At 42.0% G+C, this 72089-nt stretch overlaps 1 protein-coding gene across 7 annotated transcripts; it reads left to right on the plus strand.

Moving 5' to 3' along the window:
• The first annotated feature begins 20657 nt into the window (after positions 1-20657).
• UAP1 (UDP-N-acetylglucosamine pyrophosphorylase 1) lies at positions 20658-59705 on the plus strand. Of its 7 annotated transcripts, none has more exons than XM_063627171.1 (12): positions 20692-20948; positions 21645-21756; positions 25435-25771; positions 36469-36673; positions 39116-39291; positions 40984-41156; positions 47594-47787; positions 48803-48943; positions 50218-50406; positions 52635-52685; positions 57669-57735; positions 59142-59705. In XM_063627171.1, the coding sequence occupies exons 3-12, from the start codon at positions 25492-25494 to the stop codon at positions 59232-59234; spliced, it is 1569 nt and encodes a 522-aa protein (XP_063483241.1). In that variant the 5' UTR covers positions 20692-20948; positions 21645-21756; positions 25435-25491; the 3' UTR covers positions 59235-59705. The 7 variants fall into 7 exon arrangements, with proteins under 7 accessions (XP_063483246.1, XP_063483241.1, XP_063483240.1 ...); XM_063627170.1 differs by lacking the exon at positions 20692-20948 and adding an exon at positions 21040-21182; XM_063627173.1 differs by lacking the exons at positions 20692-20948; positions 52635-52685 and adding an exon at positions 21040-21182.
• The last annotated feature ends 12384 nt before the right edge of the window (positions 59706-72089 follow it).

A 72089-nucleotide genomic window follows, 5' to 3' on the forward strand; every position in this document is an offset into this window, starting at 1 on the left:
TATATATATACATATATATACTACATATATATATATATAGTATATATACATATATAGTATATATATAGTATATATATAGTATATATATACATATATACTATATATATAGTATATATATACATATATATACACACACACATATTTGCTAAGTTTAGCTTTGTGAGTATATATATATAAATACACACACACACACACACACATACACACATATATAGGTGTATATATATGTATATAGTGAGATGGAGTCTTGCTCTGTTGCCTAGGCTGGAGGGCAGTGGCACTATCTCGGCTCACTGCAGCCTCTGCCTCCCAGGTTCAAGCAATTCTCCTGCCTCAGCCTCCCAAATAGCTGGGACTACAGGCACCTGCCAGCACGCCTGGCTAATTTTTGTATTTTCAGTAGAGACGGGGTTTCACCATGTTGGCCAGCCTGGTTTTGAACTCCTGACCTCAATTGATCTTTCTGCCTGGACCTCCCAAAGTGCTGGGATTATAGACGTGAGCCACTGCACCCAGCCAACAAATATAATTTTTTAAACAAAAACTTACAGAGCTCTTATTCTGTGTCAGAAACTCCTCTAAACACTTTATAAATATGAATCCTCACAGCAACTCTAGTTGGTAGGTCTTATTATTAAGTAGGTCTTATTTCTTTTTTTTTTTTTTTTTTTTTTTTTTTTTTGTCATTCTTTTCCCAGCTAATTTTTTTTTTATTAATTTTTTTTGCATACAAAAACAATAAACATTTTCTAAAAATACATACAAACAAAAAGATGCGTATCAAACATATTAGGAAGGTTGCACATGGGAAGTTGGGGAATAGAAATGGGGGTGGGAGTTAAAATAAATGATAGAGGGACTTTATATGGATCAGTGATAATAACTCAATCCTCTATTTGACGAAGAAGAGGGAGAAGGAAGAGGAAGAAAAAGAAAGTGGGATAAAGGATCAGAAAGGGAGGAAAATAGAAAAAATTAGAGTATGACTCCAGGGTAGACCTGTTTTGTTGTCATTGAGTTGGTTGGTTGGTTTGTCTGTTGTATTCTTCATGTTTCGCCAAGTTGGCCAGACTGGTCTCGAACTCCTAGCCCGAAGTGATCAACCCGCCTCGCCCCCCAGAGTGCCGGGACCACAGGCGTGAGCCACCACGTCCAGCCCCCACATTGCTTCTGGCCTCCGTGGTAGACCTCCCAGACGGAGCGGCCAGGCAGAGGAGCTCCTCACTTCTACCCAGACACGGGGCGGCCGGGCAGAGGGGCTCCTCACTTCCCAGACGGGGCGGCCAGGCAGAGACGCTCCTCACTTCTTCCCAGACGATAGGTGGCCGGGCAGAGGCGCTCCTCACTTTCCAGACGATGGGTGGCCGGGCAGAGGCGCTCCTCACCTCCCAGACGATGGGTGGCCGGGCAGAGGCGCTCCTCACCTCCCAGACGATGGGTGGCCGGGCAGAGGCGCTCCTCACCTCCCAGACGGGGCGGCCGGGCAGAGGCGCTCCTCACTTCTTCCCGGACGGGGCGGCCGGGCAGAGGCGCTCCTCACTTCTTCCCGACGGGGCGGCCGGGCAGAGGCGCTCCTCCCCTCTTCCCGGACGGGGCGGCCGGGCAGAGGCGCTCCTCCCCTCTTCCCGGACGGGGCGGCCGGGCAGAGGCGCTCCTCACTTCCTCCCGGACGGGGAGGCCGGGCAGAGGCGCTCCTCACTTCCTCCCGGACGGGGAGGCCGGGCAGAGGCGCTCCTCACTTCCTCCCGGACGGGGCGGCCGGGCAGAGGCGCTCCTCACTTCCTCCCGGACGGGGCGGCCGGGCAGAGGCGCTCCTCACTTCCTCCCGGACGGGGCGGCCGGGCAGAGGCGCTCCTCACTTCCTCCCGGACGGGGCGGCCGGGCAGAGGCGCTCCTCACTTCCTCCCGGACGGGGCGGCCGGGCAGAGGCGCTCCTCACCTCCTCCCGGACGGGGCGGCCGGGCAGAGGCACTCCTCACTTCCCAGACGATGGGTGGCCGGGCAGAGGCGCTCCTCACTTCCCAGACGATGGGTGGCCGGGCAGAAGCGCTCCTCACTTCCCAGACGGGGTGGCCGGGCAGAGGCGCTCCTCACTTCCCAGACGGGGCGGCCGGGCAGAGGCGCTCCTCACCTCCCAGACGGTGGGCGGCCGGGCAGAGGCGCTCCTCACTTCCCAGACGATGGGCGGCCGGGCAGAGGCGCTCCTCACTTCCCAGACGGTGGGTGGCCGGGCAGAGGCGCTCCTCACTTCCCAGACGGTGGGTGGCCGGGCAGAGGCGCTCCTCACTTCCCAGACGGTGGGTGGCCGGGCGGAGGCGCTCCTCACTTCCCAGACGGGGCGGCCGGGCAGAGGCGCTCCTCACTTCCCAGACGGTGGGTGGCCGGGCAGAGGCGCTCCTCACTTCCCAGACGGTGGGTGGCCGGGCAGAGGCGCTCCTCACTTCCCAGACGGTGGGTGGCCGGGCAGAGGCGCTCCTCACTTCCCAGACGGGGCGGCCGGGCAGAGGCACTCCTCACTTCCCAGATGGTGGGTGGCCGGGCAGAGGCGCTCCTCACTTCCCAGACGGGGCGGCCGGGCAGAGGCGCTCCTCACTTCTTCCCGGACGGGGCGGCCGGGCAGAGGCGCTCCTCACTTCCCAGACGGGGCGGCCGGGCAGAGGCACTCCTCACTTCCCAGACGATGGGTGGCCGGGCAGAGGCGCTCCTCACTTCTTCCCGGATGGGGCGGCCGGGCAGAGGCGCTCCTTACTTCTTCCCGGATGGGGCGCCCGGGCAGAGGCGCTCCTCATTTCTTCCCGGACGGGGCGGCCGGGCAGAGGCGCTCCTCACTTCCCAGACGGGGCGGCCGGGCAGAGGCGCTCCTCACTTCTTCCCGGACGGGGCAGCCGGGCAGAGGCGCTCCTCACTTCTTCCCGGACGGGGCGGCCGGGCAGAGGCGCTCCTCACTTCTTCCCGGACGGGGCGGCCAGGCAGAGGCGCTCCTCACCTCTTCCCGGATGGGGCGGCCGGGCAGAGGCGCTCCTCACCTCCCAGACGATGGGAGGCCGGGCAGAGGCGCTCCTCACTTCCCAGACGATGGGTGGCCGGGCAGAGGCGCTCCTCACTTCCCAGACGGGGTGGCCGGGCAGAGGCGCTCCTCACTTCCCAGACGGGGTGGCCGGGCAGAGGCGCTCCTCACTTCCCAGACGATGGGTGGCCAGGCAGAGGCGCTCCTCACTTCCCAGACGATGGGTGGCCGGGCAGAGGCGCTCCTCACTTCCCAGACGGGGTGGCCGGGCAGAGGCGCTCCTCACCTCCCAGACGGTGGGTGGCCGGGCAGAGGCGCTCCTCACCTCCCAGACGGTGGGTGGCCGGGCAGAGGCGCTCCTCACCTCCCAGACGGTGGGTGGCCGGGCAGAGGCGCTCCTCACCTCCCAGACGGTGGGTGGCCGGGCAGAGGCGCTCCTCACCTCCCAGACGGTGGGTGGCCGGGCAGAGGCGCTCCTCACCTCCCAGACGGTGGGTGGCCGGGCAGAGGCGCTCCTCACCTCCCAGACGGTGGGTGGCCGGGCCGAGGCGCTCCTCACCTCCCAGACGGTGGGTGGCCGGGCCGAGGCGCTCCTCACTTCCCAGACGGTGGGTGGCCGGGCAGAGGCGCTCCTCACTTCCCAGACGGTGGGTGGCCGGGCAGAGGCGCTCCTCACTTCCCAGACGGTGGGTGGCCGGGCAGAGGTGCTCCTCACCTCCCAGACGGGGCGGCCGGGCAGAGGCGTTCCCCACCTTCCAGATGGGGCGGCGGCCGGGCAGGGGTTGCAATCCCAGCACCCTGGCAGGCCAAGGCAGGCGGCCGGGGGGTAGAGGCTGCCGCGAGGCCAGATCACGCCACCGCACTCCAGCCCGGGCAACACCGAGCACTGGGTGAGCGAGACTCCGTCTGTAGTCCCAGTACCTCGGGAGGCTGAGGCGGGCAGAGCACTCGGCGTCAGGAGCCGGCGACCAGCGTGGCCAAGATGGCGAACGCGTGCCTGCATCCAAAGGAGAAAAGGCAGGCAGCGGTGGCGCGCACCGGCAGTCCCAGGCAGTCCGTCGCGCGGGCAGCAGCAAACCGAGTAGATTGCAGCGTGGGCCAGAGAGGGAAAGAAAGAAAGAAAGAAAGAAAGAAAGAAAGAAAGAAAGAAAGAAAGAAAGAAAGGAAGGAAGGAAGGAAGGAAGGAAGGAAGGAAGGAAGGAAGGAAGGAAGGAAGGCAGGCAGGCAGGCAGGCAAGTAGGTCTTATTTCTTTTTCTACCTTAATTTTTTTTTTTTTTTGGTAGAGATGGGGTCTCACTATGTTGCCCAGGCTAGTTCTCGGATTCCTGGGCTCAAGCAATTCTCCTGTCTGGGCCTACCGAAGTGCTGGGATTATGGGTGTGAGCCACCACGCCAGGCCTGATAGGTTTTATTTATGTCTGCATTTGGGAATCAAGGCATGGAGACATCAGTTAACTTGTTGAAGGTCATAGTAACTGCAGAGCCAAGACTCCAACTCTTGTAGTCTGGCTTCAGAGTTCATATTCTTACCTATTATGCTAAGCAGTTAATGACAAATTAAATGAATAAATAAATGCTTTGGGGGGACACAGGAAATAATTATCCAGCAGCTCTGAGAACCCAAGTAAGTTTTGAAACCATACTTTTGTAATTCAATTTTTTTCTTTTTTTGTTTTTGTAATTCAATTTTGATGTCAAGCCAGTTAGCACTGCCAGAGACTTTTATTGCAACATCGGTTCTTTCTTCCACTAATATTCAGTAATGCAGGCCAAGGGGAGATATGAGGTCTGGAGCAAAAAATGTTGAGGAAGTTTTTGCTGTGCCTAAGATATTACCTGGAAAATAAAAACAAAGTTAATTTATTGTCTATTCACAAAGAAGGAACAGGTGACCAGGAGATATCTCCAACAAAAATAACTTGTGGTATATCGTATGTGTGAGAAGGATAAGAGATAAAATGCACAGTAAATTCAGACATGTTCACTTAGAGTAGAGCTGAAAATCTATATTATGAAAATTGTATTCTGAGAAATCATCTACATCTGAGAAACCATCTTATGGAAGGTCAACAGCCCAGCAGAGATGGATGGCTGAACAATGACCAAATAGGTGGAGAGGCAGGTTTAGAATAAAGTATGCTGCCCTTCTGGTTTCAATGTAGGTCAGATGCCATTCTAGGCTAGGTTTTTGAGGAATTTCCCTTGCAGAGAGTAACACCGTGTGGCTGCCTGCATTAGAAAGATTCAGCCAAGGCCGGGTGTGGTGGCTCACGCCTGTAATCTCAACACTTTGGGAGGCCAAGGTGGGTGGATCACTTGAGGCCAGGAGTTCGAGACCAGCCTGGGCAACATGGTGAAACCCTGTCTCTACTAAAAATACAAAAAATTAGCTGGGCGTGGTGGCAGGCGCCTGTAATCCCAGCTACTTGAGAGGCTAAGACAGGAAAATTCCTTGAATCTGGGAGTCGGAATTTGCAGTGAGCTGAGACTGTGCCACTGCACTCCAGGCTGGGTGACAAAGTGAAACTCCATCTCAAAAAAAAAAAAAGGAAAGATTCAGCCAAGTGGGCTCTCAAGAGTATGCATTAAGTATTTGACCTAGGACTCATAATGGTTACAAGCCATTTAGTTTTAAGAGAAGAAAATATATTGGAATAATTGATTATGGTGGTTGAGGTTTTTATTTATTTATGTATTTATGTATTTATTTATTTATTTTATTTATTTATTTTTTTTTGAGACGGAGTCTCGCTCTGTCGCCCAGGCTGGAGTGCAGTGGCGCGATCTCGGCTCACTGCAAGCTCCGCCTCCCGGGTTCACACCATTCTCCTGCCTCAGACTCTTGAGTAGCTGGGACTACAGGCACCCACCACCACGCCCGGCTAATTTTTTTTGTATTTTTAGTAGAGATGGGGTTTCACCGTGTTAGCCAAGATGGTCTCGATCTCCTGACCATGTGATCCGCCCGCCTTGGCCTCCCAAAGTGCTGGGATTACAGGCTTGAGCCACTGCGCCTGGCAAGGTTTTTAATGACTAGATTATTTTTACACTCATTACCTTCAGAGGATCTCTGTTATGTGGCAATAGATTGACTTCTGATCCTTCCGTTTTTTCTTAACTACTTGTTCTTTCCTTCAGTTAATCTCTTAATTTATGAGAAATTTTGTCTCCTTATCTATGAATTAAGGGAGGTAAAACAGGTAATTTCCAGTCAACAACACAGGAATACAATTTCAAGTCCACTCTTCTACACTATAAAAACCATACCTCAGTGTGGAATCCTGAGGTTGTGTACCTCCTGTAATTATCACACACTGATACTCTCAATTTTTATTTTCTTTTGTTTTGAGACAGAGTCTGGCTCTGTTCCCCAGGCTGGAGTGCAGTGGTACAATCACGGCTCACTGCAGCCTCAAACTCCTGGGCTCAAGTGATCTTCCCGCCTCAGCCTCTGGAGTAGCTGGGACCACAGGCATGTGCCATCATGCCTGGCTAATTTTTGTATTTTTTGTAGAGGCAGGGTTTTGCCATGTTACCCAGGCAGGTCTCAAACTCCTGAGCTCCAGCGATTGGCCTGCCTTGACCTCCCAAAGTGCTGGGATTACAGATGTGAGCCACACCTGGCACACCAATACTTTCTTGCCCACTTTCTCTCCTGTTCATTCCATTTTGTTATTTATGTGATTCTTAGGTTATAATCAGTTGTGAGAGGTTGTACGTTTACTCATCTTTGTATATCATCCCCAGCATCCCACACACTGTAGATGCACAAATATTTTTCTGACAACTTAACCCTCTGAAGGACAGCATATACTTTAGGAGAGTGTGGGAAACACTGGGTAAAAAAAATAAATTTGTCATTTAATAGAGTGTACTCATCATTCCACAGAATTTCAAAACACACTTTGAAGTACAGAAAATTTATAGTGTGGAAGAAGTGGTAAGCTAAGTCAGGATGATCTCTTGGGAGAATGAAGTACTCATGTCCTAGGAAACTGTCAACAGGAAAGTCAAAACCCTAATCCCACCCCACCCATTTATTTGAAGGCTCTCAGAAACAGTGATCTCATGAATGTTCAGGCCTTGCCTCGAACAGAGCCTTGAGTTGAGCCAGACTTTCTCCTGGTGTGTTGTCTATACTGCTGGGAAATAATCTGGGGATTTGTAGAAGTTCAGTGGACTAGCTGAGGCCATTGCGCTCAGGACAATGGAGGGAAAGCTCCTCTAGTGTATACTTGCTAATACCAGCCTACTGTTCAAAAAGTCTTGGTGGGGCCAGGCACAGTGGCTCATGCCTGTAATCCCAGCACTTTGGAAGGCAGAGGTGAGCGGATCACTTGAGGCCAGGAGTTTGAGGCCAGCAGGACAACATGGCAAAACGCACGTTTTCTACTAAAAATATAAAATTAGCCACACAGGGTGGCACATGTCTGTAACCCCAGTTACTTGGGAGGCTGAGGCATGAGAATCACTTGAACCCAGGAGGTGGAGGTTGCAGTGAGCTGAGATCATGCCACTGCACTCCAGCCTGGGCAACAGATGGAGACCCTGTCTCGAAAACAAAACAAAACAAAACAAAAACAAAAAACCCTGGGTGATGGATCATTACTAGTTGTACTAAGCAAGAGAATGTGGCCAGACTGGCACATATCTGTCATGACTTCAGAGAAGAACAATCAAGGAAGCAGCTTTTTAAGTTGTTAGCATACCTGCTCTTCTGAAATTAAAAAAAAAAAAATTCTCCTAATTATAAAACAATTTCCTCTGTAGCATATTTAGAAAATAACCCCTCAAAATTATCCAAAAGAATATAAAAATCACCATAATTCTATCATCCATAAAAGACAAAACACAAAACCTACTCTTGTATGTCTTGAATTTTTTAATTTGTTTGTAGTAATGGCCCACTTAAAACATCTCTCCTGTAATCGCTGTATGATTCTGGTTTTTTTTTTTTTTTTTCTGAGACAGAGTTTCACTCTTGTTGCCCAGGCTGGAGTGCAATGGTGCAATCTTGGCTCACTGCAACCTCCGCCTCCTGGGTTCAAGCAACTCTCCTGCCTCAGCCTCCTAAGTAGCTGGGATTACAGGTGCTCACCACCACTCCTGGCTAATTTTTTGTATTTAGTAGAGACGAGGTTTCACCATGTTGGTCGGGCTGGTCTCGAACTCCTGACCTCAGGTGATCCACCCACCTTGGCCTCCCAAAGTGCTGGATTACAAGTATGAGCCACCTAGCCCAGCCTGATTCTATATTTTTAATAGAGGACTATTCTATTTCACTTTTTTCTTTCTTTCCTTCCGTCTTTCATTTATTCACCTAACATTTATTTATTATTCATTTTATTTTATTTTATTTATTTATTTTTTGAGACAGAGTCTCGCTCTGTCACCCGGGCTGGAGTGCAATGGCTCCATCTCAGCTCACTGCAACCTCCACCTCCCAAGTTCAAGTGATTCTCTTGCCTCAGCCTCCTGATTAGCTGGGATTACAGGCGCGCACCACCACGCCCAGCTAATTTTTGTATTTTTATTAGAGACAGGGTTTCACTATGTTGGTCAGGCTGGTCTCGAACTCCTGACCTTGTATTCACCTAATATTTATTGAATAGCTACTATGTGCTAGGCTTTTTCTCTTTTAATTCTCTTTCCGGCTCCATATTTCAATTTTGTAGATGAGGAAACTGAAGTTCAGGGAATTTAGGTGATTTTTTTCCAGGTCTCACCACTTCTATATACCTGTTCTTTTTTTTTTTAGATGTGGGTCTCACTCTGTTGTCCAGGTTGGAGTGCAGTGGTGTAATCTGGGCTCACTGCAACCTCTGCCTCCCAGCTCAAGTGATTCTCCTGCCTCAGCCTCGCGAGTAGCTGGGACCACAGGTGCACACCAGCACGCCAGCTAATTTTTCGTATTTTTGGTAGAGACAGGGTTTCTCCATGTTGCCCAGGCTGGTCTTGACCTCCTGGGCTCAGGCAATCCACCTGCCTTGGCCTCCCAAAGTGCTTGGATTACAGGTGTGAGTCACCGTGCCCGGCTCTATCTGTCTGTCTGTCTATCTATCTATTATCTATCTATCTATCTATCTATCTATCTATCTATCTATCATCTATCTATCTATCTATCTATCTATCTATCTATCTATCTATCTATCATCTATCATCTATCTATCTATCTATCATCATCTATCTATCTATCTATCTATCTATCTATCTATCTATCTATCATCTATCTATCTATCATCTAGTAGATGAAATATTATCTTTTGGAAAACCAAGCTGAGATCATAACACATTGCTGAAAATACATACCTTTTGGTAAATAGTCCATTTTTGGTGTTTCAAATTTTACAGCTTATTTAATAGCAACCCTTAAGTAGGTATCTCATTTTTTGTTTTTGAGATGGAGTTTCACTCTTGTTCCCCAGGCTGGAGTGCAATGGCGCCATCTCAGCTCACCTCTGCCTCCCGGGTTCAAGTGATTCTCCTGCCTCAGGCTCCCAAGTAGCTGGGATTACAGGAATGTGCCACCACACTCGGCTGATTTTGTATTTGTAGTAGAGACAGGGTTTCTCCATGTTGGTCAGGCTGGTCTCAAACTCCCGACGACCTCACGTGATCTGCCCGCCTCCGCCTCCCAAATTGCTGGGATTACAGGCATGAGCCACCACGCCCGGCCAGATGTCTTACTTTCTAAGTTCTTAACCTGAGTACAAATTCCTTTGTCTTTTTCATTAAGGAGGCAGCAGGAGTTAGAGAAGATGATGGTGTTACAAGGGGGGAAACACATGAAAGCTTCCATCCCCAAGGCTGAGTATCAAAGGGCAGCCTCCCATGAGGAGAGAGGCTGTCCCTTGCCTTCTGCCTCTTTCCCAAACCTTCTGGCTGTCCTTTCGGGAAACCTCTTCATTCCTTCATTCTTTCCCTCCTCTGAGCTCTGAAATTCTTTATTTGTGCATTCACTATGGCGCTTATGACTCTGCATTGAAAAAGAAACATCTCTCCTATCTCTATTATTGCACTATAAAGCCCTTAAGGACACAGAATCTTTTGATTTCCTAGAGTGTTTATCACAAAGTCTAGCACAGAGCAGCCAAATAAACATATTTTGAGCAAACATTAGTTTGTTCTTTTTTGAATGCGGAAAACGTGCCAGTTTGAGCTTAATAGTTCAAATTCAGAGACATCCACATATAAACATGGAGGGATTCCAGGCAATGCCCACTCTGTACAGGTTTCTGTGCTCTTCATCTAAGCCTCCACTGTATCCAACAAGAAGGCTGAGAATCACAGGAAAACATTTTCCTATCATTATTCCCGTACTAAGGAGGCACGGTTGCCACCATAAACAGCACTTACCGGTGGCATTTATAGCTTCTCAGGTGATGTGGCATTCTGACCAGATGCCAGAAGGCTTGCGACATGGTACAGATATGCTGTTCTGTGCACTGTCACACCTTTCCTGGATCATTTTCCTTCAGAGCTGTGTGCTCTGTGGGTTAAAGATTTTCTTTTTTTTTTATTTATTTTTTATTTTTTATTATTATTATACTTTAGGTTTTAGGGTACATGTGCACAATGTGCAGGTTTGTTACATATGTATCCATGTGCCATATTGTTTTGCTGCACCCATTAACTCCTCATTTAGCATTAGGTATATCTCCTAATGCTGTCCCTCCCCCCTCCCCCCACCCCAAAACAGTCCCCGGAGTGTGATGTTCCCCTTCCTGTGTCCATGAGTTCTCACTGTTCAATTCCTACCTATGAGTGAGAACATATGGTGTTTGGTTTTTTGTCCTTGCGATAGTTTACTGAGCATGATGTTTTGCAGTTTCATCCATGTCCCTACAAAGGACATGAACTCATCATTTTTTATGGCTGCATAGTATTCCATGGTGTATATGTGCCACATTTTCTTAATCCAGTCTATCGTTGTTGGACATTTGGGTTGGTTCCAACTCTTTGCTATTGTGAATAGTGCCGTAATAAACATACGTGTGCATGTGTCTTTATAGCAGCATGATTTATAGTCCTTTGGGTATATACCCAGTAATGGGATGGCTGGGTCAAATGGTATTTCTAGTTATAGATCCCTAAGGAATCACCACACTGACTTCCACAATGGTTGAACTAGTTTACAGTCCCACCAACAGTGTAAAAGTGTTCCTATTTCTCCACATCCTCTCCAGCACCTGTTGTTTCCTGACTTTTTAATCATGGCCATTCTAACTGGTGTGAGATGGTATCTCATTGTGGTTTTGATTTGCATTGCTCTGATGGCCAGTGATGATGAGCATTTTTTCATGTGTTTTTTGGCTACATAAATGTCTTCTTTTGAGAAGTGTCTGTTCATGTCCTTCGCCCATTTTTTGGTGGGGTTGTTTGTTTTTTTCTTGTAAATTTGTTTGAGTTCATTGTAGATTCTGGATATTAGCCCTTTGTCAGATGAGTAGGTTGCAAAAATTTTCTCCCATTCTGTAGGTTGCCTGTTCACTCTGATGGGAGTTTCTTTTGCTGTGCAGAAGCTCTTTAGTTTAATGAGATCCCATTTGTCAATTTTGGCTTTTGTTGCCATTGCTTTTGGTGTTTTAGACATGAAGTCCTTGCCCATGCCTATGTCCTGAATGGAATTGCCTAGGTTTTCTTGTAGGATTTTAATGGTTTTAAGTCTAACATTTAAGTCTTTAATCCATCTTGAATTAATTTTTGTATAAGGTGTAAGGAAGGGATCCAGTTTCAGCTTTCTACATATGGCTAGCCAGTTTTCCCAGCACCATTTATTAAATAGGTAATCCTTTCCCCATTTCTTGTTTTTGTCAGGTTTGTCAAAGATCAGATAGTTGTAGATATGTGGCATTATTTCTGAGGGCTCTGTTCTGTTCCATTGATCTATGTCTCTGTTGTGGTACCAGTACCATGCTGTTTTGGTTACTGTAGCCTTGTAGTATAGTTTGAAGTCAGGTAGCGTGATGCCTCCAGCTTTGTTCTTTTGGCTTAGGATTGACTTGGTGATGCGGGCGCTTTTTTGGTTCCATATGAACTTTAACGTAGTTTTTTCCAATTCTGTGAAGAAAGTCATTGGTAGCTTGATGGGGATGGCATTGAATCTATAAATTACCTTGGGCAGTATGGCCATTTTCACGATATTTATTCTTCCAACCCATGAACATGGAATGTTCTTCCATTTGTTTGTATCCTCTTTTATTTCATTGAGCAGTGGTTTGTAGTTCTCCTTGAAGAGGTCCTTCACATCCCTTGTAAGTTGGATTCCTAGGTATTTTATTCTCTTTGAAGCAATTGTGAATAGGAGTTCACTCATGATTTGGCTCTCTATTTGTCTGTGAGTGGTGTACAAGAATGCTTGTGATTTTTGTACATTGATTTTGTATCCTGAGACTTTGCTGAAGTTGCTAATCAGCTTAAGGAGATTTTGGGCTGAGACAATGGGGTTTTCTAGATATACAATCATGTCATCTGCAAACAGGGACAATTTCACTTCCTCTTTTCCTAGTTGAGTACCCTTTATTTCCTTCTCCTGCCTGATTGCCCTGGCCAGAACTTCCAGCACTATGTTGAATAGGAGTGGTGAGAGAGGGCATCCCTGTCTTGTGCCAGTTTTCAAAGGGAATGCTTCCAGTTTTTGCCCATTCAGTATGATATTGGCTGTGGGCTTGTCATAGATAGCTCTTATTATTTTGAGATGTGTCCCATCAATACCTAATTTATTGAGAGTTTTTAGCCTGAAGGTTGTTGAATTTTGTCAAAGGCCTTTTCTGCATCTATTGAGATAATCATGTGGTTTTTGTCTTTGGTTCTGTTTATATGCTGGATTACATTTATTGATTTGCGTATGTTGAACCAGCCTTGCATCCCAGGGATGAAGCCCACTTGATCATGGTATATAAGCTTTTTGATGTGCTGCTGGATTTGGTTTGCCAGTATTTTATTGAGGATTTTTGCATCAGTGTTCATCAAGGATATTGGTCTGAAATTCTCTTTTTTGGTTATGTCTCTGCTAGGCTTTGGTATCAGGACAATGCTGGCCTCATAAAATGTGTTAGGGAGGATTCTCTCTTTTTCTAGAGGATTCCCTCTTTTTCTATCGATTGGAATAGTTTCAGAAGGAATGGTACCAGTTCCTCCTTGTACCTCTGGTAGAATTTGGCTGTGAATCCATCAGGTCCTGGACTCTTTTTGGTTGGTAAGCTATTGATTATTGCCACAATTTCAGAGCCTGTTATTGGTCTATTCAGAGATTCAACTTCTTCCTGGTTTAGTCTTGGGAGGGTGTATTTGTCAAGGAATTTATCCATTTCTTCTAGATTTTCTAGTTTATTTGCATAGAGGTGTTTGTAGTATTCTCTGATGGTAGATTGTATTTCTGTGGGATTGGTGGTGATATCCCCTTTTTCATTTTTTATTGCATCTATTTGATTCTTCCCTCTTTTCCTTTTTATTAGTCTTGCCAGTGGACTATCAATTTTGTTGATCTTTTCAAAAAACCAGCTCCTGGATTCATTGATTTTTTGAAGGGTTTTTTGTGTCTCTATTTCCTTCAGTTCTGCTCCGATTTTAGTTATTTCTAGCGTTCTGCTAGCTTTTGAATGTGTTTGCTCTTGCTTTTCTAGTTCTTTTAATTGTGATGTTGGGGTGTCAATTTTGGATCTTTCCTGCTTTCTCTTGTGGGCATTTAGTGCTATAAATTTCCCTCTACACAGTGCTTTGAATGTGTCCCAGAGATTCTGGTATGTTGTGCTTTGTTCTTGTTGGTTTCAAAGAACATCTTTATTTCTGCCTTCATTTCATTATGTACCCAATAGTCATTCAGGAGCAGGTTGTTCAGTTTCCATGTAGTTGAGTGGTTTTGAGTGAGTTTCTTAATCCTGAGTTCTAGTTTGACGGCACTGTGTTCTGAGAGACAGTTTGTTATAATTTCTGTTCTTTTACATTTGCTGAGGAGAGCTTTACTTCCAACTATGTGGTCAATTTTGGAATAGGTGTGGTGTGGTGCTGAAAAAAATGTATATTCTGTTGATTTGGGGTGGAGAGTTCTGTAGATGTCTATTAGGTTCCCTTTGTGCAGAGCTGAGTTCAATTCCTTGATATCCTTGTTAACTTTCTATCTCGTTGATCTGTCTAATGTTGACAGTGGGGTGTTAAAATCTCCCATTATTATTGTGTGGGAGTTTAAGTCCCTTTGTAGGTCACTGAGGACTTGCTTTATGAATCTGAGTGCTCCTCTGTTGGGTGCATATATATTTAGGATAGTTAGCTCTTCTTGTTGAATTGATCCCTTTACCATTATGTAATGGCCTTCTTCATCTCTTTTGATCTTTGTTGGTTTAAAGTCTATTTTATCAGAGACTGGGATTGCAACCCCTGCCTTTTTTTGTTTTCCATTTGCTTGATAGATCTTCCTCCATCCCTTTATTTTGAGTCTATGTGTGTCTCTGCATGTGAGATGGGTTTCCTGAATGCAGCACACTGATGGGTCTTGACTCCTTATCCAGTTTGCCGGTCTGTGTCTTTTAATTGGAGCATTTAGCCCATTTACATTTAAAGTTAATATTGTCATGTGTGAATTTGATCTTGTCATTATGATGTTAGTTGGTTATTTTGCTCATTAGTTGATGCAGTTTCTTCATAGCCTCGATGGTCTTTACAATTTGGCATGTTTTTGCAGGGGCTGGTACTGGTTGTTCCTTTCCATGTTTACTGCTTCCTTCAGGAGCTCTTCTAGGGCAGGCCTGGTGGTGACAAAATCACTCAGCGTTTGCTTATCTGTGAAGTATTTTATTTCTCCTTCACTTATGAAGCTTAGTTTGGCTGGATATGAAATTCTGGGTTGAAAATTCTTTTCTTTAAGAACGTTGAATATCGGCCCCCACTCTCTTCTGGCTTGTAGAGTTTCTGCCGAGAGATCAGCTGTTAGTTGATGGGCTTCCCTTTGTGGGTCACTCGACCTTTCTCTTTGGCCACTCTTAACATTTTTCCTTCATTTCAACTTTGGTGAATCTGACAATTATGTGTCTTGGAGTTGCTCTTCTCGAGGAGTATCTTTGTGGCGTTCTCTGTATTTCCTGAATCTGAATGTTGGCCTGCCTTGCTAGATTGGGGAAGTTCTCCTGGATAATATCTTGCAGAGTGTTTTGCAACTTGGTTCCATTCTCTCTGTCATTTTCAGGTACACCAATCAGACGTAGGTTTGGTCTTTTCACATAGTCCCAAATTTCTTGGAGGCTTTGTTCGTTTCTTTTTATTCTTTTTTCTCTAAACTTCCCTTCTCACTTCGTTTCATTCATTTCCTCTTCCATCACTGATACCCTTTCTTCCAGTTGATCGCATCGGCTACCGAGGCTTCTGCAATCTTCACGTAGTTCTCGATACTTGGCTTTCAGCTCCATCAGCTCCTTTAAGCCCTTCTCTCCATTGGTTGTTCTAGTTATCCATTCGTCTAATTTTTTTTCAAAGTTTTTAACTTATTGCCATTGTTTTGAATTTCCTCCCGTAGCTCGGAGTAGTTTGATCGTCTAAAGCCTTCTTCTGTCAACTCGTCAAAGTCATTCTCCATCCAGCTTTGTTCCATTGCTGGTGAGGAACTGTGTTCCTTTGGAGGAGGAGAGGTGCTCTGCTTTTTAGAGTTTCCAGTTTTTCTGCTCTGTTTTTTCCCCATCTTTGTGGTTTTATCTACTTTTGGTCTTTGATGATGGTGATGTACAGATGGGTTTTTGGTGTGGATGTCCTTTCTGTTTGTTAGTTTTCCTTCTACCAGACAGTACCCTCAGCTGCAGGTCTGTTGGAGTTTGCTAGAGGTCCACTCCAGACCCTGTTTGGCTGGGTGTCAGCAGCGGTGGCTGCAGAACAGCGGACTTTTGTGAGACCACATATTCAGCTGTCTGATAGTTCCTCTGGAAGTTTAGTCTCAGAGGAGTACCTGGCCAAGTGAGGTGTCAGTCTGTCCCTACTGGGGGGTGCCTCCCAGTTAGGCTGCTCAGGGGTCAGGGACCCACTTTAGGAGGCAATCTGTCCATTCTCAGATCTCCAGCTGTGTGCTGGGAGAACCACTACTCTCTTCAAAGCTGTCAGTCAGACAGGGACATTTAAGTCTGCAGAAGTTCCTGCTGACTTTTTGTTTGTCTGTGCCCTGCCCGCAGAGGTGGAGCCTACAGAGGCAGGCAGGCCTCCTTGAGCTGTGGTGGGCTCCACCCAGTTCGAGCTTCCTGGCTGCTTTGTTTACCTAAGCAAGCCTGGGCAATGGCGGGCGCCCCTCCCCCAGCCTCGCTGCCGCCTTGCAGTTTGATCTCAGACTGCTGTGCTAGCAATCAGCGAGACTCCGTGGGCATAGGACCCTCCGAGCCAGGTGTGGGACACAATCTCCTGGTGTGCCGTTTTCCAGGCCCGTTGGAGAATCGCAGTATTAGGGTGGGACTGACCTGATTTTCCAGGTGCCGTCTGTTACCCCTTTCTTTGACTAGGAAAGGGAACTCCCTGACCCCTTGTGCTTCCCGAGTGAGGCAATGCCTCGCCCTGCTTCAGCTCGCACACAGTGCGCTGTCCTGACTGTTTGGCACTCCCTAGTGAGATGAACCCGGTACCTCAAACGGAAATGCAGAAATCACCCGTCTTCTGTGTCGCTCAGGCTGGGAGCTGGAGACCGGAGCTGTTCCTATTCAGCCATCTTGGCTCCACCCCTCTAAAGATTTTCTTTTGTGTTGGACTGGTAATGAACAACTCCACTGTTGGTTGTATTTTAAAATTTTATATAATTTCAATCTTACTTGAAGAAAAGTGTAAAGAAGTTCTAAATACCCTTTAAATTAACTAATTGTATTTTCCTCCATTTACTTTATTATTATTTACTTTGCCTCCCAAATTTCTTTCTTGCCTACTGCCATGTATGTATGCACATATATTTCTTTCTGAGCCTTTTATTTATTTATTTTTTGAGACAGGGTCTCACTCTGTCACCCAGGCTGAAGTGCAGTGCCATGATCACAGCTCACTGCAGCCTCAACCTCCTGGACTAAAGTGATCCTCCTGCCTCAGCCTTGGGAGTAGCTGGGTCCACAGGCACACACCACCATGCCCAGCTAATTTTTGTGTTTTTTAATAAAGACGGGGTTTTGCCATGTTGCGCAGGCTAGTCTCAAATTCCTAGGCTCAAGTGATCCTCTCACCTTGGCCTCCCGAAGTGTTGGGATAATAGGCGTGAGCCATCGCTCCTGATCTTTCTGAGCCATTTAAGAATTACAGACATCATATTCTTTTACCCCTAAATATTTTAGTATGTCTTTCCTAGGAACATAAACATTCTTTTACATAACCACAGCACAATGACCAAAATCAATTTATTTAGTCATTTGTTCACATCCACAACACACATGATATAGCTCCAGAATTTTTTTCATTTGATCAAGTATCTTGTGTGGCTTTCAGGCATCTTTTATAACTCTCCTGATACAGATTTTGCACATTTTGCACTAAATGTATACTTAATTTTTTTTGTTGCTGTTATAAATGGGATTTTCTCCATCATCGTGTCTTCTAAATGTTATAACGTGTGTATATGAAAGCTATTGATTTCTATATGTTCATTTTATAACTTGCTACCTTACTGATATAGTTTGTCTCTGTGTCCCCACCCAAATCTCACCTTGAATTGTAATAATCTCCATGTGTCAAGGGCCAGACCAGGTGGAGATAATTGAATCACTGGGGTGGTTTCTGCCATAGTGTTCTCGTGATAGTGAGCTCTCATTAGATCTGTTTTTTTTTATTTTTTTTGAGAGAGTCTCGCTCTGTCACCCAGGCTGGAGTGCAGTGGTGAAATCTAGGCTCACTGCAACCTCTGCCTCCCAGGTTTAAGCGATTCTCCTGCCTCAGCCTCCTAAGTAGCTGGGACTACAGGTGTGTGCCACCACACCCAGCTAATTTTTGTATTTTTAATAGAGACGGGGTTTCACTATGTTGGCCAGGCTGATCTCAAACTCCTGACCTGTGATTCGCCCACCTCAGCCTCCCAAAGTGCTGGGATTACAGGCGTGAGCCACTGCGCCTAGCAGATATGATGGTTTTGTAAGGGGCTTCCCCCTTTGCTCAGCACTCATTTTCTCTCCTGCTGCCCTGTGAAGAGGTGCTTTCCACCAGGATAGTAAGTTGCTTGAGGAGGCTTTGCAGCCATGCAGAACTGTGAGTCAATTAAACCTCTTTTCTTTATAAATTACCCAGTCTTGGGTATCCCTTGATAGCAGTGTGAAAACGGACTAATACACTAACCAAAATTTTTCTGTGGTTTCTTAGTCTTATTGTTGACTCTCAAGGGTTTTCCAGGTATTCTTTCTTGTCATTTGCAAGTCGAAGTAGTTTTACGACTTTTTAAAATTCTTAAAAAATAATTTTTTATTCTTATATATTTTTTCTAATTTATAAGCCTCTTAGGATTTCTGTTGTCTAACTTCATTAGCTGATACCTTTGGTGTAATGTCAAAAAATCATAGGTAGAGTGAGCATCGTTGCCTTGTTTTCTTCAATCAGCTCTTAAAAGACCATGTATATAAAAAGTATTTCAAAGGACAGAAATAACTCTAGTGTTAGAAATTTCTGAACATTTAGCTGGCAAGATGAGATTATGGCCCCTCTTATGCCTAGTAACCAGAATAACAAACAAATGAAACTTCAGCAAAAAAGGGTTAAAGTACAAATTTTATAGTAGTTCATTAAAAACATTGAGCTGGACCTCAGTTCTACCTTTTTTCTTTAAAGGATTTCTAACTAATAATTTTGCTCTTTACTCAGTCATTCATCTAAGACTTGCAGAATGCCTATAATATTCCAGACATTATCTTAGGTTCTTTCTCTTTTTTTTTTTTTTTTTGAGACGGAGTCTTGCTCTGCCGCCCAGGCTGGAGTGCAGTGGCGCAGTCTCGGCTCACTGCAAGCTCCGCCTCCCGGGTTCACGCCATTCTCCTGCCTCAGCCTCTCCGAGTAGCTGGGACTACAGGCGCCCGCCACCACGCCCGGCTAATTTTTTGTATTTTTAGTAGAGACAGGGTTTCACCATGGTCTCGATCTCCTGACCTCGTGATCCGCCCGCCTCGGCCTCCCAAAGTGCTGGGATTACAAGCGTGAGCCACCGCGCCCAGCCGGTTCTTTCTCATTTTTTACTATACCCATGTGAAATAGGTATTAGTTTCATTTCACAAAAGGACATTGGAGTTTGGAGTGGTTAAATGACTTACCCAAAGTCACACAGTTAGTAAGCATAGACTGATTTTGAATCTGGGTCTCCTAGTTTGAATTAATAAGTACTCAGTAATAAATAATAACTAAAAGTTATTTAGTGTTTACTGTTTTACATACTTCATTTATATCGATTGGTTTAATACAACCACCAAATGGCATTTTCATCTTTATTGTCTGTTTTTTATAGCTGAGAAAACTGATTGCACAAGTAGCTTGCCAAAGATCACAAGCAATAAAGAAGCTGAAATTGTCTTCAGATCCCATGATTAAGAAACCAATCACTACACTATAAACCAATCACTACACTATTCTTCTTTCAAAGAAATGAATGAAGTTCTAGGATCATGAGAGATGGAGAGTATTCAACCTCCTGAATGTAAATCTACCAGCATTACTTACCAAGTTTAAGTTTTTCTGTTGTTACTTGAGGCAGTGGGTGATTATGCAATTGGTAAAGGGAATGAAAAGGCCTTTGCACTCAAGAAAGTAGAAGAACGGCGTCTGAATGTTTTTATGATAGGTGGTATGTTAAATCTAGGTGTTTTCGTATTTCAACATATTCCACTTGTTGCAAAAGCTGCAAAATGCAACACAACTTTAAATGTAAACATAGCTTCCAAGGGCACAGTGCTGAACATATAATAACCTGTGTGTGCACACCCACACTAGGTTATGTAACAGGACTGTAAACACTGGTCCTGGAATGGCCTGGGAGGTCATCTAGGTCCTCCACTATCTTTCTGCAGAGTACTGAGGCCTAGCGAAGTTAAGTCTGCAGACTCATAAAGATGACCCCGGGCTTATACTACCTTAGGTTACCTAATACCTTTGCTTGCATTTCCTCTCTCCTTTCCTGTCTGTTTGTGCAAAAGAAAATAGGCCTGGCTTCGCCTTCTTGGGAGCCAAAACACAACCAAACAGAGAGCGAGTTTGGAGTCCGGCCAGGCATCTTGTGAACTGCACACAAAATAACTAGCCCAAGGTCAGTGAGCGCGCCAGGCCCGCCCTGAAAGTTTCTCTGCAGTAAAATCCGCCGCTCTTTCCCAACCACCCGCGTGGGTGGCTCGGAAATCCGCCACCCTGGGGACACAGCTCCCTGCCCATCTCTGTGGCCCGCTTGTGCCCCGTGCCGCTGGGCCGACTAAGACCCTTGGGCTCGCACCTCCCAGTACAACCTAGGGACGTCAGGGGTCCTGGGACCCACGAAGCGCTCTCTGACGGCGCGGGCCTGGCCCCTCCTAGCAGACCCAACTGACATCCTTCAGCCTCAGCTAGTGCGCGGGAGGGACCGGGCCGCCAGCCGACTGCGCTCCAGGACTATCCCCATTGGGCCAGAGAATGAGTGACGCACTAGGCCCCGCCCCTTCCCGCCCCGGCGGGTTACTCCTTTTACGCCCGGCCCCCATCCCCAGCCCCGCCCCGGCGCCCCTGGCCGCAGCCGCGTCCGCGTCGTCGTCTGCGCTCCCGGCGCTGACGTGTCTGGGCGGTCGGCTTCTACTCCTTCAGGCGCCGGCAGCCACTAGTCGTGGCGAGAGGGGCGGGGTGGCCGGGGCTGGCACTCCCCTTAGCCCCCGCTCCCGGCCCGCCCCGCCGCCGCGGCCCCCCGGATGAGGGTATATATTCGGAGCGGGCGCGGGACGCCGATGAGTGGCCGCGCGGAAGGAGCTGGAGACGGGCGTACCAGCGGTCGCGCCGAGGAAGGTGAGGGGCTCCCAGCCCAGCGAGGGGACGGCGGGGTTCGGGACCCGAGCGGGCGGAGGGCCTGGCCCCACCGCACACACGGCCACGCGCTCAGACGTGGACACGCGTCGCACGAACGTGCACAGCGCGGGCAGGCGAGCACACGCCGAGGAGCCTCCTGCTCGCCCGCACACACACACACCCCAGCCCGTGCGCCCCGCAGTCGCACCCCATCCTCCGCCACCCCGCGAGAGCGTGTGTGGGCTGGGCAGCCGGGTGGATGGCGAGGCCAGGGATGGAATGAGCGCGCCCCGGATGGACTGGGGGCGTTGTGGGAGGAGGTCTGGGCCAGTGTCTGAGTCCTAGGGGGTTGTGTAGGTGTGTGGGGTTGGGAGTGGGGCTTCTCCCGGGTGGGCAGTAGAGACCTCGAGGCTCTCAGGCTAGGGCCTTGTGGACAGTTATACCAAGTGTGGGGGCCTGTAGTGGGACAGGAGATCGTTGGAACTGTCAGGTGGAAGCGAGTTGGTGTGTCTTGAATATATGAGGAAAAGAATTGAGAGCTCTGAGAAAGACAGGGGATACATTTGGAGGACAGGACAGTGGGACAAAACCTGTTTGCTTGCCACTTTTTTCTTTCTTTTTTTGGTTTGGTTTGCCATGATACTGGTAGTGAGAGAGAATTGAAATTTCTGGGTTTCCCCTCTCTTGGCCAAGCAGAAGGATGGTATTGGAGGGCTGAGCACACGTATGCTGAACATATGGCTGCTTGAACTTTGGCCTGTCGCTGTGCTACACTTACTTCTACATGGTTTATGAAATCTGAAATCAGGTAATAGGATTATGATCATATGTGTATGTCATTTGGTATTGCAAAAGTTTAAGGGCTTTTAGGTGAAATTCACTGGGTGTGGACCCAAGAGTTCGCCGGAAACTCAAGGCAGTTGTCTATTCCTTCACGGTTAGTCAGTTGGCTCACTTAGCTGGAGCAAAGAAAGACTTCATAGGCTGTGCTGCCAAGCATTTATAGGATTCAGTTGGTGGTTATGTCTCAACTCTGATACTGTTTTTCAAAAGCTTTAAGAGGTTTACTTATTCATTTCGAGGGCATACGTATACCAGCAGAGAGAGGGGCCGGGTGGGGGAGGCCAGAAAAGGAGGGAGAAATACTGGATTTCTTTAATACTGGTATTTAAATTCTAATAAAAATATATTTGATAATGGTAGATTATTACCAAATTTGCCATATATTTTGATGCAGATGGATTAGGCTGTGGGCATGTACCAAGTTTTGTCATAATTTCTAGAGCATATTTTCAACTTTTTCAGATTTCGGTTGTCAAAATAAAAATCCGTATCTTTTAACTCTTCTGTTCATTGCTGCTTACCATTACACACACATGCCTCTAAACATCGTTAATGGGAAACATGGTACTATTTTTGTGGCATGAAGGTGCTTATATCTGCCTCAAATAAATATAATAGATGAATTATGCTTGTCCAAAACTCAAGTATGGTCGTTACATTATGAACATTATACAACATGTAAATGAACACATGTTACCCGTGGTTTAGGCCTAGATATCAAAGTTTAACCTATGAGGTACCTTTTTTTTTTTTTTTTTGGGATAGAGAGTCTCACTCTGTCACCAGGCTGGAGTTCAGTGGCGTGATGTCGGCTCACTACAACCTCCGCTTCCCTGGTTCAAGCGATTTTCCTCCCTCAGCCTCCTGAGTAGCTGGGACAACAGGCGTGCGCCACCATGCCCAGCGAATTTTTGTATTTTTAGTAGAGATGGGGTTTCACCATGTTGGCCAGGATGATCTCCATCTCTTGACCTCATGATCCGCCCGCCTCGGCCTCTCAAAGTGCTGGGATTACAGGCGTGAGCCACTGCGCCCGGCCCTATGAGGTATCTTATTTGCATGGATTCATTTTCCCAAGTGTCTGAAGGTGGAGGAGTATCTAATGATCTTTTAGGAAAAGTTTGGTTTATATCTTCAAATGTTATAATAATTTGTTTGTGTATGCCTTTTATCAGACAGAGTACTCTTGACTCTCTTGAAGGCATGTGAGAAAGGTTGGTTGTCTTATATTCATGAGGAAATCTATGCACAGGGAGGTAAAATGATTGCATAGGATCAAATGATGGAGAAAGACCAAGAACAGAGACTTCCTATTCTTTGGTTATCTGGTTCCTTGCTGATCTTCCTACTACAATGTACTCCCTTAAATCAGAGGCAAAGCAGTAGCATAAATGAGGTCTTGGGAAAAACTACATTCCTTGGAAAATAATTTAATATAAATCTGTTCCTCTCAAGTGTCTTTTTTAATGTGATTTTTTAAAATTAAAAAATAATAGCATCATGACTCTTGAAACCTATATAAATCAATGGGAATGCCTTTTTTTTTTTTTTTTTTGAGATGGAGTCTCGCTCTGTGGCCCAGGCTAGAGTGCAGTGGCACAATCTCGGCTCACTGCAAGCTCTGCCTCCCAGGTTCATGACATTCTCCTGCCTCAGCCTCTCCGAGTAGCTGGGACTACAGGCGCCCGCCACCACGCCCAGCTAATTTTTTTGTATTTTTAGTAGAGATGGGATTTCACTGTGGTCTCTATCTCCTGACCTCGTGATCCGCCCGCCTCGGCCTCCCAAAGTGCTGGGATTACAAGCGTGAGCCACCGCGCCCGGCCAGGAATGCCTTTTAATACCATAATGAACATGAAAGCTAAGTGTTGTTATTACCACCTCAGGGAACACACAAATGTAGGTTCTCTAGACCTGAGCTTGTAAATGGTGTTTGATGTTTAGGTAGATACTATTATTAATCTCATTTTACAGATAAGGTAACTGAGGCATGGGGAGATTAAGTGGCTCAGCTTAGTCTAGAATTGTGCTCTGAACTACCATGTGTTTTACTTTTCACTGTTCTTATAGGAAGAGAAGGTAAGTGTCTTTAGTACCTATTTTTTCCCTCTGTCCCTCACATCGAAGCAATTATAATGTAGTGATGATTCTTTACAGTGACCCTCAAATTTATTCCATTCACTCTTATTTTCTCTGCCACTAATCTGGTTCAGACCTTTGGTGTTTCATACCTGCAATTGTCTTTTAACTTCTTTTCCCGCTTCTAGTTGTCCCTCCTAACAATCTATTGTATGCCATTGCTCCTTTCTCTCATCTCTTTAAAGCATGGTAACACTGCCCTGTTTGAGAATCTACTGTTCGCTTTCTATTCCTTATTCTCTGAAGTCTAAATTCTTTTGGTTAGTTTTCAGGCTTTTCATGACCTAGCCCTACCCCAGGCCATTTTATATCATTTGTCATACGTTAACCTTCTTACTGCTTTCCGTCGCACACATGCTTGCTCATCATGGCCACCAGGCTCTGCTTGTTTCCTAATCTTTTATTTTTTTGAGATAGAATTTCCTGTCGCTGAGGCTGGAGTGACATGATTACGCCTTATTGTAGCCTCGACCTTCCGAATTCAGGTGTTCCTCCCACCTCAGCCTCCCGAGTAGCTGGGACTGCAGGCATATGTTACCACATCTGGCTAATTTTTGTGTTTTTTGTAGGGGTGGGGTTTTGCCATGTTGCCCAGGCTGGTCTTGAACTCCTGAGCCCAGGCCTGTGCTGGGATTACAGGTGTGAGCTACCCATGCCTGGCCTCTAATCTTATCTATGTAGTCTGCCCAACCCTTAACACATGGCTAGATCGTGCCTGTTTGTGAACTTTCTAGACAGCACCTATCTCCCGTTGTATTTGTCTATATTGGGCAAGTAGATTAAATATTTCCTCATTTTCTTATTTTTTAGCACTATGAAGTTTAACATTTTACTATATTATCACAGAATATAGCTCTTTAGAAAACATTTGTCTTATTCACTGATTGTTATATGTATTGCTTGTCTCTTTAAGGAGGATCCAAGTTTTTAGTGAGTAGAGAAAATAGATGTGTTATTGCTTCTTTGCAGAAGTTGCTAATGAAATGAAATGTATTTTTCCTTATTATAGGTTGTTCTGTCTTCCTGAATATTTCAGTATACTGACTATTTCTATCATTAGAGATACAAGGAAAACATTTAAGTATTAGGCAGTCAGGTGTTCTTTCAGTGGTAGCTTAGTGGTCAGAGGACTAATACAGAGACAACTAAACGTGGTAAAGAGTGTGAACCATGTCATCAGGCTGCCTGGGTTCCTGTCCCAGCTCCACTCACTGATTAGGTTGCTTAGCCTCTCTGCCTGTCTTCTCAACTGTAAAGGAGTGGTAATAATGGTGCCTATGCCATAGAGTTGTCGAAAATTAAGACCATGAAGGTAAAGTACTTAGAAGTGCCTGGTACATATTGTCTTACAGGTTTAATCTCTTACAAATATTGAGTGATGGAAAAGCAGAAGTTAATTTTTTTAACATCAAATTTTAAAAATATTCATATTTTTAGAGGGGAGAAAAGCCCTCAATTTTGGAGGTTGGATTTTGACATGCCATTAATTACTTTTCTCTTTTAGGTTTACAGTTACATACATTACACCCCTATTTCTACAAAGCTTGGCTATTAGACCATTATGAACATTAATGACCTCAAACTCACGTTGTCCAAAGCTGGGCAAGAGCACCTACTACGTTACTGGAATGAGCTTGAAGAAGCCCAACAGGTAGAACTTTATTCAGAGCTCCAGGCCATGAACTTTGAGGAGCTGAACTTCTTTTTCCAAAAGGCCGTTGAAGGTTTTAACCAGTCTTCTCACCAAAAGAATGTGGATGCACGAATGGAACCTGTGCCTCGAGAGGTATTAGGCAGTGCCACAAGGGATCAAGATCAGCTCCAATCCTGGGAAAGTGAAGGTACGGGGCATGTACATATTTCTTACTGAAGTTTATTTGAGATATACTAAAATTGTTCAGGTAGCTGGATCATGTCACCAATATTTTGATTCATACTACATTAAACCAGGTGACCTAGCAGAAAGTGACAAAATTGTCTTTTTATTTTTGATGTTCCATTTAAGGCTTCTCTCACTCAAGTCTTAATTTGCCTCCAGTCTCTTTCCCTCCTCAATTTCCATACTTCTGCTAGATTTCTTTTCCTGAAGCACAAGTTAAATACTTGTGTTTAAGCTGGCCTAATTTTTTTTTTTTTTAAGACAGAGTCTCACTCTGTTGCCCAGGCTGGAGTGCAGTGGGGCGATCTCTGCTTACTGCAACCTCCACCTTCTGGGCTCAAGTGATTCTCCTGCCTCAGCCTCCCGAGTAGCTGGGATTATAGGTATGCACTACCACGCCTGGCTAATTTTTGTATTTTTAGTATAGATAGGGTTTCACCATGTTGGCCAGCGTGGTCTTGAACTCCTGACCTCAAGTGATTCGCCCACCTTGGCCTCCCAAAGTGTTTGGGTTACAGGTGTGAGCCACTGCGCCCAGCCCAGCTGGCTTAATCTTTAAACCTGCCCTAACCTGACCCTAACCCATATTTCCAATCAACATTTTAGCTGAACCAAATAATTCACCTTTCCCTGAACATGATACCATGCCTTCCCTGCTTTTGCTCATGTTTATACTTAGCTTGATGTGCCCTTTGCCCTTTCTCTACCTAGCTAGGTCACCTTGTAAGGTCGTTTCTTGGAGTTGTACAGTGCAGTAGTTCTGCCACTTGGGGAACTTACACTCATTCATTAAGGTTCACCACACATAATATTTTATCTATGACCTTTTCTTTTGTGTCCCAAGTTAGAATTAGTTGTTCATGCTTTTATTTCATTCTAGCTTATCATAAGAGTTGTTTGTCTTCCTCAATAAATTATAAATTCTTGAAGAGCAGCCCATGTACTAGTTGTCTCTGTATGTTATGTAGCATTTAGAGCAAGAGTTTTATAGTTTAAGTTGATCAATAAGTGTTTGTTGAATTGCCCCAATGCTTTTCATTCTAAAGCATGTAAAAAAATCTGTCCCCTTAACCTAATACTAATTTGTGCTTTTGAGAATGGAAAAATAGCTCAACTGTAGCTTTTGGTGGAGTTGAAAGCTATGTTTTTTATAATCTATTACTCCTCTGTAAGTAAAATGTTGACTAAATATTGTAGCTGATTCCCTCAGTGTTTGTACATGATCCTTGTCAAATCTGGGCCTCATTTTCTCAACTGTGAATGAGAACTTGGGCAAATACTTTCCTTAACTTTTTAAAAGACATTATTTTATTGCAAAAATAATATTGAAATAACAGATTGCCCATAATCTCATTAAAGCTATATTTTTATTTGCTCACATTACCACCCAGTACTTGATTGTATACGTATTTTTTTGTTTCTTTGTGGTTTTTTTTGAGACAGCCTCGCTTTGTTGCCCAGGCTGGAGTGCAGTGGTGTGATCCTCACTCACTGCAACCTCTGCCTCTTAGGCTTAAGCAATACTTCTGCCTCAGCTTCCCGAGTAGCTGGGATTACAGGTGCGCACCACCATGCCCGGCTAAGTTTTTGGTATTTTTAGTAGAGATGGGGTTTCACCATGTTGGCCAGACTGGTCTCGAACTCCTGACCTCAAGTGATCCGCCCACCTGGGCTTCTCCAAGTACTGGGATTACAGGTATGAGCCACCGTGCCCGGGCAGATTGTATATATATTTGATTTCATAGATGTGTAGTAATACTATACATACAATCTTATAGTCTATATTTACAGCATGGCTATTTTTATTTTGTTTTCCACTCTGGCATCCCCTCACCCCCTGTAAAAAGAAAGATTACTGGCATTATCAACCTGCTGTATACCTCTCTCTGTCTTTCTCCAGGCTGACAAATTTACTGATTTTCAAAGGGTGTTCCAAAGAACCCAAGGGTTTTCACTGTTGGGGAAGCTGCCTCTTATAGGGAGGGAGGGAGCAGATACTAAACTGGTAGGTCTCCAACCCATTTATCCTCTACTATGAGTAGTTCTACCTTTTTCTGTTCTGTGTGTTTGATCTTTACATGAGGTTTTATTTAAAAGAGTTTAGAAGTTTAAAAACAGTTTGAAAATAATTGGATCTTCTTCAAGGAGGTGCTTTTCAGATGTAAAATGCTTGGTAGTAGCTAACCCAGCTTTTTACTTAGGATAGGGCTCTGCCACTAAGATGTGAGAGAATGATGCCTAGATGTGTCCTTGTGAATGAAGAGTTTCAGTGATACCATGACTTCTGTTACTTTGGATTCATTAATCGTTCCCTTCTTCCCTGGGTTTCAAAAAGGCTACTATTCCAAACTAAAAGCCACACAGGCCTTTCTTTACCCTCTAGTATTCCAGTTGCCTATATTTTTCCTGGGGATTTTAAGGGGATGAAGTCTTAGTAGTAACTCTTATGGAAAGTCAAAACTTTGACCTTGTGTAATGGGGAACATAAGCCACAATTAAGATATCCTATAATTTGAGTCTTCTTCATGGCCTTTTTGTTGGACTGTGTGGAGCTAGTCTACATTTATGACTTTTCATGTAAACTAAAATCCGGAACTATTAAAACCAAGTATAGCATAACACGGTGCAAACTTCCTTTTGGCTTAGTGTCAAGGGAAAGATATTCATCTGTAGCTTAAACAGTAAGGGTGGAGAAGGAGACTTTATGTTGACATTATATCCTTTTCACTTAGCCAGAAACTACCATGTGTCTGCAAATTCATGACAAAATGAAGTTTCTGCAGTAAGTTATCAAAGGGAAGAGAAGCCATTATGAAGATCATGACATTCTATTTCAGGTAGTAGGAAGATCCTGGTAGTTGTATCAGGGACAGTTTTTACTTCCCCACACCCCCACCTCCTCAGAATGGGGGAATGAAAGCATTGTCCAGTAATTGCAAAGTATCTGGTGGTTATTCAGATGATAATGGACATTTTTACAACTAGAGTGGAAAATTATTTATTTCTGAAGGTTGAATATAAGTGACCACTGTACTCCTTGTTGAAGAGAGATCTTGCTTTATTTCTTGAAGTTTTCTGGCCAGTTGTAGAAAATGGGATGTAAAGGAGCAACTAGAAAATCTTTATTTTACAAAGCTGAGATCTTGAAAGAGAAGTAATTATAAGCTTTGAGAATGCTATTTTAGTAAAGATACACTGGGAAAACCTGTTTGCTTGATAAAAATTCCCATTCTTTATTAAAACAAATGCATGCTTATCTGAACACAAATCTACCAATTTTATATTATAATATCTAATTAGTATTCAGTCTTAGCCTTTTTTGCCTATGAGACATTCTCCTATTAATCATAATGGTGCTTCTCTACCATATAGCACTATAGTAAAGTAAGTGGATTATTTAGAAGAAATGCATTCTTAACATTATCTCCTCTGCATTTTCTGAAATCTAGGGTACTGATGTTTTTATAGATTTGTTTTATTTTAAAAGTAATATGGCTGGGCATGGTGGCTCACGCCTGTAATCCCAGCCGTTTGGGAGGCCGAGGCAAGAGGATCATGAGGTCAGGAGATAGAGACCATCCTGGCTAACACGGTGAAACCCCGTCTGTACTAAAAATACAGAAAATTAGCTGGGTATGGTGGCAGGTGCTTGTAGTCCCAGCTACTCGGGAGGCCGAGGCAGGAGGATGGTTTGAACCTGGGAGGTGGAGCTTGCAGTGAGCCAAGATCACGCCACTGTACTCCAGCCTGGGCGACAGAGCGAGACTCCATCTCAGAAAAAAAAAAAAAAATTATTTTAGAGAAATTGGGAAATACTAAAAATTACAAAGGAAAAAATACAAATCTCTGTGATTCCACCATACAGAGATACTCACTAGTAATATTTTACAGTCTTTTCTTTCACACACACACATATGTGTATATTGGGATTGTGGTTTGTGTATAGTTTTGTAGCCTGCACAAGAATTTATCATGAAAAATGTCACGGATATTTTGAAACAAATATTTAGTGGCAAATTTAGTATAGTGAACCCCCACATAAGCCATCTTGATTAAAAATTATGAAAGTTTTGCTCCTTTTGCTTTCTCTCTCCCTCTTTTTTTTCCCCCCCTTTGCTGCAGTATTTTAAGGCAAATCCCAAACATCATGTTATTTTTATCCTCATATAGTTTGGTATCCATGTCTAAATATATGGGCGTTTTCTTACTAATCACATGCCATTATTATACCTAATGAAATTCATCTAATGTAATCTCTGCTATCTAAAACTAGTTCAGATAGAGATTTTCCTGATTAGTCTGCCTTTTGTGTTTACTATTTTGGGGAAATATTGTAGTTTCAGCTATAACGTGATTAAAAATTAAAGACTTAAATTATTCTAACTTTCTTGGATAGCTTTCCTTTATTCCTACCAGTTGAATAGCCTGTTTACCCAACTCCACTCGTCCTGGATTTCTGATAATTTAAATGAAAGTTCTGACAGTGCTTTACTTCAAAAGGACCTGTGCTATCTTCCTTGTTAAAGTGTATAGGAGGAACTAGTCTAAGAAGGAAGTTATCCAGGAAGCATTTGACCTCTGACAGGCCACTGTAAACTTTTCTCTCTGTTTCTTGTGAATGTTATCAGAAAAAGTGCTTAGATTCTCTTGGGCCCATAGTGCGTGACTCTCCAAGGAGAGAGATACTCCAGCCCTGGAAATGTGTCAGTCTGGCTTAATTTTTTTTTTTTTTCCAACTTCTGATTTTTTTTTTTTTGAGACAGAGTCTCACTCTGTTGCCCAGGCTGGAGTGCAATGGCACGATCTCGGCTCACTGCAACCTCTGCCTCCCGGGTTCAAGCAATTCTCCTGTCTCAGCCTCCCCAGTAGCTGGGATTATAGGCGCCTGCCACCACACCCAGCCAATTTTTGTATTTTTTAGTAGAGACAAAGTTTCAACATGTTGGCCCAGCTGGTCTTGAACTCCTGACCTCAAGTGATTTGCCTGCCTTGGCCTCCCAAGTGCTGGGATTACAGGTGTGAGCCACTGCACCTGGCCGCTTTTTAAAATTTCAATTTCAGTTTTGCCTGTGTTGAGTTCCCTTGTGTAGGAAAATTATTAACCCTTATGTCTTATCATGGAGAGATAGAAAGGGTGAAATTTATAATTTCCTAATTGTCACATGGGTTTAAATACATTTATATTTAGTTAACATTTTTCAGGTAGGTGCTGTGCTGCCCGTATAAAATTTATGTTATGACAAAAGCAGTTTGAAATAATGTATAATTGCTGTATAACCAAAAAGCTTTTTGAATTTTATTGGTCCACTTAATTCAAAACAGCATTTTATCTGTCATCATAAAACAGATACTAATTTATGTGTTATATACTTTTGATGAACATTGCAACTTTATCGTAGTAACAGCTGAAGTAGATGAGTACTGAGTACTTCAGCCAGTGTACACACAATTTGATACTGTGAACAATAGCTGTAGCTGTATTTCATTTGTGAATTACAGCTGGCCTTGATTCTCCAGGGACTGCTGCCTTTTCTCTTGTTTTTCACTGTTTGCTCATAAGTGAGATGTGTAAACAGGAAGAAGTTAATGAAAAACCTTTTTATTGCAAATATATGTGGATTGTGTTATAATTCATTATAATAGTTGTGGTTAAATAGAAATGAGATGTAAATGGATATCTACCTTGTAGTGTACATCTGGTTGGCATCGTCTCAGTGCCACTGTTAATTGGTGACTGGACTGGTTATCAGGTTCGGAGATGGAAAGAAGCACTGAAGAGTGAACAGGAGTTTAGGAAACAAACACATGCCATTTATCTGAATAAAGAATGGGGCCACTGTGAGCTGCTGGTTAGCAAAACTTTAAATGTGAAACAATTGGAGAGTAGGAATGAAGCAGTAATTTAGGGAACCCATCTAAGGAAGAGAAAAGTTTATACAGGGCTATTTTGATACCTGGTTAGACCTATAGAAAGCACCGAATTGATGTTGAATGCCATCAGGTGAGCAGGGGCTGAGACATGGAGCTGGCTCTGGGAGTGTAGCTTTTACCTTTTTCAGGTCAGTTAGCTGAGGGAAATAACTTACCTGGGACTGAGAGTGAAAGTAAGAAGTCAGGAAGAAGGTTAGCACCATGTTAAGAGTAAAACAACTTAAAACACATGTGCCATATGAAGGAAATGTACTGTATAAAAAGAGCAAAGATCTCTGTGTCCAAAATGTAGATATTTGGCGCTTTTAAATGTTCAGAAATATTTTTTATTCTAACACCTTTGATGGTATGCAAGTGTTCAGACAGCAGTTCTTTATCTGCATTTCTAAAATGGTACAAAACCTGACCTGAATAAACATGAGACTATTTGTCAACTTTATTTATCCCACTTAATGTGATTATAGGGTGCTGTTTCAGATCTGCTGGGGACATATATAATTATAATATAGCATATTATATATGTACTATAGTCCTTTTATAAATTTTGAAGAGTTATGCGTTCTGAAACAAATCTGACCCATGGGTTTAGGTAAGAGATTGTGGACTTGTATTTTAAAATAGTGCTTTGTGGGTGACAGAATTAAATTTATTTTCTAGAAGCCATAGTTTATTTGATATAATTCAGGGAATAACCAAATATAAAACAGTTTTCAAATGTCTTGAAAGGTTCCCTGTTCCCTTTAAATTTCTTCATCTCAGTTTTTGTTATATAGTGGTTATGGGTCTTGCTTAAGGCAAATACAAACTCAGAATGGCTGTTTTTTTTTGTTTTTTGTTTTTAGACGGAGTCTTGCTCTGTCGCCCAGGCTGGAGGGCAGTGGCGCAATCTCAGCTCACTGCAAGCTCTGCCTCCCGGGTTCACGCCATTCTCCTGCCTCAGCCTCCCGAGTAGCTGGGACTACAGGTGCCCGCCACCACGCCCGGCTAATTTATTTGTATTTTTAGTAGAGACGGGGTTTCACTGTGGTCTCGATCTCCTGACCTCGTGATCCGCCCGCCTTGGCCTCCCAAAGTGCTGGGATTACAAGCGTGAGCCACCGCGCCCAGCAGAATGGCTGTTAAAAATTTCAGTGTTTGGGAAGTTTTGGAGAATGTTGGCTCTTCTTGCTCAACAGTTTTTTCATTTAGGATGGTGGGTAAGACAGACTAAAAAAAAAGGCAGCACAACCTCTGGTGGCAGGGTGGTGTGGTGGAGAAGAGGCCCTGGAGTCAGGTCCTAATCCTGATTCACATTTACTAGCTATGACCCTGTGCGAGACTCTTAACTTCTCTGAGTTTATTATCTCTAAAGTGGTGAAAATTACACAGTAACTGCCTCTTAGATTATAGTTACTATTTTGGGTTCTATTTTGGTACACCTGATTTTGTGTTCTTATTTTCAAATTCTGATGAGGTACAATTAAATGCTATGGAGTTAATGAGGACAATTCTGGTTTTAGGGAAGGAAGAAAGAAGATTTAACTCTCAGATAGCTAAGGTCAGCTTCATATCAAAGGTGAAAATTATGAAAATATATAATGTGCTGTTGGGTTTTTAAATTGAAAAAATAGCTGGAATAGGCTGGGCAGGGTGGCTCATGTCTGTAATCCCAGCACTTTGGGAGGCTGAGGTGGGCAGATCACTTGAGCCCAGGAGTTCAAGACCAGCCTGGGCAACATGGTGAGACCCCTGTCTCTACTAAAAATACAAAAATTAGCTAAGTGTGTTGGTATGCACCTGTAGTCTCAGCTATATGGGAGGCTGAGGTGGGAGGATCACTTGAACCCAGGAGGCAGAGGTTGCAGTAAGCCAAGGCTGTGCCACTGCACTCCAGCCTAGGTGACAGTGTGAGGATCTGTCTCAAAAAAAAAAAAGAAGAAATAGCTGGAGTGATTGCTGAATAACGTTCTTGGACTATACTTACTAATAAAGGAAGAATAGAGTCCGAACTGGCTCTAAATTTATAATGGGTTTATTTTTTTCTTTTCTTTCTTTTTTTTTTTTTTTTTTTGACATGGAGTCTCACTCTGTTGCCCAAGCTGGAGTGCAGTGGCATGATCTCGGCTCACTGCAGCCTCCGCCTCCCAGGTTCAAGCAATTCGTCTACCTCAGCCTCCTGAGCAGCTGGGATTACCGGCAGGCACCAACACACCCAGCTAATTTTTGTATTTTTAGTAGAGACGGGATTTCACCATGTTGGCCAGGCTGGTGTTGAACTCCTGACCTCAGGTGATTCGCCCACCGTGGCCTTCCAAAGTGTTGAGATTACAGGTATGAGCCACTGCACCTGGCCGGGTTTATTTTTCTTTATGTTGTTGACCTACTAGTGTATTAGCTTTAAGAAAACCCAATATGTCAAAAACAAATAAAGCACAAAGTTGGTAAATGAAATAAACCCACATTACCTAAGGATTTTAAAATAATAATTGATAGTTGCCATCACTGACTGCGTCGTCTGGCTTAGCCTACAATTGTGGCCAGTGGCCAGGTTTGTTCACAAAATTTCTAAGAATTCTAATGAAAGTATGAAACTCAGAAAACAAGAACAAAACTGTTTACCATGGCTTTAATTTTATAGTTTTTCTAGCTTGCCAGAGACCCAATTTCCACATAGCCTCTTCTCACAAGCTACTCTGCCTTGTGGTACTGAGACTGTCCACTTTTGAATGATAAGATGGGTCTTAGGAATGGATTATGGCAAGATTTTTTTTTTTTTTTAATTCAGACTGAGAGCTCTTTTGTAGCTTTTATAGTTACATTTATTTGCATTTGGATCTCAAATCATCTTGAATTTATTTTGGTTCGAAGAATAACATTTTTATTCAAACATTATGCTTGATGACTACTTATTGCTGAATAGTCAACTGGCAAAAATTGACAGGCTTCCAGACCAAAGAAATAAATCAGTAATGAAGATAGTCTGAGTCTTATATTCTTCTTAGCTGGTATAGATGGCCCATTTTTTAAAAAGGCATTTTGTTTATTTATTTTTGAGACTTTAGAGTCCCGCTCTGTCGCCCAGGCTAGAGTGCAGTGGCACGACCTTGGCTCACTGCAACCTCTGCCTCCCAGGTTCAAGTGATTCTCCTGTCTCAGCCTCCTGAGTAGCTGGGATTACAGGTGCTTGCCACCGTGCCTGGCTAATTTTTGTATTTTTAGTGGAGATGGGGTTTTGCCATGTTGGTCAGGCTAGTCTTGAACTCCTGACTTCAGGTAATCCTCCCGCCTTGGCCTCCCAAAGTGCTGGGATTACAGGTGTGAGCCACTGTGCCCAGCCTACAAAAGGCATTTTAATAAATTAATATATATTTACATGTAATAAAATGCACTAGTTGTACCTTTTGGTTTTGTTTTGTTTTTGAGATAGAGTTTTACTGTCACCCAGGCTGGAGTGCAGTGGTGCAGTCTTAGCTCACTGCAACCTCTGCCTCCTAGGTTCAAGCAATTCTCATGCCTCAGCCTCCTAAGTAGCTGGGATTACAGGCATGCACCACCATGCCTGGCTAATTTTTGTATTTTTAGTAGAGATGGAGTTTCGCCATGTTGGCCAGCCTGGTCTGGTCTTAAACTCCTGGCTTCACGTGATCTCCCTGTCTCGTAGTTTTATGTTTTTGTATTTTGTTTTTTTTTTTTTTGAGTCTCGCTCTGTCACCCAGGCTGGAGTGCAGTGGCGCGATCTTGGCTCACTGCAGCCTCTGCCTTCTGGGTTCAAGCAATTCTCCCGTTTCACCCTACAGGTGTGTGCCACTATTCCCGGCTAATTTTTGTATCTTTAGTAGAGACAGGTTTCGCCATGTTGGCCAGACTGCTCTCGAACTCCTGACCTCAGGTGATCCACCTGCCGCGGCCTCCCAAAGTGCTGGATTGAGCCACTGTGCCCAGCCAATTTTATGTTTTAACAAATGTATACTCATATAACTACCATCCCAATCAACATAAGCACATTTCCATCACCCTACAAAGACTTCTGATGCCCTTTGCAGGTGATACCCCAAGCTCATTCTGTTGAGTTGGGTTTCAAACCAGAAATCCTAACTTCAGAGCCTGAGTTCTCACCCGTTATACTCTACTACTTTCCTAACTGAAGATTTATTTTCTTTATGTAGCTTACCTGCTATATTTGTATGCTCATTGATTATTTATTATAGGCTGGAGGTAATTTGACAGTGTCATCATTCATCCTGAAACTTTGGTATTTTCTTTATTCTATGTTTTTCTTGACTTGCCACATCAATTAGTCATCAAGTTTTTGCGAAACATTTATTATATCTCTCGGTTCTTACCTCCTGACATTATCAGCAAAAAATATTTAGTTCATTAAAATGCATCGTTCATTGTTTGGTGTTCGGTTGGGTTATATAAATTTAATTTTTTTAATAATAGAAATGTTTTTATTAGCAAGGTAGTCATCCACGATTCTGTGTAGATTCTGTGTTCTCTGTGCCTTATGTCAATAAGCCCCTATCTTGTTATTTCAGTCCTGTGTGATCAATAAAAGCAGCAAGCAGGCTTTTGTCCAAGCCAGATTCTCCACCACTAGCCTGTACCCCAAATCAGCAAATGACCTCAAGACAAGGCAGCTGTATAGCCTTACTTCCCCTTTGATGAGTCTTTGCTGCTACCTATGTATATTTAATACTAAAGTGTTGAATTGTAGAGGTTTTGTGATACAAGTGTTTTCTTTTCTAGGACTTTTCCAGATTTCTCAGAATAAAGTAGCAGTTCTTCTTCTAGCTGGTGGGCAGGGGACAAGACTCGGCGTTGCATATCCTAAGGGGATGTATGATGTTGGTTTGCCATCCCGTAAGACACTTTTTCAGATTCAAGCAGAGCGTATCCTGAAGCTACAACAGGTTGCTGAAAAATATTATGGCAACAAATGCATTATTCCATGGTAAGATATGTCTCATTATTGGAGTATGTCTGAACATATATTGTTTTATAATATTCAAAATGCATATATACTTTATTCACTCACAGACATATTTCTTGTTACTGTTGATTTTCTTGGGAGGTATAATTTACTATATATGTTAAAAGTACTATATATTATTGCTTGATAGATGGCTACTATTGACTTAATAAGCAATATATACTCACTGCCAACTTTTACATTCCTAACTGAGTACCTTAAAGTACTCAGTGAGCTCTCTGCATCTAGAAACTCATATTTTCAAGTACCAGGTTATTTAGCTCTCCCACACCCATGTGCCTCTTCCACATTCACACCAGGTGAAAGCTGCATTGACTTCTGTGCTATGGGCCATACTTGTGTCCTCAGCCTCTACTAGTATGCTGTATTCTCAGGTTCTCAGGGCCTCAACCTTGGTCAGTGTTAGTTCCTTCCTCTTTTTTTTTTTTTTTTGAGACAGGGTCTGTCTTAGTCACCCAGGCTGGAGTGCAGTAGTGTAGTCTTAGCTGACTGTCACCTTTGCTTTCTGGTCTCAAGCCATCCTCCCACCTCAGCCTCCCCAGTAGCTGGGAATACAGGGACCTGCCACCATGCCTGGCTAATTTTTTTTTTTTTTTTTTGAGAGGGAGTCTTGCTCTGTCCCCAGGCTGGAGTGCAGTGGTGCGATTTTGGCTCACTGCAACCCCTGCCTCCCGGGTTCAAGCGGTTCTCCTGCCTCAGCCTCCTGAGTAGCTGGCATTACAGGTGCGCACCACCACACCTGGCTAATTTTTGTATTTTTAGTAGAGATGGAGTTTCACCTTGTTGGTCAAGCTGGTCTTGAACTCCTGACCTCGTGATCTGCCCGCCTCAGCCTCTCAAAGTGCTGAGATTACAGGCATGAGCCACCGCGCCCGGCTATTTTTTTTGTATTTTTTGTAGAGACAGGGTTCTGGTCTCAAATTCCTGAGCTCCAGTGATCTGCCCACCTCGACCTCCCAAAATGCTGGGATTACAGGTGTGAGCCACTGTGTCCAGCCAGTGTTAGTTTCCTAAGAACCAAGAGATTACAGAAGATCCTGCTCTGCTTTTTATAAGTTTTTGGTTCAGCTCTTTAATCTCTTTCCCCGAGCAGTTTTGGAAGTTAGCATGTTTTGAGGGGAAAATCAGCTGTGTGTTTGAGGTCCCCCAAGTCCCTATCTTGTTATTTCAGTCCCATGTGATCAACAAAAGCTCTACTAGTTTCTGTCCCCTAGCAGCAGCCTTTGGTCCAAGCCATATTCACCACTAGCCTGTACCCCAAGTCAGCAGATGCCCTCAGGACAAGGCAACTGTATAGCCTCAGTTCCCTTTTGAAAGATTCTGTCTCTGGACTTATAGTTCCAATCTATTTTGCCTCTGAAGCTCTCTGATGCCTTTAAAAAACTGCTTTTTGTAATTTTCGTAGCTTTTCTAGCTCTTCTCACCACGAGTACTGGTCTGCTGTGAACTGGTTTGTTCATCTTGATTCCTGTGGGGAATTTGGAGGAATGTTTGTGTTCTAAGTGGCCAACATTCTACTTACAGCCCTGGCCTCCTACTATCATGTTGAATTTTCTTCTCTCTCTTTCTTCCATCTCTTCACAACTCAGAATTTCTGTTCTTTTGCAGAGAAGTTTAGCCACTTCTTCTGTCATCTTCTAAATATATCCAAACCTTTTGTACCTAAAGTTCAAAATATCCAGGATAATTTGTTAAATAGACAGATACCTCCTGTGGTATGAAATTATACCATTTTGTTTATTCATTTAACAAATATTAATTGAGTATCTGTTTCTAGGTGTTGAGGATAAGTCAGTAACCCAAACAGACAAAAATCCCTTCTTATATGTAGTTTACATTCTAGTAAGGGCAAAAGCTACCACAGTCACTAATTATAGTTTTAGAAATAATTTTTTTCTTTTTTGCCACACTAGCATGGGTTGGATTTTTGTGACAACAGAAAGTATAATTATACTTTTATGATTTTTAAATGGAGGGTTAGCAGAGCCCAGATTGCATTTCAAATTTCAATAAAAAGAACCCCGAGAGATCATTAAACTGTATTACAGTTACCCTTTTCTTCCTGTTTATTCAGAATAGGCATTTCAAATTTAAAATACACTTTCACAGAGTTCTAAAATGTTTACTTAAGCCATTTTATAGGTTCTCTTGAAGGAGGTATGTTTAGTATGTTTAATATTGTAAGTAGATTTATTTCATACCTAAGAGTTGATGAAATTACTGAAAGAAATTCCCCTTGGGTAACAGCTAATGAATGTGTCTTACCCAGGAAAAATATGAAGGAACTCAAAATAATAAGCAAGTGCTTTCAAAGGTATCTTTAGCTTAGGAAATAGACGAAACTTTATTTTGCCCTAGTCCACCTAGCACGATTGCTTAGAAAATCTGATTTTCTCTTGTAAGGTATATAATGACCAGTGGCAGAACAATGGAATCTACAAAGGAGTTCTTCACCAAGCACAAGTACTTTGGTTTAAAAAAAGAGAATGTAATCTTTTTTCAGCAAGGAATGCTCCCCGCCATGAGTTTTGATGGGAAAATTATTTTGGAAGAGAAGAACAAAGTTTCTATGGCTCCAGGTTTGTAATCGTCCTTATTTAATGGTGACTAGAAAGGATAACAACATAAATCATCAAATGTTGATTTTCTTTTTAACATGGTGATTTGGATATTTAAACATTAATATATATGTGTTTTTTGCAGCTTGGAAATAATTTAAAAAGATGAAAATGCCTGTTGGTGTAATGGATACACTTTTATGCTTGTTGTGGGTGTCTGCTCTATGGAGCAATTTGAGGAGCATTCAGGGTATTCTTTCTCTATAACAAGTATTTTATTTTTTTATTTTTTTAAATTTTTGAGACAGAGTCTCACTCTGTTGCCCAGGCTGGAGTGCAGTGGCGCAATCTCGGCTCACTGCAACCTCTGCCTACTGGGTTCAAGTGATTCTCCTGCCTCAGCCTCCTGAGTAGCTGGGATTACAGGCACGCACCACCACGCCCAGCTAAGTTTTTGTGTTTTTTTGTAGAGAAGGGGTTTTGCCATGTTGGCTAGGCTGGCCTCAAACTCCTGACCTCAAATGATCTACCTGCCTTGGCCTCCCAAAATGCTGGGATTACAGGCGTGAGCCACCGTGCCCAGCCATATAGCAAATATTTTATGTATACTACAATGTTCGTGGCTACATTGTTTATTATAGTGAAAACTTGGAAACCATATGCTATTTAATAAATGAGAGGCTAAATTATAGTTTATAAATAGCATTAATTCTTAAATAGCATTAAAATAATTGGTGGCATTAAATGCTAAACATTATTTCAGCAAGTTAAGTAAGAGAATGCAAAATGAAAAACTGCATACGGTCTATGATTAGGGCCACTGCTTTGCACAGTTCCAGTGCATACACATCATGGTTTGTTAATGGGACCCACTAGAATTGAACAGTGTATTGCCTGTGTAGCCACGTTCAGTGACCCTGAGTACAACCTCAATATATAAAAATAGACCTACTGACAGATTTATATTTATGAGAATCTGTACTTGGAGGAAAGGCTGAAAAGAAATTAATAATATTAGCAGTGGTGCTCTCTAGATGTAGGCTTTTATTTCATCTTAATTCTTTTGGTTAATGGAAGAGTTACTATTCTTAGCTGTATTTTGTGAAGTTGTCTAATTTTTCATCACTTAAGCTATGGTTAAGGTTGTTATTGGACAAAGTACATTAAAGCAGCATTTTAAATAGATGGAGAAAGAAGAGGCTTTATTTATATCTAGTTTAAATCACCTTAGGCCTTCATATCAATCTGTTTTTTTAACAAATGATTTGATACAAAATACATATTTTTATTTTTGAGATGGGTGAAATTGTCAGCGTTGGGGTTGTAAATACAGAGCTAACTTGAATCATACAAATGTTAATGAAACTTGAAATGTTATGAAATAATCGTTGCCTGATAAAATATATTGTATGATTTTATATCATACAATATATTACTAAAAGGGGCTGAGTTAAAAAGAAAGATATGGTTTTTGGGGTTGCCTGATCTTACATTAATAGTGTTATTCTCTGGATAGTTAATGCTAAGTAACCTTCAAAATCCTATAGTTTAATTTTTTTGACACCTGATTCCTTCCTTATGGATATTCAGTTTTCTTGCCTTTGTAAAGCGAATTTTGTTTTTTAGGGATCTTAACCCTAGTTCGGAAACAATCTTTGTGTTACCTTTATAATGGATTTTGATGTGCTACTAATGGGCTATTTTGTTTTTCAGATGGGAATGGTGGTCTTTATCGGGCACTTGCAGCCCAGAATATTGTGGAGGATATGGAGCAAAGAGGCATTTGGAGCATTCATGTCTATTGTGTTGACAACATATTAGTAAAGGTGGCAGACCCACGGTTCATTGGATTTTGCATTCAGAAAGGAGCAGACTGTGGAGCAAAGGTAATGCCTTTCTCAACTATGGTGAGGCTTTTGATGGTCTTTCTCTGTCATATATGCATTCCAGAAGTCAAATCAAGTTTGTTAGGGTGATTTGAATGTTTTAGAACCATTTATCTCTCTAAAGTAACTAAAGGGTCTCACACCCCCTTTTTTTCTTAAATTGGCAAGACTTGATTCTAGAAGTAATGTTGTATACTTATCACAGGTAAGAGTTTAAACTATGTGAGGAGGATTTGTAAGTACTTGGGAAAGTGGTCATCACTAGACCTGGGTTGGATTCATTAATATCAAATTGTGTTCAATCAGATTAACCCCTCTTTTCCTGTGACAAAGTTATTGGAGTAGGTAAGGAAAATGTGGTAGAAATAACAGATTTAGACTTCCTAAGTTAGGTGACAAGGTATCTTATGATGTTCTTTCGAATAAGATAGAAATATGCAAGTTGGGCATAAGGACAATTAAAGAGATGAATAACTGCTTGAATGACCACACACAGACTGATACTAAGTTGGAGGGAGGTTTGTAATGATATGTAATGAGACTGTTCTTGGCATTGTACTTTTCAACACGTTTTTAGTTGTATAGATGATGGCATGTCTTTATGGTAGCAAAAAATATATATATTATAGCTAGAAATAAAATAGACAGCAAACATGCAAACCTTTAAAAACACTTTGGAAACCTTAAAAATACTGATATAAACATTACTAGAAGTCTGTAAAGGTATCCATTTTCATCAAAAACAGTATAATAAAATCCCAGTCAAAAATCTCAGTGAGACTATTTTGGGGACACTTGACGGAACGATTGCAAAGTTTAGAATAAACATGTAAAGGTGGCCAGGAAAATGTTGAAAAAGGATGAAGATAAGGGAGGAAAGGGAGCCAAAGACAATCTATCAAGCATTAAAAGGAATTGTAAATTTAAAGAGTGTGGTACTAGAACCAGAATAGAATGACAGATTAATGAAAATGGAGTAGGTCAGTCAAAAACACATCTGTGTATGTATAAGAAGAACATATTTTATAAAAGATGGCATTTCGAATCAGTGGAGGAAATGAATGAAATAACTGGCTAACAAGTAAGATCTCTCTGTCAAAGCTCATACAAATATCAGTTTTAGGTGGATTACACAGTTAAATATTTAAAAATGAAACCATAAAGGTATTAGAAGAAAATTAGAATAATTTTATAATTGTGATGCAAAAGGAAGACCTTTCTACCAAAAGCAGTAACCATATAGGCTTCTGGCAAAAACAAATTCGATTTCAAATTATTTTCAGATATCTGTATTTAAAAAGAAGATCTGCCAAAGAAGTTATTTCTCTCAAAGTTAATCTAGAAATTTTATGCAAAGTCACACTGGAAGCTGAAATCTTAAATTTACTGATATAAGTTTTGAGAGATTAAGCTGATAGACCTAATAAGCCTCCTCTGGACTCTGAAAATAAGAGTTGGTTTAGTTCATTTATTTAAGACTATCTGTTCCAATACTCTGTGAGTATCTGAACTGTATTTTTTCTTTTTTTTTTAGCCACAGACTCACTGTGTCATCCAGGCTGGAGTGCAGTGGCAGGATCTCGGCTCACTGCAACCTCTGCCTCCTGGGTTCAAGTGATTTTCCTGCCTCACCCTCCCCAGTAGCTGGGGTCACAGGCATATGCCTTCCATTTGGTGTCACTCTTTTTTTTTTTTTTTTTTGAGATGGAGTCTCGCACTGTCGCCTGGGCTGGAGTGCAGTGGCATGATCTTGGCTCACTGCAACCTCCGCCTCCCAGGTTCAAGCAATTCTCTCCTGCTTCAGCCTCCCAAGTAACTGGGATTATAGGCACCCACCACCAGGCCCAGCTAATTTTTTTGTATTTTTAGTACAGACGGGGTTTCACTATGTTGGCCAGGCTGGTCTCAAATGCCTGACCTCATGATCCACCCGCCTCAGCCTCCCAAAGTGCCGGGATTACAGGCGTGAGCCACTGTGCCCAGCCGGTGTCACTCTTTCTTTCTAAAATAGAAACTTAAAATTTTACTGTTACGAGCTTCAGAACCAATTTAAACTTTATGCAATCAGAGAGTGTTCAACCTGGAAGGGACCCCAGAGATCATCTGGTCAACCCCTTTGATCTCAGAAATGAGAATCCTGAGTTCTAGTACTTTGTTTGTTTATTTATTTATTTATTTGACAGGGTCTGGCTCTGTTGCCTAGGCTGTATTGCAGTGATGCGATCTTGGCTCACTGCAACTTCTACCTCCAGGCTCAGCAATTCTCCTGCCTCAGCCTCTGGAGTAGCTGGTACCACAGGCATGCAGCACCACGCCTGGTTAATTTTTCTGGGTCTTTCTGTATTTTTAGTAGAGACAGGGTTTCACTATGTTGCCCAGGCTGGTCTTGAACTTCTGACCCCAGATGATCTGCCTGCTTTGGCCTCCCAAAGTGCTGGGATTACAGGCGTGAGCCACTGCACCCGGCCAGAGTTCTAGTACTTTATAAGACTCGGGCTCAAGGTTCTTTATCACATTAACAGAGCCAGATTAGAGTTCATCTTTCCCAACTTCCTAGTCTTACATTATATTACATTATAGAACCATACTCTTTAGATTAGTTTTTGCTGACAGTTCAAAAATCTTTAAACTGGTGTGCTAACTTTTGTGAGTACACTAATCACGCAAAGATGCAAGTGTTAAGTCACTCCTCTCCATTACCTGTGGGCTCTGTAGGATAAATTCAGACTCAGTCTTCCTTGCAAAGACATTCACTGTTTAGTCCTGTGTCTGGCATGTAATGTAGTAGTCATTCAGTGAGTGAATAAGTAAATATTCAGATGGAACCAAAATATGACTACACTGGCATATATTAAAATCTTTTAGAAATGTTAGAAGCCGTCGGCCGGGCGCGGTGGCTCACGCCTGTAATCCCAGCACTTTGGGAGGCCGAGGCGGGCGGATCACGAGGTCAGGAGATCGAGACCATCCTGGCTAACACGGTGAAACCCCGTCTCTACTAAAAATACAAAAAATTAGCCGGGCGAGGTGGCAGGCGCCTGTAGTCCCAGCTACGCGGGAGGCTGAGGCAGGAGAATGGCGGAACCCCAGGGGGCGGAGCCTGCACTGAGCCGAGATCGCGCCACTGCACTCCAGCCTGGGTGAAAGAGCGAGACTCTGTCTCAAAAAAAAAAAAAAAAAAAGAAATGTTAGAAGCCGTTTACATAATTGCTCCCCTGCCCTTTTAAAATAAGAAAATCAAAGCATTAAAATATGTATTTTAAAACACCTAAGTTAGGGGATGATTCATAGTGTGGTAGTAGAATTATTTGCAGTACTTTATTTTTATTGTATTTATTTATTTTGAGACAGGGTCTCACTCTGCCACCCAGGCTGGATATGCAGTGGCATTATCATGGCTTCACTGCAGCCTCGACCTCCTGGGTTCAGGTGATCCTTTCACCTCAGCCTCCTGAGTAGCTGAGACTACAGGCGCCCGGCACCATGCCTGGCTAATTTTTGTATTTTTTGTAGAGATGGGGTTTTGCTATGTTGCCCAGGCTGGTCTTGAAATCCTGGGCTCAGGCGATCTGCCTGCCTGAGCCTTCCAAAGTGCTGGGATTACAGGTGTGAACCACCATGCCTGGCCTGCAGTACTTTAATAGGCCCCTGTGTTGGTGCATTAAGTACTTTTTTTTTTTTTTTTTTTTTTTTTTTTGAGATGGAGTCTCGCTCTGTCGCCCAGGCTGGAGTGCAGTGGCGCAATCTCGGCTCACTGCAAGCTCCTCCTCTCGGGTTCACGCTAAGTACTTTTTATGGTGTGAAGAACATGAGAAAAGACTGAAAGAATGAGGTAGTGCAAAAGTACAAAGTTAAAAAGGTAGGAACCATTGTTAATCGAAGATCATTTTGTAAAGCAATTATAGTAACTCTGAGGTTAAAGTGTTATTTTGGACTCAGCTTTTCTTTCAGCTCACTGCAACCTCTGCCTACTGGGTTCAAGTGATCCTCCTGCTCAGCCTCCCAAGTAGCTGGGATTATGGGCATGTGCCACCACACCTGGCTAATTTACCATGTTGGCCAGGCTGGTCTCTTAACTCCTGACCTCAAGTGATCCACCTGCCTTGGCCTCCCGGAGTGCTGGGATTATAGGTGTGAGCCACTGTGCCCGGCCCTGGACTCAGTTTTTCTGGATTAAACTTATGAAATATTGATTAAACCTTTTAAGTTTATACTGTATATCTTTTCTTTTTCTTTTTTTTTGGAGATGGAGTCTTTCTCTTGTTGCCCCAGCTGGAGTGCAGTGGGGCGCAATCTTGGCCAACTGCGATCTCTGCCTCCCAGGTTCAAGTGATTCTTCTGCCTCAGCCTCCCGAATCTCTGGGATTACGGTGCCTGCCACGATGCCTGGCTAATTTTTTTTAAATTTTCAGTAGAGATGGGGTTTCACCATGTTGGCCAGGCTGGTCTTGAACTCCTGACCTCAGGTGATACACCCACCTCAGCCTCCCAAAGTGCTGAGATTATAGGTGTGAGCTACCATGCCTGGTCTATACTTTATATCTTTTCTGTATAATATAAATGGATTCCCACTTCATGCAGTTTACAAATGCTTTCTTCTGTAATGTAGACTTTTAAAATATTTAGAGGTTAATAGTTGCCATAGAAGTAAACCTTTGGGAAATGTAAAATGTGAGTATGCGTATTTTTATTTTTGTGGCTGGTTGGGAGTGGTGACTGGAAAAGAAACCTGTGTGCATTAAAAAAAAAAAGAGAGAGAATAAGGGAAATCTATCCCAAATTCCCTGCCTAGTAAGATACCTACTGTCGGTAGAGTACATGAAGTAAGAGGTGGTGATGGGTTGGTAGATAAGAATTGTAAATAGGCCCGTGATTGATTTAAATAATTTGTTGCATAATGTTCCCCTTCAGTTTAATCTACTTCCTCGGTAGAAAGTTTCTTTTCATTAAGAACTGTGTTCCTTTCAGGGTGGCAAACAGTGAACCACACAGCAGGCTTACTTATCCAGCAGCCCTGCCTCACTGAGCTGGACTCAGTGCCTATATCTCTAATTGCTGTGTAAACGAAGTTCCCAATAGTGCCTTTAGTTTTCTGGATGAGACTGTTACTGACTGTATTTATTTTAAGAAATCAGTTGTTGAAGAGAAGTTTTAACTTTATTAATATAATTTCATGTCTACTTAGGATAGACTTGTCAAATTGGGGACAGAGTTTTAAACATATTTTGAAGCATGCTGAATTGATAATTAGACTGGACAAACAAAACAATACCTTCAAATAGATAGGGATTTTTGAGACAGGGTCTTACTCTGTTGCCCAGGCTGGAGTGGAGTGCAGTGGCGCAATCACGTTTCACTGTAGCCTCAACCTCCCCAGACTCAGGTAATCCTCTTTCCTCAGTAGCTGAGACTCCAGCATGCCACCACGCCTGGCTAATTTTTTTATTTTTTAAATAGAAGCTAGGGTTTCACCTTGTTGCCTAGGTTGACAAATATTTTTTATTGTTTGATTCTTCGGTTGGATATTTATCTTATCTGAACCTTGATTTTATGTTAGTGCATTGCATATAGTTCTTTTATAATTTTCTTCTAAACACTTAAGTCAGTGATGTGTGGGATTAGTGTGCTGGCATACCAAAATCACCTGTGAGGTTTTTAAAAATTACATATTCTTACATTTTCCCTCTGATTTTAGTGTACCCTCTTTTCTCAGCTCCCCATCAGCCCAGAGCCATTGATAAATTATCACATCACTGGTTTTCAAAATTATTTTTTTGAAGTATAGAATCACTTATTTCAAACAAAATTGAGTATACAAAACAGATAAATATGGGTGGGTTTTCTGATTAAAGTTGGAGTGGGAGGCTAGGGACCTGCCTGCTGTAAACCCCTTTACTTCCTACTCAGGTCCCTGAAAAAAAGGAAAATGCCATATTCACTAATGAAAATTAAAGAAATGCTATTTTCAAATGAAATATCGGGCAATACAAAATGAGAGACAAAATGCCTAACTTAGGTCTTTTGTCTTGTGAATCCCAGAGAAATTTCATTTTATTTATTATCAAAGTAATTGAGTGTGGTTAAGGATAAATTAAATAAAAAGTACAAGGTACATGGGGGATGTTGACTCCTGATTTAATTATTCCCAGTCCAATGTGATTTACTCTGTGCTAGATATATGTATATGATGGAATTTCTAGCCCAAGGTTTAGTTAGGTGATAAGTAGGAAGGAAATAATGTACTTCATTTCCGGTTGGAAAGTGCCTGTCAAGGTATATAAAGATGGATACTTGATTGTCTAAAGTTCAAGATTCTTCTTGGCTTTATACCTTTCAGTGTAAGCAAAGTTGTAAATGTCATTTTTGACAATGGCAAATCTCCAAAGAAACATTTAATTCGATTTCTTCCTCTACTGTTGTCTTTCTTTGGTGGACAGGTGGTAGAGAAAACGAACCCTACAGAACCAGTTGGAGTGGTTTGCCGAGTGGATGGAGTTTACCAGGTGGTAGAATATAGTGAGATTTCCCTGGCAACAGCTCAAAAACGAAGCTCAGATGGACGACTGCTGTTCAATGCGGGGAACATTGCCAACCATTTCTTCACTGTACCATTTCTGAGAGATGTTGTCAAGTATGGGCAAGATGGGGGCCTTTTAAAATTGTATTTATTGTTAATCAGAAACTAAGACACTTGAGAGGGATGCAGACACCCCAAGTCTATATCCCACAGAATTCATCTTTCCTGAGGATCACTTATCAAATGGACATTTATCTCATTTTGTGATTGTTTTTAGTAAGATGTATTGTAAGGTGGGAATCATTGGAGCCCATTCCCCAGCGCATTAATGGGAGGCCAAAGCATTTCTCCCTTCTCACCCTCCCACCCCCAACTATGTGCTAGGTTCTGTTGAAGCAAAGCATAAGAAATGAAACTTTCTTTACCACAACTGTGAGCTTTTTAAGAATACAGATGTTCACCTTACACCAACTGAATTAGAATTTCAGGAGGTGGGTTTGGGGCATCTATATTTTTAGAAAGCTGCCCACAAAGTTCTAATTCAGCTGATTCCAAGGCTGGCATTTAGAAACTAGTGTGCTAAACAGTGAAGAAATTACTTGACACCTGCATGAAAATCAGCAGGTAGTGCTACAAAGGATAAAATAAGAGCTATTTTATCCCACCATTTAAATGAAGGACATTCTCACTATCGATTTCACTTAGCTTTTAGACATTCAAGATGACTGTCTACTTTTTAAAAAGTTAATACGCATTACTTTAGAATATCAACTCCAGTTCCAGAATATTTCCCATTCTATGCCATTTGTAGCTGTGTTATTGTTTCATCCATAGTAACAATGCATTTTTTAATGTACACATATACAGTTTTAAGGCATTTGTAATGAATACAGTTTAAATGCACATGTACACAGTTTCAGTGGAGACCGTTATTTGATTTTTTTTTTTAAATATAAAGAGATGATTGGGGGAAAGCTATTCATTTACTGTTTATGAACTGAAACTTAAATGCTCTTCACTTTGAAAATCTTAGTATTGGTTGTTGACACATTTGCTCCTGAGTGTTATAAGATTTTCTGGCATTTTAAATCTGGAACGTGATTATATCTTTTCTCCTCCTGCTTCTTAGTGTTTATGAACCTCAGTTGCAGCACCATGTGGCTCAAAAGAAGATTCCTTATGTGGATACCCAAGGACAGTTAATTAAGCCAGACAAACCCAATGGAATAAAGATGGAAAAATTTGTCTTTGACATCTTCCAGTTTGCAAAGTATGCTTTGAATAGTACCAATAAGGTTAAATAAATGTCTTAAAATACTGCTTTTCACTCCCTTAGGCATGAAACTGTTTTCAGGAAACATCTGATAGCACATATCTCACATGGCATTTTGATTATGAGTATGTAGTCTGGATTCATTATGGTTTTCTAGAATAAAACCAGGAGTGTGATCTGAGTTGCCTATGAGTACAACTTTTTTTTTTTTAAATCAACTAGTTTCTGGCTCCTATAAAGTTTTTTTCATATATATATTTATTTATTTGTTAAATGAGATGGGGTCTTGCCATGTTGAGCAGGCGGGTCTCAAACTTGTGGCCTCAAGCATCTTCCCATCTCGGCCGCCCAAAGTGCTGGGATTACAGGCTTGAGCCACTATGCCGCCTTGGTCTCCTGTAAAGTTGTTAAAGTCATTTATTTTGGATGAGAAACTGAAAAGGCTAAGATAAAGAATTGTCTCGTTTTGTATTTAGGATATCTTCTTACTGTCCTGTGAATAGATGTTCCAGTAAACATGTTTTTAGATTATATAGCTCTCTATAAAGATCACATTTGATGTTGAGATGCTTGTCTCAGAATTTGACAAGTGCAAAAATGAGAAAGACAGATAAGCTGTATAAAGTTAATGCATGGTGGCTCACACCTGTAATTCCAGCAGTTTGGGAGGCTGAGGCGGGTGGATGACTTGAGGCCAAGGAGTTGGATACCAGCCTGGCCAACATGGTGAAACCCTGTCTCTACTAACAGTACAAAAATTAGCCAGGTGTGGTGGTGCATGCCTGAAGTCCCAGCTACTCAGGAGGCTGAGGTGAGAGAATCTCTTGAACCTAGGAGGAGAGGTTGCAGTGAGCTGAGATTGCGCCACTGCACTCCAGCCTGAGTAACAGAGTGAGACTCCGTCTCAAAAAAAAAAAAAACATAAATAAATAAAATGAAATTAATCTTTCCATTTCTAAATCATCTTTTTTGCCTGTTTTTTTTTTTTTTTTCCAGAACACATACTAATGTGATCTTTGTACATTAAGATTTCTAATCTTTCTGGCTTAGGATGAACTGTTCTATAGTTGAGGGGGGAAATAATTTCTCATTTTGCATTGAAAAAGAAAATTTCAACTTTCTTTAGTCCAAGGGCGAGCAATATTTTATTCATCATTCAGATTGGAATAGGAAAGCCTATTGTTGAGACCAAAGCCTTAGCTAACGTTAAAGGGTTAGAAGCTGTGTATGCAGTTTCATAATAAAGAGGTCTTTATATGGTTTCGCTCTAGGAAGTTTGTGGTATATGAAGTATTGCGAGAAGATGAGTTTTCCCCACTAAAGAATGCTGACAGTCAGAATGGGAAAGACAACCCTACTACTGCAAGGCATGCTTTGATGTCCCTTCATCATTGCTGGGTCCTCAATGCAGGGGGGCACTTCATAGATGAAAATGGCTCTCGCCTTCCAGCAATTCCACGGTAAGTCAGTGTCTTTTCTCTTTTGTATGAATGCTTTCTTGGACTTTTCCTCTTGGACTTCTTTCTCTCTCTCTCTCTGTATTCCTAGATCTTTTTTAAAAAGCAAAGTTTTGATATGTGAACAGTTCCTGATGTGAAATAACAGTAGCTTTGCTTATTACAAAGAGAATGATTGTTTTACTTTCTTGTGAAGAGGAGTCTTTCAAATCTCTCTTTTTTTAATTTTTATTTTTTGGAAACACTGCCACCGTGACAGCAAAAAGACTTCTACTAAATAATGATCAGAAGATATTTTTTTTTGGTGTGCCATATGGTTAAAGCCCATCAGTAACACACTATACCACAGGGCAAGTCCTTCAGCCACACACAGAGGATTGTTTGTTGCTGCCCATATATCTGTGGCCTCACCACTATTTTTTTTTTTTTTTTTTTTGAGACAGAATCTTGCTTTGTCATCAGGTTGGAGTGCAGTGGCGCAATCTCAGCTCACTGCAGCCTCCATCTCCCATGTTCAATCGATTCTCCTACCTCAGCCTCCCGAGTAGCAGGGACTATACAGGCACACGCCTCCACACCCAGCTAATTTTTGTATTTTTAGTAGAGATGGGCTTTCACCATGTTGGCCAGAGTGCTCTCGATCTCCTGACCTTGTGATCTGCCCGCCTTGGCCTCCCAAAGTGCTGGGATTACAGGTGTGAGCCACTGGGCCCGGCCGACCTCACTACTGTTAATAGTACTGTCTGTGAGACCCACTTATAGCCCCACCACCCCCAGGCTACCTACAAATTGTAGTCCAATGGCAGTTTTCACTGTAGCACTTTCAGGTCACTGAGGAAGGTGTCTAGAAGAGAAGTAAATGTCGATTACATTCACTGATACTTTAGAAATGACCTTGGTTTTGAGAAGTTAAAAAAAGAAGGTATTGTAGTTATTTAAATCCAAGATAAAGTACTTTTCAGCTAAATCTGTTTTTTTGTTTGTTTGTTTGTTTTTTGGAGATAGTTTCACTCTTGTCACCCAGGCTGGAGTGCAGTGGCATAATCTCTGCCCACTGCAACCTCTGCCTCCTGGGTTCATGTGATTCTTCTGCCTCAGCCTCCCAAGTAGCTGGGGTTACTCTTGCCTGCCATAAAGCCCAGCTAATTTTTGTATTTTTAGTAGAGACAGGATTTCACCATGTTGGTCAGGCTAGTCCCGAACTCCTGACCTCAGGTGATCCGCCCGCTTTGGCCTCCCAAAGTGCTGGGATTACAGGCGTGAGCTGCCATGTCCATCCAATCTTTTTTTTTTTTTTTTTTTAAGACAAGGTCTTGCTCTGTCACCCAGGCTGGAGTGCAGTGGCGCGATCTTGGCTCACTGCAACCTTCACCTCCTGGGCTTAAACAATACATCCGCCTCAGCCACCCAAAGTGCTGGGATTACAGGTGTGAGCTATTGCGCTCAGCCTAAATCTTGTATTTTATGATGAAACCTTCACTGGCACCTAAAATTTCCCTTTCTGAATCATCTGGTATATCCATACTTATGTAAAAAGCATTCTGCCATTTAATTTATATTCCTAATGGATAAGATGGCTGGCTGCAAGAATGCCTCAATAAATGGTAAAATATTGGGCTGGGCACGGTGGTTCGTGCCTGTAATCCCAGTATTTTGGGAGACTGAGGCAGGCAGATTACCTGAGGTTAGAAGTTCAAGACCAGCCTGGCCAACATGGTGAAAACCTGTCTCTACTAAATATACAAAATTAGCTGGGCGTGGTAGCGCACACCTGTATCCCAGCTACTTGGGTGGCTGAGGCAGGAGAATTGCTTGAACCCAGGAGGGAGAAGTTTCAGTAATCTGAGACTGTACCACTGCACTCCGGCTTGGGTGACAGAGACTCCTTCTCAAGAAAAATAATAAAATGTTAGAGAACACTGAACATTGGAATTTACTGGTACATAACTGGTTTTACAAGAAGCAGCAGTGGTAGCTTTCATCTCCCAGTCCAAGGCCACTTTTGGGCTCTGTATTGTCAACAAGCTTGCTCTTGGCATGTCACATGTTTCATCTTTGGCCATTGAGTTTTATTTTTATTTTTATTTTTTTACCCCCTTTTGGTCTCTTGGGACAAATTTATGATTTACCATAAAAACATACCATTCAATCAAGTATATTTTGCAACTCCATTTCATTGTTATTGTTTGATTTGCTTCCATTCCCATTAATGCTTATTTATTCCCACATAGCAGTGCTACAAATGGGAAGTCAGAGACCATCACAGCTGATGTCAATCACAAGTAAATATACCAGCCTGCCTACAGTGCATGGTGATGGGGCTGTGCTTCCCTCCATACTAACTGGCATCGTAGTTTAGTGCTCTGCCTTTTGGGGGTCTGGAGGGAGGATGGTTGAAGCTTTGGTGTGGGTGCACTGCTTACTTGGTGGCAGGTATCTCTCTGGATGACACTAACTCAGAATCTTGTTGCATGCTGGAAATGGGGAGCATGCTTTACTAAAGAATCTGACCACAGGTGTTAGAGCTGGAACTGACAGATTTTCAGATGATAGGTAAGATCCAGAGCAGGTTACAGGTCAGGGAGAACACACTTTGCACCTTTAACATAAGCTTATACTTGGTTAAAAATACCATTCTGAAGATGTGTCTTGTGGAATTGGGTGTATGCTCTCAGTATAAAGGCTGATTGTTCCTGTCATATTTGATGGTCCTTAATATGGAGAAAACTGTTCTGTTCATTTATTCTCACACTAATAGCTCTCCTTTTTGGTCACTGCATTAACTTTAGTCAGTTACTATCTTGCTTCTAAAGAATCTTTTTATCTTAATGGCAGATCATTTTTAGTTAGAAGTAACACATATCCTCTCCCATCTGGGTACTGACAGAGTTTGGAAAAGCCATTATCTTTATAGTTTAAGAGACAGCTTGATGTTATTGTTACACTTTGAAAGTTAAAGTTTTTAAGGTTGGGTGCGGTGGCTCACGCCTGTAATCCTAGCACTTTGGGAAGCCAAGGCAGGCGGATTACCTGAGGTCAGGAGTTCGAGACCAGCCTGGCAAACATGGCGAAACCTCATCTCTACTAAAAATACAAAAATTAGCTGGTGTGGTGGTGCACGCTTGTAATCCCAGCTACTCAGGAGGCTCAGGTGGGAGAATCACTTGAACCTGGGAGGCAGAGGTTGCAGTGAGCTGAGATGGCACCATTGCGCTCCTCCAGCCTTGGTGACAGAGCAAGACTCCATCCCAAAAAAAAAACAAAAAAAAAAAAAAAGAAAAAGTTTTTAAGGTAATTTGGGAAATATATGCCGGGCAAAAGATCTGGAGATGGAAGTTATCTCAGAAATAGAGTAGCACCTTCATCAGTGTCACCCATGTGCTTTTTCCTGTTTGTGCCATTCCTCTGCCCAAATTCCTGTGAGTGTCAGTGTTTCTGGGATGTGATTCTGTAAACAAGGAAGTGGACTCAAAGATCTGATCAATTTCTTACAGGTGCTGTAGATCAGCGGTCTCCAACCTATTTTGGCACCAGGGACTGGCTTTGTGGAAGACAATTTTTCCACAGACTTGGGATGGTGAGGGTGGTTTCAGGATGATTCAAGCATGTTACATTTATAGTACACTTTATTTCTATTATTACATTGTAATGAAATAATTATACAACTCACTGTAATGTAGAATCAGTGGGAGCCCTGAACTTGTTTTCCTGCAACTAGATGGTCCCATTTGGGGATGATGGGAGACATCATCAGGTATTAGATTCTCATAAGGAGCACACAACCTAGATCCCTTACATGGGCAGTTCACGATAGTGTTCACATTCTTATGAGAATCTGTTGCGGCCACTGATCTGACAGGAGGTGGAGCTCAGGTGGTAATGTGAGTGGTGGGGAGCGTCTGTAAATACAGATGAAGCTTTACTCACTTGCCCACTGCTCATCTCCTGCTGTGTGATCCAGGTCCCAGAGTAGTACCGGTCCATGGCCCAGGGGTTGGGGACCGCTGCCATAGATGACTGTTGTCCCTCCTGCCTTAGGAACTGGGATGCAGAGCCCTTTGTCACTTTCTGTCTCATCCACCGTTTTTAATATATGGAAGCAAGCTGCCTTTATATTTAAGAAATAAAACTTTGACTAAATTTCTTTGTCATTGAACCATAGCTTTTAACCTAACAGTGTAATAGATTGTTAATTGTATAACTGAAGACAGCATCTAGCTATCTTAGTTAAGATACAAAAAACTTTAAACATTATTCTTACTCTTTTATTTAATATCCCCCATCGCCCAGTTCACTTCATTTTAGCCATTTGTAGAATAATTAAAGTGAAATCAAAGTTTGCCTTTAAATAATACCATGCACTGAAAAAGAGTTCCTGCATAATCCTTAGCACCAAAGGATGACCTTACACAACTGAAGAACATCATGTAATAGTGAGAGATGAAAAGGAAGTACATTATGTAAAAGAGGGAAGAAGCAGCTAGGAGATACTCTGAAAGAATGGAAACAACCATGCTGAGTTTTGACTCGATATTATTTTTATTTCTCACCTTAATGCTTACTGAATAGTGTTAGCTACCAAAAGGATGCATGGCTGAAGAATTGTGGGGCAGTAGGTTTATTGGGCTAATTTGCCTGTATCCTGAGATTTTACGTTTGGTGATGATAGCTTCTGTTTTCCCTCCTTCAGGGCATCCAATTTTGTTTACTGAAGTTGACTCCTTAGTTTCTTGGGGTATCTTTGTGGTAGTAGAATGGAGTTTTATATTCAGGCCAGCTATATATGTGTTTCTTGGGTTCACAGCCTCCTTCTGTTCCTGCTACACTGAATCTTTCAGGGGTTTAGGTGGGACTGGGCTATATATATCTTATTAATGGGGTGGGCCCTCATTTTTTCCTTGGCATGCCTACTCAAAATTCATTTGGTTTTGTATGACTTTGAGTTGCCCCAGAAGATCTGGACTAGACCTCTTGAGCTCTTGTGGTAGAATCTGGCACGTATGTAGAGAGGTGTGTGCCCCACTATGCCTCTTCTTTTCCCTTCATTAGTTTGTCATCTATTTTCATAGTGTTATTTGTTCAGACAACAAGCATTGGTAGGCCTGCTCATAGGTTTATAGGTGCTATTAGTATCCTAGGTGCTGAAGTATCTTATACAAGAGAAATAAGTCACTTCTTACAGACTACTGGGATGTTCAAGATGCACATACATAAAAGTTAAGTACCATTTTCAGGCAGTATGGGATTATGTGCTAAATGTGTGCTATAGCAATAATTACTCTGGGAGGCAGTGACTTAGCAGGTGTCTAATACATTTATTTTTTTATTTATTATTGTTATTATTATTTTTGAGACAGTGTCTTGCTCTGTCGCCCAGGCTGGAGTGCAGTGGAGCGATCTCAGCTCATTGCAACCTTCACCTCCTGGGCTCAAGCGATTCTCCTGCCTCAGCCTCCTGAGTAGCTGGGATTACAGATGCTCGCCTCCATGCCCAGCTAATTTTTTGTATTATTAGTAGAGATGGGGTTTTACCATGTTGGCCACGCTGGTCTCGAATTCCTGACCTCAAGTGATCTGCCCACCTCGGCCTCTCAAAGTGCTGAGATTATAGGCATGAGCCACCACACCCAGCCACATTAATTAAATTAATTAATTAATGTATTTATTTATTTTTGAGACAGAGTCTCTCTCTGTCACCCAGGCTGTAGTGCAGTGGTGCAATCTCGGCTCACTGCAACCTCTGCCTCTTGGGTTCTAGCGATTCTCCTGCCTCATCCTCCGGAGTAGCTGGCTTTACAGGTGCACGCCACCACACCCGGCTAATTTTCTACTTTTATTAGAGACAGGGTTTCACCATGTTAGCCAGGCTGGTCTCAAACTCCTGACCTCAGGTGATCCACCCACCTCGGCCTCCCAAAGTGCTGGGATTGCAGGTGTGAGCCACTGCACCCAGCCACATTTATTTTTTATATGAATAATTGGATGGAGACAATCACTATGAAATGCAGTGGTCAAGAGAAGATTGGGGCTTGAGCCAAATCTTGGAGGATGAGCATGGTTTTTATGGGACTGTAGTTGAGAATGACTTGGAATAATCCCAAGAGTGTGACTGGTCTGGTTTGAGTGGAGGGTCTCAGGATAAGTAAGGTGAAGTAGGATAGAGAGTGCTTTGAATGCTAGAGAAAGGTAGACTTGTAGCTAAACTCAGAAGCCCTCTGATTTTTATTGACTCCAGCAAAGTTTGAAACTATGTACTTGGGGAAAGCACAGAAAGAGCTATGGTTTGACAAGAGACTAATATTTTTGTGCCCTGTGTCTTATTGGTAAGATTCTTGAAGTGGCAAATAACAAAGAGGTCTAATGACTGCAAATGCATTGACTATTTATTTACTTTTGTGTTAGATAACTTAGAAATTCAGAATTGCTATAAATGTTAGGTTGTGACCTAGATGAAACAAATAGGGACTTTGACCTTGCCTTTGCTTGAGTGCATTCTGCCTTAGCTCTTTAAAAAGGGACTTTTGGTAACAGAAGTACTTTGAAACATATTGAATAAATTAGCTCAGCTAATCTAGGATATTTGGGTTGTACAGAAGAAACATGTACTGGGAAATAATTTAACTGTCTGATAGAACTTTCTGCAGTGAAGGAAATGTTGCATATCTTTGTTGTCTAATTTTGTAGTCATTGGCCATTCATGGCTTTTGAACACTTGAAGTGTGATTATTATGACTGAGAAACTGAATTTTAAATTAATTTTAAAAATTTTAATTAAATTTAAGTGGCCCTGTGCATCTGTTGGCTTCTGTATTGGATAGTACAGCTTTAGAATGTTTGTCAACATTAATAGTACCGAGGTAGTGGTGAAGATTAAAATGCAATATGAAGGCTTCAGAGCACCTAGCACTGGGCTTGGCATATAGTATATACCTAGTAAGTAGTCACCTTTTTATCAAATTGAAACTTGGAAATGGTAAAAAATGAGATGTATGTAAGGGGACAGTGTGTAAAAACTAGTGAAGTGCTGTAAAGAGCTACCAGTAATTGTTGGCACTTGCCCCAAATAGTGTCCTTCTGACCTGAGAATTTCATATTAACTTAATCCTCAGGGAATTTAGTGATCATCAGGGTAGCATCTGTTCCATTTGTTTAACTGGAAGAATTGTTATCTGCAAACTTCTCAGAGGAAAGTTATGGTTTGTACTTTTGCTCTGGCAAGTAACATGGGAAGAAAAATCTTTAACACATACTTGTTTTTTTCTTAGCTTGAAGGATGCCAATGATGTACCAATCCAGTGTGAAATCTCTCCTCTTATCTCCTATGCTGGAGAAGTAAGTCTGCTTTACTTTTTCCTCTATTCTTTTACAAAGCTTTGTATATTTCAAAATAATGAAAAAGTGGATTTTAGATGTTCTCACCACAAAGAAAGGATAAGTATTTGAGGTGATAGATATGTTAATTGACTTTATTTGATTATTCGACACTGTATACATGCATCGAATCATCACATTGTATCTCAAAAATATATACAATTATTGTCAATTAAAAATGAAATAAGGTTGGGCACAGTGGCTCACGCCTGTAATCCCAGTACTTTGGGAGGCTGAGGCAAGAGGATTGCTTGAGCTCAGGAGTTTGAGACCAGCCTGAGCAATATAGTGAGACCTTGTCTTTATAAAGAAAAAAAAAAATTACAAAAAAAGAAATAAAACTTTTTTAAAAAGTAGAATTCTGGCATTGTTTTATGTTTAAGTAGGGATGTCCTTAGAGAAGATGCAGCATTTTCTAATGGTCCTGTCCTGGGGAGCTCTTCCTGGGAACAAGTTGAGAAGCTGCATTTGTTCTGAATTCTTCTCTTTGAGAATTAGTGTTATGGCTTTGCATCTATCCCATAAGTGGGTTAGTTGCCATTAACAGACATCTACAATATCTAGTCCATTTCACCTACTCACTGAAATGCAGTAGGCTTTTGAAAAATATATAATCAGCCTTGTTTTTTAGATAAATCACCTGGCTTTTTTTAAATGCAATGTAAGTTTTCTTTCAAAGAGTTTAGTTTGTTCAAGTACTTAGTACTGTCACTTTTAAAACTTGGGGATTTAGAGATCTCTACTCTTTTACTTATGTAATATTTTTCCTGGAGATCTTTGTATTGCTTTGTTGTAGCATCGGAGACAGCTTTCTTGCTTAGAAAGTTAACTCTATTGGCCACTTGCGTGTAATCCCAGCGCTTTGGGAGGCCAAGGCAGGTAGATCATTTGAGGTTAGGAGTTCGAGACCAGCCTGGCCAACATGATGAAGCCCTGTTTCTACTAAAAAATACAAAAAATTAGATGGGTGTGATGGCAGGCACCTGTAGTCCCACCTACTCAGGAGGCTGAGGCATGAGAATTGCTTGAAGCGGGGAGGTGGGAGTTGCAGTGAGCAGAGGGGTGAGACTACTCCGTCTCAAAAAAAAAAAAGTTAACTCTATGAGAGATGATTATAGGAAAAATGTTTATCATCTTATTAACTGTAGAAATGTTCAGAGTAATTTTCTTTTTATATTTTTGTTTTATGCTTTTACAAGTCAGTCATTAAGTCTACTCTAAAATGTCTGTTAAATGGATTTTGACTTTTATATTCTGCATCTCAACCTTTTTTGGCATTTGTGCTTTAAATCATCATTATAGCAAGTCCAGCATTGCATGACAAGTGCAAATTTTCTAATTGTGTTTCATTTCAATCTTCTTTTTAGGGATTAGAAAGTTATGTGGCAGATAAAGAATTCCATGCACCTCTAATCATCGATGAGAATGGAGTTCATGAGCTGGTGAAAAATGGTATTTGAACCAGATACCAAGTTTTGTTTGCCACGATAGGAATAGCTTTTATTTTTGATAGGCCAACTGTGAACCTACAAGACGTCTTGGACAACTGAAGTTTAAATATCCACAGGGTTTTATTTTGGTTGTTGAACTCTTACAGCTATTGCAAACTTCCCAAGATCCAGATGACTGAATTTCAGATAGCATTTTTATGATTCCCAACTCATTGAAGGTCTTATTTATATAATTTTTTCCAAGCCAAGGAGACCATTGGCCATCCGGGAAATTTTGTACAGCTGAAATATAGGCAGGATGTTCAACATCAGTTTACTTGGAGCTGGAAGCATTTGTTTTTGAAGTTGTACATAGTAATAATATGTCATTGTACATGTTGAAAGGTTTCTATGGTACTAAAACTTTGTTTTATTTTATCAAACATTAAGCTTTTTTAAGAAAATAATTGGGCAGTAAAATAAATATATCTTGTCTCTGGAGTGTTATTTGTACTTGAAGAAATTATTTCATTGAGAAAATATGAAACTTGGGAGAAACTTTAAGATAATGCATAAAAACAAATTGATGCTTCAGTGAGGTTGCGGAGTCATAGAACTTCTTTCAGTGAATATCTAATTTTGGGCTTTATCTTCTTATCACTTTATAATAGTAGCTCTCACCCAAAGATTATTTTGTCCTCCTCCCAAAGGGGCATTTGGAAATGTCTGGAGATATTTTTGGTTGTGACAAGTGGGAAAGTGAAATGGTACCACTGGCATCTAATAGGGATTAGGGATGTCACTAAACATCCTACAATGCACAGGACGGTCTCCTACGACAAAGAATTATCTGGCCTAAAGTGTCAATGGTGTCAAGGTTGAGAAGCCTTGTTTCAAATTATTCATTTACTCTGTTTTGCCCAAGTATTTGGTGGCACTTAGGAATTCAAAAGAACGTAGTTTCTGAATTTTCTCTGGCAGGCTGTTCCAGTTTTTTGTTATTGTTGTTGTTATTTTAGAGGATTAAAAAAAATAAAAAGACAAAGGTAGTTCTTTAAATATGGGCCATAGATCATTGGTCATTAGTAAGGGTTCTCTGTGTCTAAAATGCTGTTTGCATGAAAAGACTGAGCTTTATAAATGCATCTTAATATTTAAGTATTGACCAAAAGTATAAAAATGAACATCTGGATGAATGATTCTAAAAATTATATCTAGAAAAGAGATGAATAAATTTTATTTTCCACTAACAAGTTTTCACAAGATAGGAGTCATTCATGGGGTGGGTCTTTTGTTTAAGGATCACTTTTTTTTTTTTTTTTGAAGAGCACGTGATGTTGATATCCATCAATCTTACCCAATCTTACCTACTTTTTTTTTTAACTAAGGCCTAAATCATTCATTTAGCATATTTTCTATTTTATTTCAATAACAGCTCAATTTTGCTATTGTTATCTATTCCAGTTTTCAAAAAGATTAGTGAAGTTTGACTTCTCATTGAAATGACCTCCAAATGGGTTGTAAGAATGGAATTGCAGAGTCTTTAGCTCCTGAATGCCAAAAACTGGTACTAATGGTATGATCCATTTCTTTTTTTCTTGAACCTTGCTATTTCCTCAGCTATTTCCACCTGCTATTTCTTCTCCTCCTGTTGTAAGAACATACTAGTGATGCTAGGAAAAGGGGAGAATGGAAACGGGATTGTGTAGTGGTTTTGTTGGAGAGGAGCGATGGCTGGGGAACATTGGGTAGTTAAGAACAAACTCTGAGAGTCTCTGAGCCATGAAATGATAAGGTGATAGCATTATTTTTTTGAGTTCTTGTTAAATAATTGTTATAATTCAGAAAATACAGAATTGGGTAAAATGTTTATGAAAATAAAAGCTAGAATAATTCGGCAGTAACAGTATAGAATTTATGTGAGAGTTGATAGTCATTTTGAGTCTGGCTTGATTGACTGGCTGTGATTTAATAACTTTTTTGACAGTCACAGGTGAACATATAAGCCCAATGGGTATGTTACTTGAATATTTGATTTTTGTTCAATTTCCCTCTTACCTCTCAAATTTAATCCAATTTTGATGTCCACAAAGGAATTATTAGTGACATCTATTGCCAGATAAAGAAAAATTCAGTTTTCAACTTCTACCTCTTCTATTCCTGGAAGTTTTGGCTTTTATTGGTAATTTTGATTTTATTTGTAATTCCAGCTTACTATTGCTAGCACTTCCTCTTTATTCATCATAGTACAGTCAGATTTCAGTTATCGGGGTAAAAAGAGGCAAGGAAAAAGCATGCATACTCTTAGAAGAGTGACTAAAACACAAATCATTCAGTTAGTTTGGAAATCTGTTTTTCTGTTGGCCAGCGTGGACGTTTTTGCAATTCATGGTCCTATTTTGAGCCCTGGTTTAGGAAATATGTATTGGGAAGTGATGAATGAGTGAGTTAGCCAATAAGGACTGAGTGTTTGTCCCGTGGCCAGCAGTATTAGATGGGGTATAAAAAGTATAACACAGAGACTTGTCCTTAAAAAAATTACATTCTGGTTAAAGGGACAAAATTAACCCAGTAACAATGAAAAGATAATTTATTACTAAGATGTAAGGAATTAAGCTCAGTAAGAGTTAAACAAAGGCAATCATAAATTGGAGTTTATCGTATCCTCATCGAAGGATCTCATTGTATTAGGGTTGTCCAGAAAAACAGAACCGATAGGATGTTAAAAGTAATGGGAAGAACTGCAATTACTTTTGCACCAGCTGAAATATATAAATATATAGAAAGATTTATTATGAGGAATTGGCTTGTGATTATGGAGGCTAAGTCCCATGATCTGCCCTCTGCAAGCTGGTGGTGTGGTTCCAGTCCAAACCCGAAGGCCTGAGAACCAGGGGAGCCAATGGTGTAAGTCCTAGTCTGAGTCTGCAGGCTGGAGAACCAGGAGTGCAGATGTCCAAGGGCAGGGGAAGATGGATGTCCCAGCTCAAGCAGAGCCAGTTGACCCTTCCTCTGCCCTTTCATTTTATTCAGGCCCTCAAGGTATTGGATGCTGCCCACCCACACTGATGAGGGCAATCTTCTTTACTCAGTCTCCTGACTCAAATGTTAATATCTTCTAGAAACACCCTCAAAGACACACCTGGGAATAATGTTTTACCAGCTGTCTGGGCATCCCTTAACCCAGTCAAGTTGACACATAAAATTAACTATCACACCCATCATTTTGAGAGTAGAACTATTTCCTTCTCAAATTGGGGTTAGATGTTGATTTTTATTTATTTATTTTTTTTGAGACGGTGTTTCTCTCATGTTGCCCAGGCTGGAGTGCAATGGCATGATCTTGGCTCCCTGCAACCTCTGCTTCCCGGGTTCAAGCGATTCTACTGTCTCAGCCTCCCTAGTAGCTGGGATTACAGGCACCTGCCACCATGCCCAGCTAATTTTTTAGCAGAGACGGGGTTTCACTATGTTGGCCAGGCTGGTTTTGAACTCCTGACCTCAGGTGATCTGCCCGCCTTGGCTTCCCAAAGTGCTGAGATTACAGGCATGAGCCATGGTGCCCGGCCAGATTTAATTACCCCTAAGTGCAAATGTGTATTGTGATTTAGAAGTGGATCATGAAAGGAAGGTTAATTATTCTGGGGAGGAAAGGGGTCCCTTAACTGCATCAAGTTGCCAGGTGATTGATGCCCAAAATATGGGGTTAATTAGGAAATCTATAACTGATATTTCTAAGTGTGGTCGCCTGACCAGGTACATCAGCATCACCTGGAAACTTGTTAGAAATACAGATTCTCAGAATTACTACATTATGCATTTGGGAGTGCAGCCTAGAAATGTGTGTTTTAACAAGCCATCTGCGTGATTTTGGTGTACATTAAGGCTTGAGAATGGTCACTGTAAGAGAATTTGGGGAGGCTGACTGAAAGTTCAGAGATGTTCCTGTGTTGATTTGTTTAAGATAATGGCTTCCAGCTGCATCCATGTTACTGCAAAGGACGTGATTTCATTCTTTTTTATGGCTGTGTAGTATTCCATGGTGTATATGTACCACATTTTCTTTATCCAGTCCACCTTTGATGGGCACCTAGCTTGATTCCATGTCTTTGCTATTGTGAATAGTGCTGTGATGAACATACAAGTACATGTGTCTTTTTTGGGTGAACGATTTATGTATTTTTTTAGTTATATGCAAGTAATGGGATTGCTGGACCAAATGCCACGTGTTTTCACTTATAAGTGGGAGCTAAACATTGGGTACTCATAAAGATAGCAACAATAGACACTGGGGACTGCTTGAGAGGGGAAAGGGTTGAAAAACCAATAGTTTTTCACCAACAGTTGAAAAACCAATAGTTTTTCACCAACAGTTGAAAAACTATGCTTACTACCTGGGTGACAGAATCAATTGTACCCCAAGCCTCAGCATCACATAATATATTCATGTAACAAACCTGCACAGGTATTACCTGAATCAAGAATAAAAGTTGAAATTATTAAAAAATGTTCAGGGATGGTACTAAAAAGGAAACATAAATTAGGGAGAGAGACTGAGAGAGGCCAGTGTTTCCAGAGCAATAATAAATTAAGCCAGAAACCAAATAGATAAATCTTACGTGAGCTTTGTTCTTTCAAACACCCGAGGGGGCGGTACTGATGGTGGTGAAAGAATGAAAGATGGACTGCGTGCGGTGACTCACGCCTGTAATCCCAGCACTTTAGGAGGCCGAGGGGGGCGGATCACGACATCAGGAGTTTGAGACCAGCCTGACCAACTTGGTGAAACCCTGTCTCTACTAAAAAAACAAAAATTAGCCGGGTGTGGTAGCGTGCACCTGTAATCCCAGCTACTCAGGAGGCTGAGGCAGGAGAATTGCTTGAACCCAGGAGGCGGAGGTTGCAGTGAGCAGAGATCATGCCACTGCACTCCAGCCTGGGCGACTCCATCTCAAAAGAAAAAAAAAAAAAAAGAAAAAACTAGCAAGATATGACCAGGAGAATTGTAATTACTGGAACAACGGTTTCCAACCCTTAGGATCCTCTGAGTTACTTGGAGAGATTTTTGAAAAATCTTGCAAGTTTTTGACTTCAATCCTAGAGATTATGATTCTCAGTCTGGTAGAAGGCCAGAGCATCTAATTTATAAAAAGCGTTAGATGATTCCAAAAGGCAGCTAGGAGTGAGAATTACTGACTTGGAGGCATAGACTTAGCTTAGAAATCAACAACCAAGGATGAGAGGGAAGAGACTGGATGTGTTCTGGCTTTGAAAGCTTAGACGAGGGGAAGAGAAGAGTGAAGAACATTTCACTAGAGAACAGTACAAGCAAAAGATGAATACATGGGGCCAGGAAGTAGGCATTCTGGGGATAATTCCACTTTGCAAATATCTCAGATTGCTAGAAATAACCAGCCTAAATAGGGGTCTTTCTAAATTTTATCCCTCTCTGACTCAACATTTTCTGAAATGGGGGTCAGGGTGGTAGGCAGGGAACAGAAAGAGGAAAGTTAGTGAACAATTTGGTTTAAAAATATTACAGGCACTTCTTTCAGGCTGAATGAGAAGTAAAAAGTATAATAATGTGTTAAGGCCAGGCATGATGGCTCACACCTGTAATCCCAGCACTTTGGGAGGCTGAGACAGGTGGGTCACCTGAGGTCAGGAGTTCAAGACCAGCCTGGGTAACATAGAGAAACCCCATCTCTACTAAAAATACAAATATTAGCCGGATGTGGTGGCACACGCCTGTAATCCCAGCTACTCGGGAGGCTGAGACAGGAGAATCATTTGAATCCGAGAGGCAGAGGGTACAGGGAGCTGAGATTGCACCACTGCACTCCAGCCTGAGCCACAGAGTGAGGCTCTGTCTAAAAAAAAAAAAAAAAATGTATTAAGGTGATGACGTTATGGGTGGGTTTTTTTCTCTCTATAAATTTTTGGGGGTGGAGCCAAGATGGCCGAATAGGAACAGCTCCGGTCTCCAGCTCCCAGCCCCAGCGACACAGAAGACGGGTGATTTCTGCATTTCTGCTTGAGGTACCGGTTTCATCTCACTAGGGAGTGCCTAACAGTGGGTTCAGGACAGTCGGTGAAGCGCACTGTCCGCGAGCCGAAGCAGGGCAAGGCATTGCCTCACTCGGGAAGCGCAAGGGGTCAGGGAGTTCCCTTTCCTAGTCAAAGAAAGGGGAAACAGACGGCACCTGGAATATTGGGTCAGTCCCGTCCTAATACTGCGCTTTTCCAACGGGCATGGAAAACGGCACACTAGGAGATTGTGTCCCGCACCTGGCTCGGAGGGTCCTATGCCCACAGAGTCTTGCTGATTGCTAGCACAGCAGTCTGAGATCACGCTGCAAGGTGGCAACGAGGCTGGGGGAGGGGCGCCCGCCATTGCCCAGGCTTGCTTAGGTAAACAAAGCAGCCAGGAAGCTCGAACTGGGTGGAGCCCACCACAGCTCAAGGAGGCCTGCCTGCCTCCGTAGGCTCCACCTCTGGGGGCAGGGCACAGACAACCAAAAACTCAGCGAGAACCTCCACAGCCTTAAATGTCCCTGTCTGACTGACAGCTTTGAAGGGAGTAGTGGTTCTCCCAGCACGCAGCTGGAGATCTGAGAACGGACAGACTGCCTCCTAAAGTGGGTCCCTCACCCCTGAGCAGCCTAACTGGGAGGCACCCCCCCAGTAGGGACAGACTGACACCTCATTCAACCGGGTACTCCTCTGAGACAAAACTTTCAGAGGAACTATCAGACAGCTGAATTTGTGGTCTCACGAAAATCCGCTGTTCTGCAGCCACCGCTGCTGACACCCAGCCAAACAGGGTCTGGAGTGGACCTCTAGTAAACTCCAACAGACCTGCAGCTGAGGGTCTTGTCTGGTAGAAGGAAAATTAACAAACAGAAAGGACATCCACACCAAAAACCCATCTGTACATCACCATCATCGAAGACAAAAAGTAGACAAAACCACAAAGATGGGGAAAAAACAGACCAAAAAAACTGGAAACTCTAAAAAACAGAGCACCTCTCCTCCTCCAAAGGAACGCAGTTCCTCAGCAGCAACGGAACAAAGCTGGATGGAGGATGACTTTGATGAGTTGAGAGAAGAAGGCTTCAGACGATCAAACTACTCTGAGCTACGAGAGGAAATTCAAAACAATAGCAAAGAAGTTAAAAACTTTGAAAAAAAATTAGAAGAATGGATAACTAGAATAACCAATGGAGAGAAAGGCTTAAAGGAGATGATGGAGCTGAAAGCCAAGTTTCGAGAACTACGCGAAGAATGCAGAAGCCTCAGTAGCAGATGTGATCAACTGGAAGAAAGGGTATCGCTGATAGAAGATGAAATGAATGAAATGAAGAGAGAAGGGAAGTTTAGAGAAAAAAGAATAAAAAGAAATGAACAAAGCCTCCAAGAAATTTGGGACTATGTGAAAAGACCAAACCTACGTCTGATTGGTGTACCTGAAAATGATGGGGAGAATGGAACCAAGTTGGAAAACACTCCGCAAGATATTATCCAGGAGAACTTCCCCAATCTAGCAAGGCAGGCCAGCATTCAGATTCAGGAAATACAGAGAACGCCACAAAGATACTCCTCGAGAAGGGCAACTCCAAGACACATAATTGTCAGATTCACCAAAGTTGAAATGAAGGAAAAAATGTTAAGGGCAGCCAGAGAGAAAGGTCGGGTTACCCACAAAGGGAAGCCCATCAGACTAACAGCTGATCTCTCAGCAGAAACTCTACAAGCCAGAAGAGAGTGGGGGCCGATATTCAACATTCTTAAAGAAAAGAATTTTCAACCCAGAATTTCCTATCCTGCCAAACTAAGCTTCATAAGTGAAGGAGAAATAAAATATTTTACAGACAAGCAAACGCTGAGTGATTTTGTCACCACCAGGCCTGCCCTAAAAGAGCTCCTGAAGGAAGCACTAAACATGGAAAGGAACAACCGGTACCAGCCACTGCAAAAACACGCCAAATTGTAAAGACCATCGAGGCTAGGAAGAAACTATAGCAACTAATGAGCAAAATAACCAACTAACATCATAATGACAGGATCAGATTCACACATAACAATATTCACGTTAAATGTAAATGGGCTAAATGCTCCAATCAAAAGACACAGACTGGCAAACTGGATAAGGAGTCAGGACCCATCAGTGTGCTGTATTCAGGAAACCCATCTCACGTGCAGAGACACACATAGACTCAAAATAAAGGGATGGAGGAAGATCTATCAAGCAACTGGAAAACAAAAAAAGGCAGTGGTTGCAATCCTAGTCTCTGATAAAATAGACTTTAAACCAACAAAGATCAAAAGAGACAAAGAAGGCCATTACATAATGGTAAAGGGATCAATTCAACAAGAAGAGCTAACTATCCTAAATATATATGCACCCAACACAGGAGCACCCAGATTCATAAAGCAAGTCTTCAGTGACCTACAAAGGGACTTAAACTCCCACACAATAATAATGGGAGATTTTAACACCCCACTGTCAGCATTAGACAGATCAACGAGACAGAAAGTTAACAAGGATATCCAGGAATTGAACTCAGCTCTACATAAAGTGGACCTAATAGACATCTACAGAACTCTCCACCCTAAATCAACATTGGATTGAATATACATTTTTTTCAGCACCACACCACACCTATTCCAAAATTGACCACATAGTTGGAAGTAAAGCTCTTCTCAGCAAATGTAAAAGAACAGAGATTATAACAAACTGTCTCTCAGACCACAGTGCAATCAAACTAGAACTCAGGATTAAGAAACTCAGTCAAAACCGCTCAACTACATGGAAACTGAACAACCTGCTCCTGAATGACTATTGGGTACATAATGAAATGAAGGCAGAAATAAAGATGTTCTTTGAAACCAACGAGAACAAAGACACAACATACCAGAATCTCTGGGACACGTTCAAAGCAGTGTGTAGAGGGAAATTTATAGCACTAAATGCCCACAAGAGAAAGCAGGAAAGATCCAAAATTGACACCCTAACATCACAATTATAAGAACTAGAAAAGCAAGAGCAAACACATTCAAAAGCTAGCAGAAGGCTAGAAATAACTAAAATCAGAGCAGAACTGAAGGAAATAGAGACACAAAAAACCCTTCAAAAAATTAATGAATCCAGGAGCTGGTTTTTTGAAAAGATCAACAAAATTGATGGACCGCTAGCAAGACTAATAAAGAAGAAAAGAGAGAAGAATCAAATAGATGCAATAAAAAACGAAAAAGGGGATATCACCACCGATCCCACAGAAATACAATCTACCATCAGAGAATACTACAAACACCTCTATGCAAATAAACTAGAAAATCTAGAAGAAATGGATAAATTCCTCGACAAATACACCCTCCCAAGACTAAACCAGGAAGAAGTTGAATCTCTGAATAGACCAATAACAGGTCCTGAAATTGTGGCAATAATCAATAGCTTACCAACCAAAAAGAGTCCAGGACCTGATGGATTCACAGCTGAATTCTACCAGAGGTACAAGGAGGAACTGGTACCATTCCTTCTGAAACTATTCCAATCGATAGAAAAAGAGGGAATCCTCCCTAACACATTTTACGATGCCAGCATCGTCCTGATACCAAAACCTGGCAGAGACATAACCAAAAAAGAGAATTTCAGACCAATATCCTTGATGAACATTGATGCAAAAATCCTCAATAAAATACTGGCAAACCGAATCCAGCAGCACATCAAAAAGCTTATCCACCATGATCAAGTGGGCTTCATCCCTGAGATGCAAGGCTGGTTCAACATACGCAAATCAATAAATGTAATCCAGCATATAAACAGAACCAAAGACAAAAACCACATGATTATCTCAATAGATGCAGAAAAGGCCTTTGACAAAATTCAACAACCCTTCATGCTAAAAACTCTCAATAAATTAGGTATTGATGGGACGTATCTCAAAATAATAAGAGCTATCTACAACAAACCCACAGCCAATATCATACTGAATGGGCAAAAACTGGAAGCATTCCCTCTGAAAACTGGCACAAGACAGGGATGCCCTCTCTCACCGCTCCTATTCAACATAGTGCTGGAAGTTCTGGCCAGAGCAATCAGGCAGGAGAAGGAAATAAAGGGTATTCAATTAGGAAAAGAGGAAGTCAAATTGTCCCTGTTTGCAGATGACATGATTGTATATCTAGAAAACCCCATTGTCTCAGCCCAAAATCTCCTTAAGCTGATTAGCAACTTCAGCAAAGTCTCAGGATACAAAATTAATGTACAAAAATCACAAGCATTCTTGTACACCAATAACAGACAAACAGAGAGCCAAATCATGAGTGAACTCCCATTCACAATTGCTTCAAAGAGAATAAAATACCTAGGAATCCAACTTACAAGGGATGTGAAGGACCTCTTCAAGGAGAACTACAAACCACTGCTCAATGAAATAAAAGAGGATACAAACAAATGGAAGAACATTCCATGCTCATGGATTGGAAGAATCAATATCGTGAAAATGGCCATACTGCCCAAGGTAATTTATAGATTCAATGCCATCTCCATCAAGCTACCAATGACTTTCTTCACAGAATTGGAAAAAACTACTTTAAAGTTCATATGGAACCAAAAAAGAGCCCGCATTGCCAAGTCAATCCTAAGCCAAAAGAACAAAGCTGGAGGCATCACGCTACCTGACTTTAAACTATACTACAAGGCTACAGTAACCAAAACAGCATGGTACTGGTACCACCACAGAGACATAGATCAATGGAACAGAACAGAGCCCTCAGAAATGATGCCGCATAGCTACAACTATCTGATCTTTGACAAACCTGACAAAAACAAGAAATGGGGAAAGGATTCCCTATTTAATAAATGGTGCTGGGAAAACTGGCTAGCCATATGTAGAAAGCTACAACTGGATCCCTTCCTTACACCTTATACAAAAATTAATTCAAGATGGATTAAAGACTTATATGTTAGACCTAAAACCATTAAAATCCTACAAGAAAACCTAGGCAATACCATTCAGGACATAGGCGTGGGCAAGGACTTCATGTCTAAAACACCAAAAGCAATGGCAACAAAAGCCAAAATCGACAAATGGAGTCTCATTAAACTAAAGAGCTTCTGCACAGCAAAAGAAACTATCATCAGAGTGAACAGGCAACCTACACAATGGGAGAAAATTTTTGCAACCTACTCATCTGACAAAGGGCTAATATCCAGAATCTACAATGAACTCAAATTTACAAGAAAAAAACAAACAACCCCATCAAAAAGTGGGCAGAGGACATGAACAGACACTTCTCAAAAGAAGACATTTATGCAGCCAAAAAACACATGAAGAAATGCTCCTCATCACTGGCCATCAGAGAAATGCAAATCAAAACCACAGTGAGATACCATCTCACACCAGTTAGAATGGCCATCATTAAAAAATCAGGAAACAACAGGTGCTGGAGAGGATGTGGAGAAATAGGAACACTTTTACACTATTGGTGGGACTGTAAACTAGTTCAACCATTGTGGAAGTCAGTGTGGTGATTCCTTAGGGATCTATAACTAGAAATACCATTTGACTCAGCCATCCCATTACTGGGTATATACCCAAAGGACTATAAATCATGCTGCTATAAAGACACATGCACACGTATGTTTATTGCGGCACTATTCACAATAGCAAAGAGTTGGAACCAACCCAAATGTCCAACAATGATAGACTGGATTAAGAAAATGTGGCACATATACACCATGGAATACTATGCAGCCATAAAAAATGATGAGTTCATGTCCTTTGTAGGGACATGGATGAAACTGGAAAACATCATTCTCAGTAAACTATCGCAAGGACAAAAAACCAAACACCGCATGTTCTCACTCATAGGTGGGAATTGAACAATGAGAACTCATGGACACAGGAAGGGGAACATCACGCTCCGGGGACTGTTGTCGGGTGGGGGGAGGGGGGAGGGACAGCATTAGGAGATACATCTAATGCTAAATGACAAGTTAATGGGTGCAGGAAATCAACATGGCACATGGATACATATGTAACAAACCTGCACATTGTGCACATGTACCCTAAAACCCTAAAGTATAAAAAAAAAAAAAAAAATTTTGGACAATACATTCTTAATTTTATGATTAAAAAGCTTTATCTTTTATAAAGGCTCAAAGGAAAAATTAACCAAAGGTGTTCACATTAGCCACTTTGGTACAGCTGTGAAGGAACTCTGAGGTAAAATTGGCTGTGGTGCAATTGAGGTGGAGGATGTAAACATACTTTCAGAGAGTGGAATTTGCATCGTTGCAGTATAAGAAAGCATAGTCTTCATTATGCTATCATCTTTGGCATTGGGCATTTAATAGAGTCTTCGTTTGTGAAATATGATAATGCCTTATGATTCAGAGGAATATATGAAGGAAATATATAGAAATTTAAGGTAATGCAGTTTGAGGTAAAGCCTTTCTTCAAGAGGTTTAATTTGAGTCTTCTGATGGAATGTATACATTCAGTATTAGTCTTTAAAGCTGAAAGGTCTAAAAGGCTTGCCAAAAAGCTCAGTGAGTCAGTGGTGACACTAAATATGTTTATATGAACAGTGTTTTCCAAATTATCAACAAAGTTAGGACACTATAAGAACAAAAAGTCTATCCTTGTAGCTTCATGACTCATCTTTTCCACATCAGTTCTTCAGTTTCTTTTCCACATCAGTTCTCTCTCAGTGATTCCACTTCCCAGGAAATGATCCTTCCCACAAAACTCAGATTTTATTCTGGTAGGCAAAGTTTTTTTTTTCTTCTTACAAAACCATGTGTACAACTCATATTGTATGTATTTTATAGAGTAAAATATATAACATACATAATATGGATAAGATTGAAATGAGATA

Source organism: Symphalangus syndactylus, chromosome 12 (genome assembly GCF_028878055.3).
Source record: "Symphalangus syndactylus isolate Jambi chromosome 12, NHGRI_mSymSyn1-v2.1_pri, whole genome shotgun sequence".
In the NCBI taxonomy this organism is placed as follows: Eukaryota; Metazoa; Chordata; class Mammalia; order Primates; family Hylobatidae; genus Symphalangus; species Symphalangus syndactylus.

Bases quoted from the DNA above. Each gene is read 5' to 3' on its own strand.
- UAP1 (XM_063627171.1), top strand. From the start codon at position 25,492: ATGAACATTAATGACCTCAAACTCACGTTGTCCAAAGCTGGGCAAGAG. The intron at 25,772-36,468 runs GTACGGGGCATG...TTTCTTTTCTAG, and splicing joins CCAATCCTGGGAAAGTGAAG to GACTTTTCCAGATTTCTCAG. The intron at 57,736-59,141 runs GTAAGTCTGCTT...TCTTCTTTTTAG, and splicing joins TTATCTCCTATGCTGGAGAA to GGATTAGAAAGTTATGTGGC.